Below are 72,089 nucleotides of genomic sequence, written 5' to 3' on the forward strand. Positions count from 1 at the left end.
CAAAAAACTTTTAATGAGCTTTTCCCAATAAAGTTCTTTCACATTTTTTTGCAAAACTGCTTTCATGACTTCCGAAATGCCTTTATCGATAATATCCCCCCCTTCAAAAAACTTAGTCAAAGGGGATTCCGATAATGCTCTTGACTGTCACCCCCCTTTTCCCCGCGAATACATGGTGATGATTTTTCCAATCTGTCTGATCCACATTTCTTGCGAAACGCTTTTATCAAAACATTCCGGGAATTTCTCTTGATCAATATTACCTGCAAATTTCCTATTTAACAAGCATTTCGATTAAAAGGGGCCCCTTTTGTCCTTTCCTTTCAAAAAACCCTGTCAAAAAGCGCTCGATCAAGTTCTGATTACATCTTATTTTTTTTAAAAAACCCCCTCCGTCAACAAAATTCCTGCAAAAACCGGGGGCGGGTCCTATTTCCTCGATTTTTCCTTCTACATTAAAATTTAAAAAAAAAAGATTCCTTTAAAAATATTTCATACTCCCTTTCCCACCATTACAAGCACAAAACCCCATTGTAGTTAAAAAATCCTAAAACAAAAAGACGAAAGGTTTCAAACAAATCGTCAGCAGCGTGAAAGCCCGCGCCGCACGTTCTGCATTTTTTTTCGCGTCTCCTCGAGAGACAGCACTTAAAACCCAAACTTTGGGGTCAATCAGCGAAATAGAATTTTCCAAAAAACCCGCCACCGCCTTTTTTTACTTCGCAGCCTAAAAAAATCTACGGCTCAGAAAAGGGAATTAACACATAAATCTAAAATTCTAAAAAACCCCAAAAAAAAACGGCCCTTCGGAAGAAATTCTTTCAACCTCTACCCCGAAATTTTTGGCAAATCTCAACTGAAAAAAAAATTTAAAAGGATAAAAACTTTTCACTTAATTTTGCGTCAAGAACCTAAAGAAATGGCAGAGTAGATTCTATGGAAACAATCAATATTTGTGCCGGGTAAAAAGAAAATTTCCCTTATTCAATCATTCAGTTTAGTCATACTAAAATATAGAAGAATTTCATTCTCTTATAGAAATAATTATCGATTATTAATTCTCGCAGAAGGCCCTTATATAAAATCGATCATTTGGTGTTCTCGGGGGAAAATCTTCATACTCCTTGAGGAAAATAAGTAAACATTAGAGAAATTTCCCCTTTTTAATTTTCTATTAATTAATTTCCAATGAATGTTTTTTCCGACAAAAGGAACTGAGGATCGAATCTTGCATTTAGATTAAGTACTATCCCCCCCTAATTGCGATTTTTAAAGGCGGTCATCTGCCCGTAGACAATTTCCCAAAATTTTGAAATATTATAGTAACAGAAAAACAAAACGCCCCCCTATTGTCTTCCCACTCCCTAAATCCCCAAACTCAGTCCCCCCTCTCGCCCCCCTCTGGGAAAATCCCCGGGTAAAGAGGTTCCCTCAAAAAAAAATAGAGAGCGCTCTCCTTTCTACCTAGCAAAAGGAGAAGAGGAAAAATACCCGCCCGTGCCCACTTCATACGTTGGGTTATAAGAAAATGGCAACGGCTAGTAATTTATAGGTATGCGCTTATTTGCGTTGGATTGATCGCGTTGCTAGTCCCTAGACTAGTTAACAACTAGAAGATTCCCTATGCTGGTATTACTAACGATAAATGATAAAAACGTCTAATTCTAAGTTAGATCATTCTTAAAATAGTTGATTTATATAGGTTCTCGCAGAAATGACGTTAGCGCGAAAAAATTAAGGTTTCGACCAATGGTAGGACGTCACACTTGCGAAAAACTATGGGTGCGTTCAAAAATACATTTCATTGGGATTGGGAAAAAAAATAAAATTGGCAGTATTAAAAAAAAAATTAGGTTGGCAGTAAATTTCCAGTGCTGCCTCGGGTTAGATATATTAAATTCATTCTAATCATCCTTTAAATCAAAAAGAATACCATTTTTAGTCTTGTTGATCATGCAATTTTATTATCGGATGACTGTTTTCAATCAAAGGAACAGCTCTAAAGTAAAATCGATATTGACAAATAATTGTTTTTCGGTCGGATATATTAATAAATTTGTAAATAGAGATAAATTCTTAAGACCGAAATAATGGCGATCGCAATGGTGAATAACGACAATTCAATTAGTAAAAAATTGACCGTAATAATTACAATTACCGTATGTCAAAGAACTTAGTGAGGATGTTTCGAGATTATTACGATTACTACTGGCATGCAAGCGTTACCTGCATACCGAAAAAATTAAATACATTAATTAGACGCGTCAAAGATCCTTTACTTTAGAAGAAAAAACAGGAGTAGTATATAAAATTTATCGTGCAAATTATCCTTATCATATATTGGTCAAACTAAACGACAATTAGGCACACGTATAAAAGAACATTTTAATAATTTTAAAGTAAACAATAGTAATTACTCAGTCATAAGTAATCATAAATTGGATAATGGTCATGATTCGATTGGTCTGCTCCAGAAATTTATATCATGAGAAATACGTAAGTAAAACGAGAAATCGCGAGATGTTTTTATCAAAAAATTTGACAACAACAATTATTTACAAAAGCCCACGGATAATCTAAATAATGTTTACGAAAACTAATAAAGGTCGCTAGTTTGATCAAAAGAGTGAGTATAAGGAGCTCGAAATCGACACGATAACATAGTTATTTCGTTTATACTATCATCTTATTATATGATGTCATATTCTAAGATCAAATTTTGTTTTCTAAAAAAGTTGTGATTTACTCTTTGATTTAAGAACATAGGTATGGTTGCGTATTAACGTGTGAATTTTCTGATATATTTTATTATTTTTATATTTATTTTTCTAATAATTAATATTATATTATAGCACTTGATAAGGGCCGAAAACCACGGCCGAACGTTGTAAAAATTCAATAAATTACTTATTGCCAGAATTAGTCGATAATTATTATCATTTTTACTAAATAAGTTTTATTTGAGATCTCATTTTAATTTTTAATTATGTGCATGACATCCGCACAGGCTCCGAATTGCCGTCGATATTTTATTTTATTGTCACACAATAATTCAAGCCGAGTACAAAAGTTTTTTATTTATATATTTAGCAATCATTATTTATTTCATTATATTAAATTATAATTTTAATAATTAAAATATAGCAGAGAATTATATAGAGAACGATTCAGAAACATATAGGAACTAACAAGCGAACAATAGAAACCCCAACGTGCGGCTACCGTTGAACTTTCTTTGTCGCCCGGACGCTTCTCGATCTTGATACGATAAGCAACCCCGTGCCTTTCGAGATGCTAACATCTGCATGTCATAAACCTCGGGAACCAACAAATTATAGACTTTTACGACTTATTCTCATTTAGATTTCTCGTCGCCTATTATCCTTATGACCATATATGGGCATGATAGATCCTTACGACCATATTTGGTCAAAAGAAGAGCTCACTCGTTGCTTTCTGAGAACCTCCAAACACCCCCTTCTTTTATAAAAAAATTTATTATACTTCCTGAAAAACCCGTTTTTCCCCCCCCGGTGGAATCCTCCCACCAAAAATTGCACACATCAGGATTTTTCGTTTTCGAAGGGGATATAAACCCCAAAAATCTGGCCCACGACGGTTTTTCATCATAAAAAGTTCCTCTAATTGGTCGCCTAGCCGGGAGCAGCAACAATTTTGTATTTCCAAAAAAGGGTCTTTTTAAAAAAATTAAAAAACCCCCGCGATTCTCGAAATATATAACTTTGTAAACGACACTTTTGTGTAGCCTCGCGTCAATGTGTAAACTTGGTATTTTGGGTTAAAGGGCACGGTTAGCCGTCGACCTCGCTACTTCTTAATTCTTAATCGCGCAAAATTTGTAACCGACGTAAAAGACGAATAAAAAACTTCAGTCATCGTACAACCTGTATTTGATTTCGCCAATAAAGCACCCCACGACCAAGGTTCTTCTTGCAAGGGCGCAGCTGGCCAGGCACATCACAGGTCTACGAAGAGTTCGGTCGTTTTAAAAGGTAGGAATCTGTTAATCACGCAGATCATCCAACATCCAGCATTACATAAAAATTCAAGGGAAGTGATAAGTTTCAAAGGTCGCGCAGATTTCTTTCAATCATTATCCAAAATCATCTTCCAATTGTCCTATCAATAAGAAAATACATCAATATTAAATGATAGATTCTAACATAAAGACAAAACTCATGTTATTACTCTAATAATTCTCTTCATTCTCATTCTTCGAATTTCCATGCCCCGAGCGCTGAATAGCGCACCAAAGGCCATTCTCACCATCACCACCCTTTAAACTCATTGTCTATGTGCGCGCGCGCCTTGCCGCCCTGATGTAGATCGTTTTCTCTACCTCCGAGAACCCCATTGTCTATGTCGCGCGCCTTGCCGCCCTGATGTAGATGTTTCTCTCAACCTCCGAGAACCTCATTGTCTATGTCACGCGTCTTGTCGCCCGATGTAGATCGTTTTCTCTACCTCCGAGAACCCCATTGTCTATAAGAGTTTTAACAAGGCTCTTAATATAAATATAAATTTAAACGTATAAGACGGGCAACAAGAGCCAAATCGACGCAATGACAATGCGTTATCCTAACGAAACTAAATAATTTTGTCGTTAGAATTAAATACCGGTTGCACAAGGCACCCAATTTTTACTTGGACACGGCCAAATTTTAAATATGAATAATCTCATATTTTGAGATTTAATTTCACAATACCCCTCTTTAACCCCCCTACGGAAATAAATAAATGATGCAAGAGAAAAATATAGATCCGAAAATCGCTGAATCGGGATTTTCGGATCTATATTTTTCTCTTGCATCATTTATTTATTTTCCGTAGGGGGGTTAAAGGGGTATTGAATTAAATCTCAAAATATGAGATTATTTCATATTTAAAATCTTGGCCGTGTCCAAGTAAAAATTTGGTGGCCTTGTGCACCGGGATTAATTCTAACGAAAAATTATTTAGTTTCGTTAGGATAACGCATTGTCATCCGCGATTTGGCTCTTGTTGCCCGTCTTATACGTTAAACCCCATTGTCTATGTCGCGCGCCTTGCAGCCTTGATGTAGATGTTTCTTTAACCTCGGAGAAATTCCCCTTGACCCGGGATAGAATTCTTGCCAGACGAACCATCTAATATATTTAGTTCAGAATCCGATTCTTTAAAGCAGTTACTAATCACAGAATTTACACGAGGTTGGTATTGCAAGTGGGAAAAAATACTTCCCCGAAACAATTTTATCCTACAGGATGAAGTCAAATATTAAAAAACCATTCTCCAAACAGTTACTAATTGCAGAATTGTGTGATTTAGTATCACAAATAGAAAAGAATACTCTCGGAACAACTTCAGCGTAAGGACGTAATACAATCATTAAAGGATCAGTGTCCAGACAATTTACTTGAAATTGATCAATATGCTAATTATCTAATATTTAAATATTTAAAGTATTTCTCCTATGTCATCAAAATGTACTATTGAAGAAAAATCGCAAATTAATTAACAAAGAAATTCATACAATAATAAGTATAATTATTGCCTTACTAAACAGACGTTTTAAGGAAACATTGATTTAGACCAATTTCTCGTCTGTTTAGATAACATTCCAGATTCATTGAACACAATAAACGCGAGGCTTCTCGGAAACTCGATAATTCGTGTAATCTAAATAAGTGTTTAATAATAGGACCCAATGAGGGATTCTCAAAACTCTAAATTTGAGAATTATATAATATTTCACTATTAAATTTATTTAATTAATAACTATTTAAATGGGGAAATTACAAGTCGATCAATTAATCAATTCATTGGATAGTTTAGAAAGAATTGCTAGCAGAAATTCTTTTTTCACTAGTAACTAAAATTTCCCATCCCCAACGTTCCAATACTCGGGTCCCTAGTTCCATAGTATAGGTCCATGCTCTCGACGTCCCTGCAGGTATAGCCGGTGTATGCAGGTTGCCTTATAAAAATAGAGAGCGCCCTATTTCTTTTCTAGCCTAGGAATAGAGAGAGTAGAAAGGTCACTAGGACGTGACATTTGTCACGTCCGAGTGACCTCCTTTCTCTTTTATTATTCTAGGTCTAGGAAGAAAGGGTTAGCTCTCTATTATTTAGGGCAATCTGCATGCACTGACTATACCTTGGGTGCGCCGAGAGCTGGAACTGACTTTTTGGATCTGGGGAATTTTAGGAATAAGGAATGTTTCATATGAACGTATGATAGCGTCTAGGAAAATTAATATTAATTCAAAATCGTATTTTCTATTTAGGCTATAAGATAGGAAATTGAAATATATTGTTAATAAAATAAAGTAATATTCTATTATTAGGGATTTGAACACTTAGAATAACCGGTAAATAATTGCGAGTTGAGATTATTAAAGATTTAGATACGTCGGATAGTCGTCGATTTCAAAGTGAGGTTCTACTAGCGGTCCTGAGCTTACTAATTCTGGTAGGGAGACAGCAGAAAATTATATTCCTTGAAAGGTGTAAAATTCTGGTAGGAATTCTTAGATGATTCTATTAATTCGTTAATTATATTATCAATCTCCTCTAGGGTGATTGGTAATAAAGGTTCTATTTTATGTTGAAAATTGTCAATTGATCCGGAACTTTGAGATAGGTCAGAAGAGATTACCCTCTTGAGACTCAGGTAATTGTTTATCTTTGGATAATCTATCTTGAGAATTTAATAAACTAGTCGCGAATTGATCTATATTTCTAACTATTGAAGGGCGTGTACGCTTTTTTCTTACGTACAAGGTTGCGTTTCCGGTTGGCCATCTACAAGGGTATGTTCATCTTATTGTATTAATTAATTAGTTATTAGGAAATTATAAAATTGGATTGAGAGTTAAAAAAAAGATTAATTCTCACTTGATTCAACACGGAGATGAAATCTCTCTGTTTGCTCCTGGTGACTATGCTAGGCTGTAGTTCTCCTGGGGACCTCGGTCTCAGGATGGAGTTGGAAGAACAGACGTGCACTGATTTTATGTTATTTTAGTTTTTATTTCTTTATTTATGAACAATTTCTAAGTCTGTGACTTATAATCGTACAATTAGAGTTTACGAATTTAAAACTATCAGATGAGTTAACTAGAATGATAACTAACATAGGAATCGCAGAAAGATCTAAGTACAAGTTGACACAAAAACTAGATTAACCGTAATCGGCTAAGTGTAGACTTCGGAAAATAGTAATACGAAATGCTCTATTCTAGAAGTTGACACGAAGTGCCCGCAGGATGCAAAATCCACGGTTATATACTCTCGGAGGACCAGGCGTGCTTAGATTTTGACAGGTTTATGGTTCCATAGGAATTCGGTTTGCGTCATCGAAGAGGGGGCGAAGAGGGTGGTCCATCAGCGAAGATGGTTCGTTGGCGCAGTATAATTATAATTCTTAATAGTCAAATGGAAATCTTTACAATAGTTTCTGAATTGCTTATTTATAAAACGTTAATATTTATCATTATAATTTTGTACTAAAGGGTTAAATTGCGTGCCTTAGAAGCTATTACAAAATGTGGAGATTGTAATTCCTTAGGTATTCATTATAATAATAATTGAGAGATTTTATTGTTGAAAAGCGTGCAACGTTATTCTGTAAAGGATTCAAGGGCTAGCTTTTGATAGTTTGAGTTGTAGCTTATAATGATAAGGATAATATTTCGCTTTTTAAATCTTTGGTTCGGTGTAGGGCATTAGTTTCTTTCCTAAAGTTCAGGAATGCGGCAGGGGGGTCATACTGGGTCAATTACAAGCTATTGTGTCGCCAAGTCGATCTCTACGAATACTTATGTTTAGTGGGTACATTTATTGCTCCTTGTTTTGGTCTTTTTACGCATATTGATCAATCAATTATGGCATCCTTCATTTATAATATGATATTTATAATTAATTATGGCATACTTCATTTATGATATTTATCTAGTTAATAAAAGGTCTATAATTATTTATGGATCCATAATTCATTAATGCAATATTGAAAGGTTTACGTATTCAAATGTGTACTTGGGTAATTCTTAGTCGTACTTACAGAATCGTGTTTCGTTTTAGGTATGAATTCTGAAAGAATTAGTGTTTCTCTTTTAGTTATCATATAAAAACTATCACGAAAATCTATATAAATGTTTATCAAAATTAGAATTATGCCAGCAAATTAAAAAGGACTCTGAGAATATTTAAATGTTTAAACCACTAATTTTAATCGATCGTCGACTAAACTTATTATTATCCTACTAGATATAGGAAATATATATACACACATTTGCATAAATATGTTAATTATTCCACTAGAAATATCTATTACAATCCATTTAAGTATAAGAAGTATATATATATTCGCGTATAATATAATATCTCTCATAATATATAATATATATCACTCCACTCTAAGCTTGTGTGCTATTTTTAATTCATTTATAAAATTAAGAGTAATTAATTAAGACTATACCATTATAATTAAATATATATAGGAAAAAAAACAAAACAAAAAAGACAGCAAACATTTCTATCTTATTATTCTATTAGGATAAGGACTAAGGGAACATCGTAAACGCTTACTAACTCTCCTATTCTCTTTAAATTATTGTTTTATGCAATAAGTTATTAAAATTTTTTTTTACAAGATTGAAATATAATTTATAGTTAAGGGATACCTTAACTTAATCTAGCTGATCTAAGAACTAGTAATTTTAATGACAATTTCTCTGCTTGAAAAAAAAAATAAAAAAAACAAATAAAAATATTTAATCTTTATGTACATTATATATATTTTCTTTCACTTATATTATGACAATTTGTACTTAGACAGATACGCAACAATATCGGCATCATAGTTTATTAAGTGACTAAATAAGTTATTAATAATAGAACTGAACTACTTCCTCTAAGCAAATTTATAAAGAGACTAGTAATTTTTTTGGGGGCAATTGCGAAATTAGGATAAGGATCTTTTAAATAAACTAACGTGGCAAACTGACGAACTATATAATAATATATACTAAAATTAACTAGTATGTAATAATGGAAAATAACAAAAAGAGAGGAGAAATTTAATGAAGTTAATTATATTTAAGTTATTAGCGATATTAATAACAACTGAGCAAACATTATTCTTAATTATAAGCACCTTTAATTTGCTATAATTAAGCGTAATAATCTATTTTAATAAGATACCTTAAGATATTATAAATATTTAAAAATAAAAAAAGACAGGAAAAATATATAATTCTTTTTTTTATCTTTTTTATATAATAAATAAAACAATAAGCAATAACAATGAAATATTTCTATTCCTACTGGGATAGGAATTGAGAGGAGTAATAAACAGTGGTTGATTATCTTATAAATTTTTATTTTTCTCCTTCTCTACAACGTTTGTTTCGACTTGCTAGTAAATCTTATAATAGCTTCCATCCTTCGCTTCAAACTTGCTTTTTCTTTCTCTGTAAAACAAATACATACACATCAAAATAATATCAATCTAATTAAACCTAGAGAAAATTTGAGAGTTACCACTCATTGCAGCCTCCTGACGCTCGCGTCGATGGAGAGCGGCTTCAAGTCTTGCCTTATCCATCTCGCGTTTTTCTATATATTGTAACATTTTCCAACGACGTATTGTCTTATCCACCTTCCCACCCTAAAACACAAAATACGTCAACGTTGATAAAATAAAGGAGTCTAACGCTTCTTATCGGAAAATAAAAAGAAATTACTCCTAAATTACCTTTAGGCTCTTTGAAAAATTCATTTAAATTAAGATCACCCTCTCACACGAAAACCGCGTTGATCCTCCTATAATTCCGTTCCCTCTGCAATTCGTCGACATACGAGGGCGGTCCGATAAGTACTTAGCCTACAAAAGAAAAACGAAAATTTTGAAAAAGTGGCGATTTATTTCTCAACATAGTCTCCTTTTAGCTCGATACACTTGACCCAGCGATGCTCCAACTTCTTTAACCCATCTGAAAAATACGTTTTCTCGAGGTCTGCAAAGTAGGTCTCCGTGGCGGCGATGACCTCCTCATTCGACTCAAATTTCTGCCCGGCGAGTGACTTTTTCAAGTTTGGAAACCAAAAAAAGTCGCACGGGGCCAAATCTGGAGAATACGGTGGATGGGGCAGCAGTTCGTAGTGCAATTCGACCAATTTGGCCGTGGCGACGGCGGTTGCGCTTGTTGTCCGGAGTAAGCAAACGCGGCACCCATCGCGCCGACAGCTTTCTCATGCCCAAAATTTTATGCAGGATATGACTCACGCGGTCTTTTGAGATGCCTACTGTTTCAGCTATCTCGCGCAACCTTCAATCGGCGGTCTGCCAATACGAGATCGTGGATTTTTGTCACGTTATCCCTCCGTGGTAGCCATTTTCGGAGCACCTGGGCTCATCAAAAACCGACGTGCGACTACGTTGAAACTCGTTAAAACCCAATTTTGACGGTCGCCATCGAAGGAGAAGAGTCACCGTACACAGCATCCAAGCGCTCTTTGATTTCGCTGCGCGATTTCCCTTCCAAAAACAAGAATCGAATCACCGACCGATATTGCTCTTTTTCCATTTTTCTAAAATCCGCGGACACGCCCGCTTCCACACGCGGTCAAAACAAAACTACGAGTCCGATTCGGCTGAAATTTTGACAGTAGCCGTCTACGAAAATGTACTACACGATAGTAAATCTCTCTTGCGATACTGGCACCATCGGGCCGTGAGGCTAAGTACTTATCGGACCACCCTCGTACTTTTGATACCCCTCCATATGCTTCAAGAATCTCCACCAACCTCCCCAAAAAGCAGGCTGGAAGTTGTACGACTCTCATAGCATCTCAAAAATATGAGTTATACTTTATAACTAATATAAATAATCTCTTAACGATACTTACATCCACACCATAATAGATGATCTCCATTTCTAAATCCCTAGATACATAGACAGCCCCCTCAGATTCACCTTCCGTAATAATCATCTTCATGATTGACTTTATTTTATACCTTCTCACTTACAAACTATAGTCCGCACTATGCACCGACAAAATTGTAACTGTGAAATTTCTCCAACAACTATAACCTGTGGAATTTCACTCCCCCTACTCCTGCCATACTTTCTTTCATGTTTTTACGATCGTTTCTCGATTCTTATTTGAGAACCCCCAACAATAAATGCTACGCGTTTTCTCCCGACTCCTTTTTTTTATAGACATTCCTTATAGTAGCACAAGCCGCATATACTTTATAGCGTTTTCGATTGGGGTGCACTGGCTGCACTGAATGTCAGGCGCGTGTTCGATTGGTAGTGCCAATGCGCACTTGGCTAGTGTTGCGTGTTCGTTTGAACGCACAACACTCGCATAGTGCGCACTAAGTGGCACGAGATATTTTGACGGTGCCAGTTCAGTGCACTGGATGCATACAAGCAGTAGGGCATTCTTTTGAACGAAAATTCGACATAATGAGCAATTTGGATTTGGCTCTCTTTAATATTTTGGAGACATTTTTGGAATCTTCTTCTAGTTCAAGCGAGCAAGAAGAAATAATTACAACTCTTCGAACTAGAAGAATAATCCAAAAACTGTAAATTATGTAGAATGTGTGAAAAAAATGGATAATGACACCGTAAGTGTTATATCTTTTATATAAATATCGAACCTATACCCTTTTTAAAATATAATTAATGTACTTAATGTAATAGCATTTTTATACTGAATAATAATAATTTTTATATTTGTCATACGTGATATTCTTAATCATCTTCTATATTTAATTACATATAATAAAAATCATTACTTAACTGAACACAAGATGTCGAGGTTACTTTTTCGTTCTTCCCGGAATCTAGTCAACTCAAGTGGCACTGAAAATTTCGGCGTGTTCTTTTTCACCTGCACTATTCAGTGGCAACCCATGGAATTTGTCCAGTGTTCGTGTGAACTGAGTGCGCACTGGTGCGCACTAACTTTTTCCCAATCGAAAACGCTATTAGACTCTTAAGAAAAAATCGAAAAAAACTCTTGGAATGCTTAAGTTAAATATAGAATCACATAAGCCTTTGCATGCGCAGTTATCGCGCTATATGTACTCATAATGCTTTTATTTAACATAATTTAATCAAATATATACTAATTTGACAACACTATATGCTAATTCTATTTTAGAAACGTAAATTTTAAGATAGTTAAGAACCTTGAATGATTCTTTCTGGCAAACAGATAATTTTAATATGCACGCACGCACTCTTGCCGCTAAACGCTTAATGTTCTAAAGTCAAAATTTGTAGGCTTGTGGATCTTGACATAAGCATATCCTTTTATGTAAAAAGAGTAAAAGGATATGATGACAAAATAAAAAAAAGGGGAAAGAAAAAGAAAAAAACAAAAATACGCTAAGCTACAATATATATGTGTGTAATTAATTACATATATATGTGGAATAAATACTTGTATGTAATTATTATATATGTGTGTGGAACTTATATGTAATTTGTGTATTATTATTACAGAAATGTTAATATACTTCGCAATTCTTGCTTTTATAAATTTGACCCGCGCTTTAATCGGATTCGATTGTGGCGGACAACACCTAAATATCACCTCTGTATCGCTGCTCAATGTTAGAGAATGCAATCTCAATGTACAGAAACCAAACTCTACAGATGTTTATGTACAACTTTTACAACTCTCGGACTATGACCATGAAGTTATTCAATGCAAGGTGGATATCTCAAGGACAATTTATTACTGTGGAATGGATTTACACGTTTCCGTAGTTCACAATGGAAGAGCAGAATACATTCACGAAACTGGATATACTGTATGTCGAAGGATGTTCTACGAAGGGACTTTCTCCTTGGGAGCAGGCAACGTTATTCAAGGACTAAGAGCTAATCAGACTACCTATCACAGCCTTACATTAGCTGACCGTACCAGTAATGACGGAACTTGCAAGGGAACTCAGTACTCCAATCCTTACGGAACTTGGGACAACGTTATCGTTCAAGCTGCTGTCAAAATTTCCCTGAGGAGCACGCATGTTCCTGTGCAATTAAATTCAGGAAAAATAATGCTAAAATCCGGAACCATTTGCCCATTAAGGGGATGCCGGAGCATTGGCCGAACTCCGACGGGTTAGCGCCCTCATTTGAGAGGAACTAAAATTGTCGATAATTACCGACAATTTTAATTCCGCTATTATCGACAGTAATATATATATATGTCAAAAAGCCATTTTAGTGTGTTCAACATATTGAAATCAGACAACATAATATATTTTTACTGTCAAATCATCTCGCACACGCATCTAAGCGTGTCAATGACAATAAAACATACATATATAAATGTGTCTCTTTATGACATAGTTGAACACAATTTTAATATTGCTCTTTTATATATTTTGATGATATATGCATATTTTCATGTATTTTTCAAAGGAAATATACAATCTACCATATATATATATATATATATATATATATATATATATATATACAAGATGGTTCAAAAGTCCGGCAACGGTCAATTATGTCCAAGAAATAGTGGTCTTATGACCACTATTTCTTGGACAAATATATTTTGTTGTGCGTTTAAATAAATATTTTGTTGTGCGTATTGAACTAAATTATCTGTTAGATTGACTATTTTTTTTTACAGTGTACTATTTGCGAAAAATTATATAACAGTAGTATTAAAATTAGATCCATAACTTTTGTGATGTGCTCCGGTAAATTTTAATACTTTTTAAAAAACTAGGGTGTATATTTATTCCAAAACAAATGAAAACATCATTTAAACATGTACAAATAATACAAATGTTTATACATATAATTATGAACCTATGACATATGATAAAATTATGTAGGAATGTAATTGCTGAAGAAAAAAATTTCAAAAATACACAAAAAAAATTCAAGAAAACAAACAATTTCATGACATAATAAAGTTATATACAGGGTTTTTCCGGAAAGTAATGCGTCGCATTTTTTTGTGACGCGACTATACATCGCAGAGCGATGGGACCGGTTGGGGAGGAAGGGGGGTACCCTTAGCTTTCCAACGGTAGGTCGCTCAATTGTTTCCATGCGCTTGGAGGGTTAGGACGGCTTATTCTGTGAACCTCTGCTTAGTGGTCGCGTCGAACTTGTGATGGAGAGAACGATAGAGCAACGCTATGCGATAAAGTTTTGCGTGAAGCTGGACAAGACGCCGCTGGAAACTTTTGAAATGCTCAAGAAAGTTTGGCCCCGGCGGACTTTTTTTTATTTCCTCGGCTGAAAAGGGAGCTCAAAGGACAACAGCTCGAGTCGGTTGACAACGTACAAGCTACTTCGACGGCCTCCCTGAACAGCATCCCAGTCAAGGAGTTCCAGAAATCTTATGACGCATGGAAATCGCGTTGGCAAAAATGTATTGACGCAGAAGGGTCATACTTCGAACAATTTTAAGTTGTTTTACCTATGCGATCAATAAATTCTTTTTTAAAAAAATGCGACGCATTACTTTCCGGACAAACCCTGTACTGTAAATTTTTAATAGAAGTTTTATATAGAAATAGTATAAAACCTAGTTTAAATATGTTAATTGTTTAAAGGGGATCAATACTGTAACGGCTTAAAAAGTAGCCCTTTTTGCGAATTTTTTGTAACATCCATAAAGCAGATAGATAAATAATGTTTTTGCATTGAATTGTTATTCTTTGAATTATTAAAAAATATTTTTTATTTGATTAAATACATTTTTATTTTAATATAAAATGTGTCTGTAGTAAACTCTGCATTATTTATCGGTTTTATTGCACCTGGGATCCTTAAAAGTCATTTGAAATTAAAAAACCCAAAATTTTTTTTAAGTATTATATATAAATGTAGTTTCAGTTTAGCGTACAGATTTCTTTTTACAATTAAAATTTCCTATTTTTATGATTTGTACGAAAACGGTTTTTTTTTTTGAAAAATTTTGAAATTTTTTTAAAAAATGCGCCATTTTACGAATAATGAAGACATTAAAATTTCTGTACGCTTAACTGAAACTAATACATTTATATATTTCAAAAAAATCTTGACTTTTTAAATTTCAGATGACTTTTAAGGACTCCACGTGCAAGGTCGATAGATAACACAGAGTCTACTACAAATACATTTTATATTAAAATAAAAATGTATTTAACTAAATAAAAAAATATTTTTTAATAGTTCAAAGAACAATAAATTCAATGCAAAAACATTTATTTAACTACCTGCTTTATGGGCATCTCAAAAAATTCGCAAAAAAGAGCTACTTTTTTTTAGCCATCACAGCGTTGATCCCCCTTAAAGACTACTGTGACCGACCGGAAAAATAGATAATTTTTAAGCATGGATTACGAAGAAATATAAAAAAAACTATAAACTTGTAATTTAATACTTTATTTAAGTACACGATAAAAAAATTTGTTGAAATTTTGGTTTGATTTTTAGCATAAAAATTGTTAATTAATTTGTTAATATTTTGCAAACTAACAATGATATTGAAAAAATCCTATGTCAATGTTTAAAGAAAGGTTAATAAAAAAAAAACTTTAAGTCGATCCAATGAGTACATACCGAAAAATCTTCGACACTAGTGAAAAAAATTAGTTTTTTTTAACATTTAATAAATGATATTAAAAATATTATTTACGTTTTATTTTTACATGCTTTTATACTCCTCGCATACTTAAATAAAGTACTTAATTACAAGTTTATAGCCTTTTTTATTTCTTAGTAACTCACGCTTAAAAATTATTTATTTTTTCGACCGGTCAGTACAGTCTAATCACTTAACAAAAGATTTCGAAACATTTGCTATATTTAGAATATACCGCTCTAACATAAGAAACGTACCCACGAAAATAGTGTGATCAATGACGATAGGGAAAAAAATATATTAAAAATATATTTCAAACATTATTAAAAAATTTTTGTAAAAGTGGACATGTATTTTTAATATTATAGATCCTAAAAAATCGAAAAGATACTTTATATATTAAGAGTTATAAGGGCTTGACAAAAATCGCAATAATTTTTAACTTGTAAATTGTTAACATATAAGAGAATATGTTATCATTTTCTTATTAAATAATAACATTGAGTGATTTGTTAAATAATATAGAAATGGGAATTGTTACATATTTTAGCTCCATTTTTTTAATTTAGCAACAAGTTGGCGCGCCTTTGTGTGCAGACCTTTAGTTAGTCGCGCCGACGTCTCGTTACTAAGTTAAGAAAATGGAGCCAAATGCAACAATTCCTATCTCTCTATATTGTTTAACAAATCACTCAATTATTGTCTAATGCCAAAAAAACGCGACAAATATATTGCGACAAGAAATATAACATATAAGATTAATAAAATATATAGAAAATTGAAAATAAAAATCTGCGATTTTTTTCTCTCGAATGATTTCTAATTATTATTAAATAAAAAAGAAATTATCAATTTAATTGATACACGATGTTAGATATTCACTGCAGATATTTGATAAATTAAAATAATATGTAAAAAGTATAGAATTTAACAACGAGTTGGCGCGCCTTTGTGTGCAGACCTTTAGTTAGTCGCGCCGACGTCTCGTTGCTAAGTTACGAAAATCGAGCCAAATGCAACAATTCCCATCTCTCTATATTATTTAACAAATCACTCAATTATTGTATAATGCCAAAAAAACGCGACAAATATATTGCGACAAGAAATATAACATATATGATTAATAAAATATATAGAAAATTGAAAATAAAAATCCGCGATTTTTTTCTCTCGAATGATTTCTAATTATTATTAAATAAAAAAGAAATTATCAATTTAATTGATACACGATGTTAGATATTCACTGCAGATATTTGATAAATTAAAATAATATGTAAAAAGTATAGAATTTAACAACGAGTTGGCGCGCCTTTGTGTGCAGACCTTTAGTTAGTCGCGCCGACGTCTCGTTGCTAAGTTACGAAAATCGAGCCAAATGCAACAATTCCCATCTCTCTATATTATTTAACAAATCACTCAATTATTGTATAATGCCAAAAAAACGCGACAAATATATTACGATAAGAAATATAACATATAATATTAATAAAATATATAGAAAATTGAAAATAAAAAACCGCGAATCTCTTTCTCTCGAATGATTTCTAATCATCATGAAATAAAAAAGAAATTATCAATTTAATTGTTACATGCTGTTAGGTACTCACTGCGGATATTTGATAAATCAAAATAATGATGTAGAAAGTATGGAATTCCTCGAGATAACTTCGCAAATATCGGAGGCACAAAATACACGTCCGTATGGGCTCACGTTATCGTAGAGAAAGAGCGAAAAAACAAAATCGCCGCGCTAGGAGGATCTCGTTAAGTCACTGCACACATCATGCGCGACTTAAGGCGCCAGCGTAGTTAACCAATCAGAAGATCCTAGTCCAAAACTAGCCAATTGGCAATGTATTGGTAGCATATATTGTCCAACCGTGCTTGCGTTGGTTGTGCGCGTAAAAATAGAGCTTTGATATACATAAAATATATTTCATGTACATTCCATGTATTTACGTCAGATGTATATACATACCATATACGCTAATATACATAGATACATTTATGGATATTGCATATATATGGAAATTTAGGCCGGTATTCATAGTCCGATTTTATATTTAAGATCGTCTTAGGCCGGCGTCCCATAGAACGGATTACGCGGAAGCGGAACCAGCGGATCGCCAATCACGGAATTGTTCCGATGGAACTCATCGATAAGTTCTATCGGAACGATTCCGTGATTGGCGATCCACTGGTTCCGTTTCCGCATAATCCGTTCTATGGGACGCCGGCCTAAGACGATCTTAAATATAAAATCGGACTATGAATACCGGCCTAAATTTCCATATATATGCAATATCCATAAATGAATCTATGTATATTAGCGTATATGGTATGTATTGTACAATATATACATCTAACGTAAATACATGGAATGTACATGAAATATATTTTATGTATATACAGGCAGCGGTCTCGTTTAAATGTGCATGTTATGTATATTCATGCGACATCCTCCGAATATCCATAAATGTATCTACATCAGTGTATGTCGTATGTAGATACATCTGATGTAGATACATGGAATGTGCATAAGATATATTTTATGTATATACAAGCAGCGGCCTCGTTTAATATACATGTTATGTATATTCATGCGACATCCTGCGAATATCCATAAATGTATCTACATCAGTGTATTTCGTATATAGATACATCTGATGTAGATACATGGAATGTGCATAAGATATATTTTATGTATATACAAGCAGCGGTCTCGTTTTAATATACATGTTATGTATATTCATGCGATATCCTGCGTATATCTATAAATGTATTTACATCAGTGTATGTCGTGTGTAGATACATCTGATGTAGATACATGGAATGTGCATAAGATATATTTTATGTATATACAAGCAGCGGCCTCGTTTTAATATACATGTTATGTATATTCACGTGACATCGTGCGTATATCCATAAATGTATCTACATCAGCGTATGTCGTATGTATATACATCTGATGTAGATACATGGAATATATATTCATATGATATTCTATGTATATCCATAAATGTATGTAAATTTATGTATATTGTATGTATGTACGTAGTATGTACAGTATGTTTTTTCCATATTATGGATATTATATGTATATACATAGGATATTGAATGTTTACTGGGTATTTAACTAATAATAAAAAAATTTTTACACCTTATTTATTTGCTCGTTCAGTTGGCCTACTATATTTGATTTATTTAATTTGTTAATTTATACGAGCCTTTCATTAATTAATTTTAATAAACGCTGTATGTATAATTATATATAATTTTATACAATTTCTATTAAAATCATCTTATTAAATTCGTATAAAATATATAATTTTATACAAATTTTATACGATTTTAATAGAAGTTGTATTGTACATAGCTTGTACATAAAATTTTATATATTTCTATATTTTATAATTTATATTGTTATATATTATATATAAAAAACTTTCACCGAGATGCTCAATGCAATAGTCCATATGATATCAAAAACTAGAAAAATATTCTTATTGTGAAATGTTATACGATAAATATGTATTCTATTCTAGCAAAATTTGAAATAACAAGTTGTTTAGAATAACACAGCGTTTCACAAAATAGAGCAAACTTTTGTATGTAGCAGAAAATAATTCTTACTAGATCTTTTCCGTTTCTTATTATTGTCTTCATTTTCATATGATGTAGAAGTTTTTTCTGTGACACACGGAGATACATCTGAAATAAATAATTTATATTACAAAATTATGAAGAGCATCTAAGAATATATACAAAAACTGAACAAAGAATATATTATAAAATATGAGATTATTGTATATTTAATTATATCATTTTTGTATATAATAATTAAAACATCAATTTCTCTTACTTTTTGTAGTATTACTGTAGTCGGTATCATTACTGATGTTACAAAAATCGTTAAGATTTTCGACTTCACTATCTGATGAAGTTTCGTCACTCAAATTTTGTTCTCCTTGAACCGCTTCTAAATATTGAGAAATTTTTAAAATATCTCTGCTTGCCTGTGGCTGCCTATAGTGCTGTTTATGTATCTTATCTGCATGGCCCATAAATGTGGCCAACTCCGAAACTTCAACATCATTTAAATTCAATTGAATACAATGTGTCGCTATGTGTTTCCTTAATATGGTGCCGCGCAAAGTTGTAGAAGCACTTGAATTACATTCTTTTGCAAATTGGCGCATTAAAACACAAGCTCTAAGATATCTGTATCTATGGTTGCTAAAACCAGGCAATCCAAAGATATATGGATTTTTGCTTGGTACGTTAGCTTCTTTTCGCCATTTTAAAATTAAAGTAACACAATTGAATAATTCCTTAGATAATAAAACTGGCACAGTACGTCCTAATTTTCCGCGTATGCAAAATCTGATGTATTTTTCGGCAATTTTTTTATTTTCTGTTGATAATGAAATTATAAATATCGCTATTCACATTTTCACTTACTTTTTCGTAAGTATTAAAGTCTTCAATAAGTGCTCTTTCTATTTCTCCTGCTCGTCTTCGGTTAAATACGTGAATAGAGGTCAATGTAACTTGTGCTAAAGAGAGCCTTTAGAATAAGAAAAAGATTTTTGTAATTCCATGTAAGCTTCCATTCTCGTTTTTTTCAAATATTTATATAAAGCATTAATATCTTCTCGTGATGGGAGGATGATTTTTTTATGTCATTTGTGAGCTGTTTGAGTTTCTGTTACAGTTTTGTTCACACTTATTCCGATGTCAACAGTAAACAATTTCAAAAAATCTTTCGCAAATTTCTTCTTCTCTGCATTTTCTTTTTTAATACATTCTCCAATAAAGATGTTTCCTATTTGTTTAAGTAGTGTTGATAACGTAGATGCAGTAGCTGGTGCTTTATACATTTTTTCTTCATTGTTATAACCAGCGACTATATTGATTGCAGAGATGCAATAATCGTAAATTTTAGGATGATAAATCGATTGAAAGTCTTCGACATCTTTGTTAATTTTCTTCAGTGCCAATAAAAAACGTCCGAGAAGACGCAATCTGGCTCGAATCATATCATGTTGATGCTGGGCCTTGTATTTTGTGCACAATTTATTTGCATATACTATCTATAATTCGTCGTATCTTATAATACGTGTGACTTCGTCATCTCTCATTACAGGAAACACTATTTTTAATGTTTTATTTGCTAAGTGATGTAGTCTGCTCGTTACTCTTCTGCCCATAATCATAATAGTCTTATTTTTATTGAAATTTTTTTTCTGACAATAATGTGCATGGTAACGTATTGTATTTTTTGCAAAAAATCCTTTGCATTTTGAGCAAGCAATAAAATCCATGGCAGTCTTAGTGGAAATTACATTGGGCCGTCTAGATACAATTAATTTTCCGGTATTTACATTCTCGTTTGTATTAAATATGAAATTACCTTGTTTTCGAAGGATATCTATTATTTTCTTCCTTTCTTCATGTTTTTTGGGCAAAACAGCGAACTTTTTTACTTCATCTTTATCACGGTGCACTGTTATTAAGTGCCGCGCGAGTTGAGTTTGCAATTTAAAACAGAAAACACAACAGTTCTGTTTGGATTTAACGTTACTTTTATCAACAGACATTGCTTCATCATTGCATGCTGTATCAATTATACTTATTTTTGAAGTATCTAAACTGGATTGTGAGGATACAGATCTTTTTGTAGCTGATTCTTTTTGTAAGCTTACATTATTGTCATCTGATGATGTGCATTCATTTTCTGAAGGAGCGTACTCTGATCCATCATCACTATTTCCATGATCGTTATCTATATTTAACAACAGAGAAGAGAAAATGTGAATATATAAATAGATAAATTTAGATTATTTTTTCAAATGTAAATATATAACAGTTATTTTTGTAATTACGTTTATATTAAATAAAAATGCTTATAATACGATATACATTTTTATGTTAATAATTAAATCTCTAATAAGTTTAAACTTAATTGTACTGCGGATGTTGATGAACATGTACTTATTTTTTACTATGCAATTGTTTGTTGAATTTACTCATTGTTCAAAAGTAACATTTGGCAATTTATATTTACTATTTTTTTATAATTTTTATGCAACAAACTGACATATTTAATGTGTATACCATAAAATAAACAAAGTATTATATAAATAAATAATAGAAATAAAAATTACGTAAAATTTTTAAATATTATAAATACATATTTATAAATAGATATTTCAAACACTATATAAAGCCATTAAAATCTGTGCAACTACATCTATATAATATATATCAGGTTATTAAATGTTTCTGTTAGTTATAAAAAAAACAATCACTAAAAATTAATAAAGTTCACTCACAAAAAAAGTTTACACAAATATTTGCAATAAACAATTTTCAAAGAGGTATTGGATGCTTACTGATATTTTTTGACTGCTCATATCTTATTGACAAGTAATGGATATGCATATATCAATCGATAGATCTCTAAAACCAGTTATATGTACATGAATACCTCAGTATCTTCTTACATTGATAGATTTATTATAAAACGTAATTCTACATCGGTGCAATAGAAAATCTAGAGTTTTAAAATACACATTTAAATCATAACATTTGAGGAACAATTAAAAACTAATTATAAGAGACATTTACTCTTAATGACAAAATGAAATATTATATAACGAAAACTATCCTAAAGTACTTTATATATTTAAGTGTTTTAATAATTACTAGACAACACAAGCGCGCGCTTCGCGCGCGCCATTTATTCTGTTATAAATTATATATTTTTAATGACATATATACTTACTTTATGAACATAATTAACTTCTTGATACAGCTGTCAAAATTGAAATAACAATCAAAGTAAGTGTGGCGAGGGAAGAAATAACATTTTGCAAAAAAGGCAGTAATAGTTTGATGGATTCAAGTATCCAATATATATAGAAAAATATACAATAATTATATATTATATAAATAAACATATACATTATAATAAATGTTCAAAAAAGTCAAGATGATCTTGTCCTGACTATGCCAACGTCATCCAATGTCAAAATAATAAGATCTGTAATTAGATCTTCATAAACTCTGCAACTTTTATCCAAATTACTTTTCTGTATAACTTATTATTTTCTACATTTTCCAGGGATTCTTTGTTCTCAGCATGTACACACACACACACGCACACGCACACACACACACACGCACACACATGTATGTATGTATGTATGTATGTATATATGTATATATAATATATGTATGCATGCTTATGTAAGTATATATTGTAAGAAATCGAGATTATTAAAAGAAGAATTAAGTAAAGTATTTAATTACGGATGACCGTTAAAAGTTTTAACTGTTCTTAGAAAGCGCGGAAAGTACGAAGGTTCGAGAAAGGTGTTTGAAAGTCACTCAACAAAAATATTCACGTAAAGACAAAGACTGCTATTTATTTCGTAAGACTCCCGTATACAAAAATCAACTATCTTTTAGGTATACTGCTCGAAGGAGAGTCCCGGGTTTCTCAGCTCGCTAGTTTAAATACCTTTTGACTCTCCCGCGCGCGCCGCTTTAGTTTGCGCCCTTTACGCTTATCGCCGAGGGCAGCAGTTATCGGGGACAGTTAGCTGTCGTATCGGCGCGTGCGCAATCAGCCGATCGGTGGCGATTGCTTTCAATATGAATATATATATACACATATATATATATATATATATATGTACCACACATATACAGGATGTTCAAAAAGTATAGAAGCACCTGAATTATTCCAAAAATATGCAAGATAAAAAAATGTTTTAAACAAAAGTTGCAGGACTTCAAATAAAGCATTATGTAACAATATCAGTATGACCTTGAACAGCGTCGTCAAGGTCACGTAAAGATCACTTTACATTTTTTAATGGAAATCTCCACTTTTTATTACATATTCTTATAGTTCAGTTTTAGAATTTTTCAAAACACAATAATAAAGTATTTTTTTTAGTTATTAGATCTGAAGTTTATAGAATTTTAACATAAAATACAAAATATCTGGTAAAACATTCAGTTTTCGGTAATTTTACTTTAATATTTTTATGTACAGAACAATAAGACCAATTAATTGATATAAGAAAAACACAGAGTTGATTTTAAAAAAGTAAGTAATTTGCAATATAATATTTTTTTTTTATATGAATGAAAAAATATTTTGTTATAGTGTTTTGAAAAGTTCTCGAGCGAAGCTACAAGAATATGGAAATGCAGAGAAAGTTACATTAAATATACCGGGTTTTTCAGGAAGAATAATTAACATTCTAGAACATAATAAATACAGATTATTTTAAGTTTATATAAGCATGTATTTTGTTCTGGACGCGGTTATAAAAATACAACGTGATTAGTTTTAAGAACGAATGAATTTATTTAAAAGTAGCAAATTTTATGTTTACAATTATATTATACATATAAAACAATTAAATTTTATAATTTTGATTAATTAATAGTAACATTTTGAAATTCTTCTCTCTTTATTCTTGTTTGCTTTTTTTCTTGATCTGACACTAAAAGATATTCTAATAAATAAATAAATAAACATATATGCACATATATGCATATATAAAATGTAATTATTGTATAATATATATGCAATTTTATATATAGTATTATGTATATAGTTATATTATATTATATACAAAGTGTTTCAAGAAGAATGATTAGCAGTCTAAAGTATAGAAATATGAGATTGTATACCTTATTTTAAGCAATAAAGTTTATATAAACATGTGTTTCATTTGTGAACGTGGTTATAAAACTACAACGTGTTCAGTCTTAAGAACAAATACATTTTTTTTTACTTAATAGAAGCAAATTTTATGAAACAATTACATTAAATTTTAAGCTTACAATTTTAAATAATTAATTTAAATTAATATTAATTAGTAAACAATAATTTAAATTAATTAACAATAAATTTGGCATAAATGTAAACATAAAACATTTTAATTACACCAGAAACAAAAAATTTCAAATTAACGCAAAACTTATTAAATGTGACCTAATGTTTACATTTGTATTCGGATAGTAACAGAAAACGACAAAAATTAATTAATTAATTAATTAATTATTGTTTCATAGTATTTATTTCTCCAAAATTAATAAATGTGTTTGATCTTTAAAATTGAACACATTTTATCTTTAAAACCGTCCAAAATAAGATGTTTGTATAAATTTGTTTGCTTAAAATAATTCATACAATCATGTTCTAGAATATAACCATAGAATATTGATCATTCCTTGAAACATCTTGTATATGTATATAGGATATACCACCAAAAATAGCTATTCTCTTTTATTTTTTAAACTAAAAGAGATAGACTATAATATACATATCAAATTAAATGGTCCAATCTGAATTCTATTGTAAGCATACCCAAGTAAGAAACAAATATATAAAAAATGTTTAAAACTCATTTCAAAGATATTTTTAAAATGTTAAAATAATTGGTTAAGTCCCTTTTTATATAAGTCACATTTTAAAAAAACGTTTACCTTAATGTTAATTCAATATAAATATTTATTTAACATTTATTAAATATTTAATTAAGACATTTCTATCAGGCTCTCAATATTAAATATAATGATAGAAAGGCTGTAAGAACCGAACGCGGATGTTGCTGCGTGTATTCCGACGAAAATTAATTTTTCATCGGAAATAAATAATTATATGCACAAGGCACGAATTTTACTTGGTCACTGCCAAGACTTAAATATATGGAATAATCTCATCTTTGAGATTTAATTCCATTGAACCCCCTCTGACCCCCCTTAAAGAAATAAATGCGAGAAAAATATAGATCCGAAAGTGGCTGAATCGGGAATCGAACCCGAGAACCTTATATTTAAGAGAACCAAAATATTTAATATTTTATTATTAAAATATTAATAAAATAAATGTTTATTTAACGTTTATTACATATTTATTTTATTAATATTTTTAAAAAATATAAAAATTTATTAATATTTTTTAAAAATATATAAAATATTTAATAAACGTTAAATTAATATTTATAATACATTAACATATAAAAGTAAACTTTTTTTAATGAATAAAAAGGGACTTAACCAATTATTTTAACATTTTTTAAATAGCTTTTAAAATGAGTTTTAAACATTTTTTATACATTTATTTGCTACTTCGTAGTGGTTGCTTACTGAAGCTGTTTATGTAAACAAATGGAAAAGTTTGCACTCTCTGTTTCTCTCTACGCAGATATAAGGTGAATCAAAAATATTGTTTTCAAAATTTGTGAGCTTGTTCCTTTTTATGCAAGAATACACAAATTTTTTAAACATACTTTTGACTCACCTTGTACACACACACCGATTACACTTATTACTTTTAATGATGATATAATTTTTACCTGTTGTGATGAATTTTCTTCAAATTTCTTTTTCTTTAACGTGCGATTAACATTTATTATTCTAGTCAAAGACATTCGCTCTTCTAATTTCTTAATGTCTTTTAGACTTTGTACTGAAAAGTACGATGGATCAACTGTAAATAATTATTACACAGTTATTATATATAAAAATAAAATATATATGTATAATTTCGAAAAAGAATAAAGGTATTAACATATAATCATAAAAAAATTGCTGTGAAATGTGTGTGTATACGAAGGAAAGGGAACAAGGAAATCATTTTAAACAATTACTTAAATATTTAATAATGTTATTGAATTTAAAATTTGTTAATTTAATGTTGTTTGAAAATTTGTAAGTTCAAAAAATAAATGAATTTATCGATAATTCTTTAATTTAGTTGATAATCGAAGATATAAATTTATTGACATTTTTTGATTTACAAAAACATTTTTAAGAAGCCCTTAAATTTATTATTATATTTTTTTTAAACACCATGATTACGAAATCAAAATATCAAAGCAGGAAAGTTTAAAATTAATGAAATTGAAATTAATAATAATAATAATAAATAGTTAAACATTTCCTACTTGCATATTGCATCTCGCCAATTACTTTAATTTTATCTCCTTTCATAAGTTCATAATCGTTTTCATCAAAATTTATAATATGTACTTCTAATTTAAAGTACCCATCAGTGATAGATCCACATCCAATTTTCTTATTTAAATTAGTTTTATAAATTGGCCCAAAATTGGACTTTATATAGCCCTCTAATGCTATAAAAGAAAAAATATATAAACATATATAAATATATAAACATATACATATACAGAGTGAGTCTAATAGAAAATTCATTACGTTCTTCTCAGAAAGAAAAGGTTAAAGATATATATATATATATATATATATATATATATATAAAGGAAGATGTAAAGAATAATATATATTATCAAAATTATAGGTTTAAAAATATCTATTTACAAATCTTATCACTTTGACCTTAAATGGTGTTGCCAAGGTCAAAACAAAAACTTGAATTTTTTAAATAAAATCACCATACTTTTTTTATACAAATTGATTTCTATAATATTCTGTATAAAAAGTTATAAGAGTAAAAAAGTCAAAAAGTGAAAAGTTTACGAGATATTTCATATTTTAATTTGACATAATCTTACATAAATTATGAAATAATCTTGTAAAATATTCATTTTTCGATAATCTTATCCTAATACTTTTATGTACAAAATGGCTTTTAGTTGAAAATTACATATTTTTTCTTAAAAACAATTATGTATTTTCTCTAGACTAATCGATTTTTCTCATTATTTTATTCATAAAAATATGAAGATAAGATTATCAAAAAATGAATATTTTAAGAGAAATTTCACAGTTCATGTAAGATTATGTAAAATTAAAATATAAAATATTTTATAATCTATATATTCACTTTTTAATCATCCTACTCTTTTATAACTTCTTATACAGAATATTACAAGGAATCAATTTATAAAATAATAAAAATATATAATGATCTTATTTAAAAAATTCAAGATGTTTTTACTTTGACCTTGGCAACGTCATCCAAGATCAAAGTGATAAGATTTGTAAATCGATATTTTAAACCCTAATTTTGAAAATAGATATTTTCTATATCTTTCCCTATCTCTAATCGTTTTTGAAAAAAACGTGGTGGACTTTTTATCAGACTCATCCTGTATATGTATATATTCAAGATGTTTGATTTAATCGGTCTACACCAATATTTCGAAAAATATAGAAAATACGAAAAAAATGTTTTATAAAAAAGTTTTATGACTTTGAGGGGGACAGATAGGATATCATTGGTTTGATCTTGCATAATCGTTTGAATCTTACGTGAAGGTCACTTTCAGTTTCTTAAATGGAAACCCTTATTTTTTAATGCATATTCTTGTAGTTGCTTATTTCGAGAGCTTTCCAAAACACTATAATAAAATACTTTCCTCTTAAGTACTTTTTGAGATATAAAGCTTAAAGTTTACAATTTTTTAACATAAAACATACAATATCTTGTAAAATATTCAGTTTTCCATAATCTTACTTTAATACTTTTATGCACGGAATAATGAGACCAATTAATTGATATAAAGAAAACAAAAGTATTTAAAAAAAATGTAAGTAATTTGCCACTGCAGCTGCACACTTTTTTTTAATGCAAATATGTATTTTTTTACACTAATTGATTGATTTCATTATTCTATGCATAAAAGTATTAAAGTAAAATTGCTGAAAACTGAATGTTTCACAAGATATTTTGTATTTTATGTAACTCAAGAAATATTTAAGAGAAAAATATTTTATTATATTATTTTGGAAAGCTTTCGAGATAAGCTACAAGAATAAGTATTCAAAAATAGGAGCTTCCATTTAAAAAATAGAAGTTGATCTTCATGTGACCTTCAAACAATTATCCAAAATCAAACTAATGATACCATTTTTCGTTTCCCTTGTAGTTATAAAACTTTGGTATAAAACATTTTTTTTGTATTTTCAATACTTTTCGAAATATTAAATAGTATTATGAGAAATGAATAAAAATAAAAAGAATAATAATAAACAATTCATGAGTATGAGAAGGCATAAGATTGAATTGTAATTTACCGACTCTTGATGATGTATTCATTACATCACAAAACTCCACAAGCTCCGGTTCGATTAAATTGGTTCGTTCCATATTATATTTCCCCAAATTGGAGATTGTTGTATTACTCTGGATCTGTAGCTCGTAGGGCACATTGCCGTTATTATATCGTGAAATTTTAGGAGTACGAGCCTGCACTCCGTCTAAATGAATAATCTATAATATAAATTTTATATTAATTAAAAATATACAAATAATTAACTTATTGAATTAAAATTAAATTTGAAGAATTTCTTAAATAAATAACATACGTATATATATATATGTATTTATTTATTTTTTATGTTCCTTTTGTATGTTTCTTTCGTAAAAAATTCGAAAATTTATATTATTTAAAAAATTCAAAATTTCATGAAAAATGATCACCGATCTTCATTAAATTTAATAGCAACCATTTTTATTCTTTAATGATACTCTATTCAAGTTCTTTATTCTTTAATGATACTCTATTCAAGTAAAAGAATTTACCTCGATATGTCAAAATTTATAGAAGTTAGAACAATCACAAACATTTATCGAAAAATTAAAATTGCATTAAAATTTAAAATACTATATAAATTTTTATAAAAATGGTAATAAATAAAAGTATTGTACTATTTTACTTGTATGCCAAAGTGGAGTGCCGTAGCTCAAACAATTCTTGAAACGTTTAAATTTTCGGAAAAATGAGTCGGCAGACATACTATATATACATTATACATACATACATACATACACATAGATATTTTTTAATGTAATTTTTTGATGGTTTGGAAAATTCTGAACACATTGATCTGAAAGATTTTTTCACGAAAACTAAGTTTCCTCTATGAGAAAGCAAAAAGAGAAAACAAATACTCACGTGGTTTAATTTTACATGTGGTTCTACGGGTGTAATATCGTCATTCCACACGACAACTTGTACTTGCCTCCCTTCGCCATTATTAATATAAAATTTAAAAACTTTATATTGTTTCTTGTCGCCAACATAACGTGAGGCTTCAATACCGTCTACAAAGCCTACTACCTCACTACAAAAATAAAGAAATTAAAAAGTATAAAGAAAGTAAAGAGAAATTAAAGTAGTAAAAAATTTAAAAAATTAAAAAATAAAAATAAAAAATTTTACATATTATATAATATGTAAATAATTATTTAATACTCTTCCAGTATTTTTATATATTTTTTAATAGAAAAATATATTAAAAAAATAAATTATATTTATATATTATATATGTGTGTAACGTATACTTTTTAGAAAGTATGAAAAATGGAGAATTTCCTTAGATTCAACTCAAAAAAATGCCAAACTGTCTTTTAATAAAACCATAGAAATTATGTTTCAATTAAATTTTTAATTAAATTAAATTATAAAATATTCTTTTAAATTTAAATTTAAAGATATAAGACAGGCAGTAAGAGCCAACTCGCGGATGACAGTGCGTTATCCTAACGAAACTAAATTTTTCGTTAGGATTAAGTATCTGTGCACAAGGCACCAAATTTTACTTGGTCACGGCCAAGATTTAAAATATGAAATAATCTCATATTTGAGATTTAATTTCAATATCCCTTTCACCCCCCTACGGAAATAAGTAAATGCAAGAGAAAAATATAGATCCGAAAGTCGCTGAATCGGGAATCGAACCCGAGACCTTTCGCTTGCCGGGCGACTGCTCTTCCAACTGAGCCTTGGCTAAATCTTGGCCGTGACCAAGTAAAATTTGGTGCCTTGTGCACAGATACTTAATCCTAACGAAAAATTTAGTTTCGTTAGGATAACGCACTGTCATCCGCGAGTTGGCTCTTACTGCCTGTCTTATATCTTTAAATTTATATTTATATTACAGAGCCTTGTTAAAACTCTTAACTTTTAAATTTAATTATTAGAAATTAAACTATTTGATTTTATATATAAACGACCACATCAAAACACATTTTAACTCATGGACAATAAAAAAAGAAAGAAATTCGAATGGAAAAAAACACTACATTAGAAATTGAAGAAAAAAGCGACTGAAAAATCAGACACAAGTTAGTGTCGAAACGTCTCGCGTATTTTATTTTATATTTATATTTGTTTGAAACGCATAATAGAAAACTACTTGTGTAATAAAATATTATATTTTTAAATGGAATATTCTAGAATATTCGCTTCCGATCGCAAGTCAACAGGCATATCGTTTTTTATGTTTTTTTCTGGAAAACATATCGCGACACAAATTATCCTGTCGTATAAAAACACGCTCGAAATATAAACAATTAACGGTGTCGCAACCGTTCCGCCGAATAATTATATTTTCTTGAGCATGCGCGGCTTCTCACGGGCGCCTCGTTTCGCCAATAATCATCGTGATTGCCAGCTCGCGCATGCTTTCTAACAGCCGTTGTCCTGTCAAATTTTACGCGTAATACGCTCAGGTCACCTCGCGCAACTTTAAAAAGACGCAAATTATTGGCGCGTCACACGAAGGTGGGCTCCGCTCCGGAAATTATAAATGAGGAGCTCTCACCCCGCTTGCCAGCTTTATCGCTTTTCCGTCGTGAAAACATATCGCAAACCGCTTATCAGATAAACCGCAAAATTCGTTGACGACCGCCGCTATTCCGCACTTTGATTTTTGATTCCGATTTCACTGTAAAGATAATTAAGGTTTTGTAATAAGTTGTTATAGTATTTTGTCAATACGTGTGTGATATTATTAAAGTCTTTGTTTTACAAAAAGTGACTCAGCCTTGTGCAGCGCGATCCTTTGTTCACGCAGCGCGTTCGCGAACATATTTCTGGTCCTTCGAGCCGGATACTTCTCGCCGGCACCCGCAAGTTTGTGAACGTGACTTCGTGTAGTTCGTGGGCGCTCTTAGTTCACCATGGATGTGAACACGTTGATCGACTGTCAACTCAACGTGAGATCCAGGTCCGCATTTCACGTTCCGTGGAATATTTGAAGAAGCTGGGCACCACCAACATCACCGCCAGTGCCGTATCCACACGCACCAGAATCTTAGATCAGCTGTGGACGAAATTCGAGACACAGCATGATCTCATTCGAGCGGCTCTGAAAGAAAAATTTTGCGAGAGGCGATTACTACAAGTCGGAGTTACATGGCGATACGGAAAATCTGTACGTTGCACAACGCAGTACTTTAGATAGTTATACCGAACATTTTTCGGAAGCCGAACGTGTCTCCATCCGTCGACGTCGCATCAAAGTCTTCGCTGCCGCGCATCAAGTTGCCGCCGTTCTCTGGCGCCTACGCTGACTGGCCATCCTTTCGCGATCTCTTCCTGTCAGTCGTGAGCAGCAATTCAATCTCGAACATTGAGCGCCTTCATCACCTCCCGCTCGTGTCTGACAGGTCCGGCTGAAAAGTTGATAAAGTCACTACCTGTCACGAGTGACAACTACGATCGCGCTTGGGCAATCTGGGACAAGCACTACAAAACAAAGAGGATAAGATAAACGTTTCGACTGTAACGACATTCTTTTTAAATCATGCTAATATGTAAAAAAATTAATTTGGTCATATCGCCCTTATTATAAATACAACTTTATGAGATTCATATGGGGAACGCAGTACAAAATTCATGTTTGTTGGCTTGAGTTAGAGCGTCAGATTTCTGTATGTCATGCTGTTATATTACGTGACGACAACTGTGAACCAATGAGATATAGCCGCTCAAATATTACATTTTAGATTTTTAATAAATAGTATTAACTGACTTGTTTGTCACGAACATAACACTTTTTTAAAAAATTATTTCTTTTTGAATAACATAATCACAATGGTACTATGTGTAATATGTTTACTATCGCTACTGTCGATGATATCTTGGTTTGCTTGCCGGAAATCAAGTCACATATTTAGTAGAAAAATTTAATGATTGTCACGATAGATGAAAATTCACAATAGAAAAAGAGATATAACGTAGCAATAAGTTTTTAGTGATAGCTCACTCACAATTATAAAATAACATAATTATATAGATTGGTTCAGAAAAAAACATTTTCCGGGTAGAAACACTCTCATATCATTCAAATCATCCTATATGCCACAAAAAAAGTGTAATATAAGTAGTATAGTGGGCACTATGGCCCGTCGTAACAAACCCCCACCACCGACCCGTCTGGCGCCGAGTCTTATCTTATCTTTCCCCCACCACCGGCGTCTGGTTTTTCCGAGTGTGGGTGTAGGGGGAGAGGGGTGTTGGAGAAAAAAAAATGGCGACTGGCCCCGAAAGGTGGGGATGAGAATTTTTTTTTTTTTTTTTTTCTGATTTCCTCTGGATTTGAACCTGGGGCCTTCGTGTTTCCGAGCAGGGTCCTAGTATGTTGAGCTAAACGAGATCTTACTAGTCTAAGGATTAGATGAGGTATTTAAGCTAAAGTTGCGTAGGGTACGGTATGGGGGTACGGGTATACGTATGGCAAGGATAGCTCGTCGAATCAAATGGTCGATATTGGACGGGGTGGGGTAAAAACAGTTAGGGTATACGTATGGCAAGGATAGCTCGTCGAATCAAATGGTCGATATTAGACGGGGTGGGGTAAAAACATTTTGACCAAGAAAAGCGTCATGCGGTCGACCGGGGATAGGTGGCAGGTAGTAACTGACAATGCCGTAGGGTAATAAAAAAAGAACACGCAAATATTTGTACTGGCGAGCATTCCGACTCGTGTCACGATAAAAAAATAATGCATCATCGTAGATTAGAAAGAATGCTTATTGTTGAAAAGATGTCGGATTAAATTTTATTTTAAAATAACAATTTCTGGAAAGAGGAAGTGAAAGAAAATTGAACAATGGTTTTAAAAGTACAAATATGATTTATATTTAAAATATTTTTTACAGAACAAAATTTATTTATTAATACTAAAATTCATATTATATATTGTTATGATTCGCTTGTTTTTTGTGAGTAAAAATTTTACGAAATAAGTGTATGATTAAACGATCGTTATATTCACAATCTTCGGAAAAAAGAGCGAGAAACTGATTAAGATTATAGCCGCTACACATATAATATAAAAATACACAGCAGTATTGTCCGCAAGTCTTAGAAAAAATTCCTTGTAATTGTTGAATATTCCAACGATGGATGATGGAGTTTCGTCGAAGTCGGATGAGAAATCCTGGATACAAGGGGGGTAATCCGTAGCTGTCGAAGTAAGTGGCTGTGCCGTGTTCATCGAGGTAGAAGGCGATCCAATGTTCTCCAGGTCGATCGTGATTGTCGGTGTTAGCGACGATAGCCGTCGACCTCGTCCACACCCTCGGAACTCTGTCGGCTGCATAGACTCCAACATGTCTGGCATCTAGATGACGCAATGCTTGTAGAATTTCGCGAGAGTTCATTTTTTTTTGTCCCGAATACGAACGAGTGTACGGTATTATTTGAACAATACCAGTTTTTACCTCTTTCGACAATGCGTCTTTTTCTATCTTGAGTTGTTTTGAGAGGTTTTCAATGTCAGTTTGCGTCGAGATGGAAATTGTTTCGTTCTTGTTTCTATCCGTCAACGTCGATGACGGTTCAGAAATCACAAATCTCTCTTCTTCTTTTTCAATCTGCTGTTCGTTGTTTTGCTGATTTTTCTCCTCTATTTGTATTTTAGTTATATTCTCATTTACATCGCGAGAAACGGCGGCGTCGTATTTATCGTCGCTATCGTCGAAGGTAATTTCCCAACTTTCGTCAGAACTACAAGTAGCTTCGGTAGAGGTCGAAACGTTCTCGCAATTATTTTGCGCACTTAGCCAACATTTTAATTTATAAGCATTGTATAACGCGCAATGAAAGGTTCCAAATTTTCGAATCCCATGATGACCGCAATATTGTACGATATTCTCCTCATCAGGTAGATTTTTAAATGCTGGTGAGGTACCCTCCAAATTATTTATATCTCTGGAAAGTAAATTCCTCAAGTAGTTTGCTTTTTCGTTACCTCTGACGTAAACGCAGCGCGCGTGTCTTGCGATTTCGCGGAGATGCGAGGTAAAATATTTAGGATTAACTGAGCCGTCGAACCACTCGATACCGTGATAATTTCGTGAGAGCCAATTGTTTTCTCGTCTTGCTTTTGCGGGTAATTTTCCAAACGCGTATGGTGGCATCATAATCCAATGCTCGACAATCGGAGCATCGATTGCGACAACGGCGACTTCCTTCGCGATAAATTTATTGGCTTCATCGCGGAAACCTTGTATGTCGACGACTATGTCCATATTGTGAGATTTTCGTTGGTGAGGTACAAGCTCTTAGCGAAACGTGCGCGTTTGTTCGTGTCTCGTACAAAACTGAATTCATTCTAGCGCGTTACATAGTTTCCACTTCGTGAATAGCGTCATCGAAATTTTCAAAGCAAGAGGAGGGGGAAAATTTTCTAATCGCGTATTACATTACTGTGTATGAATACATGTTGGTGAACGAGCGTTAAAAGCTAACCGGAAAAATCGACGATAACTTGACGAGATGCGTCGATTTCTACGACATTATCGAATTCGGCGTAAACGATACAATTAATTGTTTCGGTGAGTGCCTTCTCGAATCTCACTTCTAACCGAAGACTTCCGTGTCTCACGAGATTCCAATGACCGGCGCAATTAGCGGATAGATCGGGTGTAAGATCAAAAGCGAATAACGTATATCCCTGAGAATAATCATCTCTACTTATAGAATTTCCCTTGTTCAAAAAATGGATACCCGTCCCTGAGAAGAGCGTATGATAAGCTTCGATGTAAAGCGGTTCGCGAGACGAGAAAACCGGTTGTAACGGTCTACTGGGTATTTGTGTACCGTCGACGTATAGCGAGAAGAAATTTATTCCGTAATTTTGGAAATTAAACGGATTCAATTTTCTGTCACCGTTAAACGCTTTATTATCGACGAAACCTACTATTATTCGTTTCGGTAATTGTCCCAGTATTACATTATCTAACGATTCACCCACAACCCCACTGTGAATCGTGAATGTTTTAATTTCAACTCTCGTAAGCGGATACTTGGCGGTAACTTTGCTCAGCATTCTAGCATGCGCTAGTAATACTCCGGAACTTATTTTCGCTTTTCTCACCATTAGGCTTGCATCGAGTATACGAATTTTTGACGTGCAATTAGTTTCTATGAAACAAAACGTATCTTTCGAGCGCACGAGTCTCAACCGCACCTCGACGCCATTAATTAAGAATTTGTCCTGATTGAAAACGTCGCAATGGAGGTGACCTATAAGATCTAGCGCGCGCCCTCCGCGTATGTAACGAGCTCGTCTCGCTATAGCGGTATTGCCTTCCGCTCCTACTGTATCGTCCATGTGACCGGGTGTATCCGCATCCCATAAGCACGAGGTTAGATGGGAAGTTTTTGCGGGTGATGAATAATTTAACAACGCTTCGATGTACGCGCGGTACGCATAAGCGTTGTTTGGAGGCGACACGAGCTTTTGATTGAAATACACGTCGATTTGATTGAAGATGGAATGAAGAAAATGATTTACGGGGCCCACGTTGACGGCGGATCCGGTGGCGAGACCGGGTAGCGGCTCGGTTTCTACACGTACCCGAAGACTTAGTAACGTGTGTGTGAGATCTAAATATTCTTCTCCGTGACCCGGGATGACGAATTCTAGCGGGGAGTCGTCCGAAAGCGAGGTCACGGGTTTGTAATAAATCCATTGCGAACTTTCGATGCTAGTTTGCGTGGGCGGTAAAGAGAAGAGATCGAGCTCGCTCTTTAAACACTCGCTCGAGTGTGTGTGAAGAAATGACATTTTTTTCTTTCACCGCCTGCTCTACCAACGTTATTGTCACGAACAAGCGTATTTAGAATAATGGCGATTATGAAAGTATATCGTATACTGTACGCTTTTTACCGCTATTAGCTTTACGCCGTTTCGCGGACAACTTGAGTTTTTTTACAGTCGAGCGATTTTTTCTCGTATTATTTTTAGTTTTTTTTGTATTTGTTCTTTTTTTCCCACGCGACTTGATTTTCGATAAACTTTTTTTCTTATTTGTCTTACGACGTTTACGCGATGCGGTTACCGAGGATTTAGCGACGTGAGTCTTAAGCCTGCCGAAAGGAAACTGCGCTACATGAATTTTTTCATCCGATTTATATCCCCTACCTTTCATTAGACTACTTATTTTTTCCCTAGCTTTTCTCTTAAGATTGTCACGCGATTGTTCAAAACGATGCTTGACAGCTACCTTTAACGGCATTTTATTTTCAACATCCTCGATTATATTAACCCCGGCGCGCAAAGCTTCTTTACCCACTGCCCCTAGTCCTCTAGTTAAATAAGGCAATACGCGTCTGAACATTCCTCCGAGAAAACTACCTATTCCATGACCTCGTTGATAGGGTGAACCGACAAAAACTCGTGGAATTCCACCGCCGCGAGTTCCACCGTTTTGTAATCCGTTATAATACTCCGAATAATAATCCATATTAATGAACAAAATCCTTCTTTCTTATCAAAAAAATCTTTACAGAGTATTTTTAAAAATCTAATCGATACGTTTAAAATGTAAAGTCACCGTTAACGTGCCGGATTCAAATGGTATATTTTTTCCAGTATCGTCTTTTATATCGATTTCAATCCGTCGGAAATTTGTTAGGCGCACCGGGATATAATGCGGAGGTGAGAAATATTTCACTTGATTCGTTCCATATTCGTAATCGCGCCCCACCCCTGTGACAGGCACTATTCGGAGAAGAGGAGTTTGCACATCGCCTGTTATGTAAGGTTCGCAAATATCGCAATAAACGAACAGTTTATCGGGAATACCCCGCGCCAAACTACACGCTTCGTAACTATAGAATCCTTCGCGACGTACTCCATTTTCGTCAAGAGAACCGAGTTGAAGAAAAATTGAAGTAGATTTTTCTTTGGAATTAAGCTTAGATGTCGTGAGCATAGAACAATAGTGACTTCTCCCCTTAGGAGCGTTATAAATAAAATCAGCTAAACCGATCATTTGCAAAAGTCTATCGGAAAAATGCATATAATGAATCAGATTGCAACCAGCGGGACACGCGAGGAAGAAAAAAATACTACCGCCTGTAAATTTTTCTTGCTCCAAACGAATATGGGAACCGGCTTCTTTGCACGACGAATTAATCGTGGAGACGAGCTCTTCCATATTATTATAAACGCCATTTGATATTACGGCTTCCTTCGAAGTTAACACCTCATCTTCTTTATTTTTCTCTTTAACTTGAGGGTCGATATCGACGAAACTGAGTATATTTTCTCCGCGCCTTACATGAAAAAAGGTATTAGGGAATTGGATTTCGCTCAACGCGACTTCCCAGTCACCGTGTAAGTGCAGCGATTGAGGTAATTCCGTAATGAACGATGAGGTTTTATTGTCGGGGGAATAGCGTATACTGCTATTGCTTGGAAGAACCAGAAGAAATTGATCCACCCTCATTTCGAAGAATAGTTAAATTCGAAGCGGGTATCCAGGAGTTAAATTTAGAAGGATACCCTTGCCAGCTAACTAATAATTGTTTATTGTTACCGCGTCCTCTGCTTTTTATCACACGATCGACGATAAATTCCTCGTCGCGTAAGTCTTTAATAACCGGTGCTAATTCTTGTTCGTAAAAAATTCCGTCTATAATTTCACCCGATAAATCACTTAATTCATATACGCGGGGTTTTCTCCATTCGAGAACTCGATGAATTCGAAATATCTCCTCGCTCCACTTCGCCTCGTATCCTTTCTCGAAGGTTACTTTTGCTCTACTGACGCGTACGAGATCGTTCACGCGGTATTTAGCCTTTTGTTTACGCCCACGCTTCTTTTTCTTTTCTTTATCGTTATCCCATCGTCGTTTCATATTTTCACACGCGGTACGAGCATTTTCTCGCGTAACGACAGCGGGTTGCATTTTGATGGTGAAATAACGAGTATGATTGTAAGCGTGAACAATATCTTGTAAAACATCAAAGTAACGACGTGTATTTTTATGCGTAAAATAACGCCACATCCGCTCCTTGAGTGTTCTATTAAATCGTTCCACTATAGACGCTTTAATATCGGGATTGCGCGTTACGCGAAAACGGATGTCTTTTTCTTTTAAGAAATTTTGTACAGGGCGGGCGATAAATTCTTTGCCTTTGTCGGTCTGTAAGTATACAGGTAGTCGACCCTCGTTTCTCGAAAATATTTGTTGAAAGGCCTTTATTACGCAGGTAGCTGTTTTGTCACGTAAAGGTTCTACCCAAACAAATTTACTAAGCACATCGATAACCGTTAATAGATAAGAATAACCGTCATTATAGCTCTTGAGATTACGAAGATCGATTAAATCGGCTTCCCATAAATCATCGATATTTGTTACGTTATAATGTAAACGAGGAAATTTTCGTCGTACCGGTCGATGCAGCGTGTATGCATCCTGTGATTTAAGCCACTCGACGACTTTGTTACGCGTAAAATTCGGTTTAACGGCTCGCGATAAATTGTCCACCGCAGAGTAGCCTGCATAATGCGAGAGGGTCGTAATACAATTTTTCGAATTCCATCAATTGAGATTTATCCAATCGAGTAAACCTCTTCTTCTCTTTGACGGAGAAACTACGTTATGTGGTAATGTTCTATCGTCGTCACCGTCGTCGTCGTCACCTTCCTCGTCGGCGGATATAAATTGCGTATCTCCTTCGGTTTCACTCGCTTCGTCTAACCTGTGACTGTACGACTTTGAACGTGTGATCGGAGTGGAGGATCCGCGAGGTAACGCGGTAGTAATATAGCGAGATCGCGCGCCTACTTTTAATAACTTTTGATTTCCTATGAGACGCGGTGACGTACCTATGTCACGTAGTAATCGAGCAAACTGATTTCTTCCGGTTGCTTCTACCGTTTTTCTCTCGCGTACCGCATCGTTTATAAGTTCCGCGATATTCGAACCCTCCACAATGTCGCCGTCTATAGTTACGAGCCCTTGTCTATTCCAGTTAATCTTAGATGACGGAGCAAAGAGCAGTTGCTTCATTATCAAGCGTGCTTTACTACGATAACTTTTCGGAACACTATTAAGTATTTTTTGTATCATTTCCGCTGATTGAGCGCGTTTTTTCTCGAAACTACTACTACTAGCGGCGCTAATGTTACCGTCGCTGGTAATTAAAGTTTGCGTTTCCATAAGTTCATCGTCATCATCAAAGTTATCATCCTCTTGCTCTTTCGTGTCTTCGTCCTGTTCTCCATCGCGTTCATCGCTGGCTTGCACGTTTTTGCGTAAACGTTTCCTCGCAGCACGAATAAATTGAAGATAACGCTGAAGTACCTCCTTATACATTTTCCATCTTTCGTCCTCGCTGACCTGAGGTGTGAGATTCAGAATACGCCACATCTCTGCATCGAGCCGTGACAAAGGAGTTCCCGGGGTCCGTACGGAATTATTAGTATCATTTTCCACATTCGATATCTCGGTAATTTTATTCGATGAATTATCGGCCGACGCGTTAGAGGAAATTTCCGGTTGTCGCTGCAGTCTTTCGAGATTTTCCGACGAAATTAAAACCATTTTTTTTGCTCTTTCCATTATTGAATTGTAAATATTTTATCTTTTTCACATTTGACGCAACAAATATACACAGAATAGCGTCCCTTTTTTAATCTCCAATGATCCGGGATAATATAGCTCCGAGTATAGGAGCAATAAGATAGGGTAAGAATCCGCCGCGTTGCACCAATAGTTTTCTCTTAACTTTCAAATTATCTTTTTTCGCAGCAATACGACGTAGGATCGATTTATGTCTAGCAAGGCGTTTCTTTTCACTACTCGCAAGCGGTACGTTACCTTTAAGAGTATTGAAAACGCACTCTTGAATACACTTAATGAGATTATTATCGACGGAACGTAAAAACGCTGTTCTTTGATTTTTTTTCAGATAACATAAGTTTTCAAAAGATTCGTGTTTCTTTCGCCGATAGATCATCTAGCGATTTTTACCGCGCCGTCGGATGAATTCTTCGACGACGACGATGATGCCGGTTGCGATTTTTTTTCTTTTTTTACCATCGCAGTGTAATTGCACGAGTGACAAGTCGTGTGTGAATACGAGTCTTTTATACGCCTCCGCCTTCTTTTGATCGATCTACGTGGAATGTACGCGTAATGCAGCTTATCGTTGGAAAGATACACGTCCGAAATCGATATTCATCTGGAGTCGATTGTTTTAAATCGAGCAATAAATACCCGTGAGGCTTCGAGGTAGCGTCGTAGTACGCTTCTTCCATAAACTTAGGATCGTCCGGATATACTTGACGCGCTAAATGCCGAATTTGCGCGCGATCGCGTGGATTTTTGAAAACTACTATGTAATTCGCATTGAGAGATATGTCGCGTTGTCCGCGTCCCTGATGGAAGAGATTTTGCGAAATGAGAATAACACTGAGATTCTTATGATGGCTTCCTTCAGTAAACAGATCTACGATAACATCGCACGATGACGACTCTCTCATAAGATCGTCGATTATCACTAATTTCGGGGTGAGTGGATCGTAAGAATAATCTTCCGGGCGCGGTAAACCCTCGTGAAATTCGATTATATTTTTCTTCGAGTTTATCGGAACGCTATTTGCATATACGTTCTTTTTTCTTACGCTACTCTTCTCTTCTCTTTCATTTTCATCGCATTGCAGGCGTTGATAGGCATCTTGCCACTCGGCGTAATAAAATAAAATTCTCTCGAATCGAGTATCGGACACGTCGGACAAATAACGAAGAAATGTTTTCACGAAAATCGTTTTTCCACATTCCCGTAGGTCCGCAGACGATCGACGTCCAAGGATGTTTCCAGCGTACATCCATTTCCCCAAAATGAACGCGATATTCACCGTTTACGTACAATCTCGTAAATGAAAGAAAGTCTAATCCGGCGCGTTCTTAAAAACAAAAAATTAGCGTAAAGAGCGTCCGTGTATTTAAATGTTAATATTACTCATAGTATGAAATGAGTTACGGCGGAAAAAGCTTATTCGCGCACCGGGGGCCAACCCGCGGCGGTCGCATGCTCGTGCTAGCGAATAGCGCCGATCAGCTGACGAGCGCCGATCAGCTGATGAGCGCCTGGTTAGCTCGCAACTACCGATCAGCTGATGAGCGCCTGGTTAGCGCACCGCTACCGATCAGCTGACGAGCGCTACGTTGCGCTGCCCACAATCAGCTTTTAATCAAATGTTCTCGTTGGTGTGTATGTCTTGCGATAGCGGACGTATGTGAGTTCGGCATGAATATATTTGAATATATAAAAATTGTACGTAACAAGAATTTTTTAAAAATTAAATATTTTTATGTTAAAGTTTTTCAGACAAAAAAAAATTATATTAAAAATTTTGTTAAAAATTTAATATTTCACTAAATAAAAATGATTTCGCTTAAAAGGTTAATTATTATTATTAAAACTAGGATGGGGAAACAATATTTTTTATTAAAATATATAAATTTTATTACTGAACAATATTTTTTATTAAAAATATAAATTTTTGTATTTATATTTACAAAGTATTTTTTTCTTATTACTAATATCTACATCTTCTAACTTTAGTTAAACTATTCCTTATCCTTTCTAATATAAAAATAAAATTAAAACTACGGGTATTTTAAAACTCCGATTTATAAAATATAGTATAAAGTATAATATTTTATAATATTTGATGAATTACATTTTACTTTTACAATATTTACACTTTTATATAATATTTGCATTTCTATGCAAGTGGCGGAAAACGCACGCGTATCTCCGCAAAGATAGAAGAGTGTGAAGAGGAGAGCAATGTCATTGTTTCGGTAAATAACCGTAAGGAAGAGAATATCGATTTTTGATAAATCTTCGTTTTAATAACACAGGCTTGCATATTTTTGTTTCGTCACGCGTTATTATATCGTGAAATGCGGTTCGCCGAATGGCTTTAAAACGAAGATTTATCGATGTCCCAGGAATCGCCTCTTCAACCTGTTCTCCGAGCGCTTCTCTTCCCGTTCCTCTTCTTCTTCTTCTTCTTCTCTTTCTTTACGCAACAATAAATCTTTAATACTATTAAAATTAACTAAACGCGAGTTTTCAAAATTCAAGGTTATACCCTTTACTTTGCAAACTTCGCGTGTGAGTCCTTCGGGTGTACGGACCACATATGCGTAAAATTTCGGACCACCGGATACGAACGACTCGATGTAACTACCTTGTCCGTAGCTAGCGAGTTCATCCGTCATGTCGCCTAAAAAATTACCCGTATGCGGTTCGTATTCCTGCGGATCTCCGCGACTTACATAAATACAGGAATCCGTGTCGTAATATAAAACGCGCTTGTCTAATTTTTCTAAATAATCATACAATTTTAATCGCGCTTGAGCCGTCGTGTAAGCCGCTATTATAACATTAGTAAGAGGCGAAGGTACGATCGCCTCTTCTCGTAGTCGAAACGAAACATATATCACCTCATCGTTTACAGGCAATATATCGGTTATTTCATGTTGAGGGCTAGTGAGCAAACTCATTAATCGTTCTTGTGTTTTGACAATCACGGTATTCGGCAAGTTTGCACGTTGACCAAATTTACCCCAAAAAGAATTCAAGCATAATTTAGCCACCGAGCGTAAACCGGAATTGTGTGCAATGTTATCTTTTTCAAGAACGATTCCTTCTACTTCCTCATACTCACGGATGTAACGCTCTTTAGCAACGTTATCGACACAGTTGCTCGGCCATCCGCTAGCTTCTTGCTTTAATTGTAGAAATGTATTGATGTATTCCGTAAATAGACCCCCTTGTCGCGTACCGGTTTCGTAACGAGTGATGTTATATTGCCAAATCTCACTAACCCCTGTCACAAAATATCCTTTCTCGATTGCTTTTCGTAATTCGCACGATATCCATGTACCTTCGAATTCGCGTTCGTGAGCTTCGTGAGTACACGCAATCTGAGAAAATGTTTCGCAGCAACTACGACATAACGCAAATAATAATTTACCCTGCACGCGATAGGGTAATACAGGATGAAAGAGATCGCGGGGAGGAAGTACTTTACATCGCACGACCCCCTCGACTGAATCGAAATTATATCCCGGTGATAATCCGATTAATTCCTCGCATTCCTCACCTACGTATATTGTCGGGTGACCAATCGAAAAATCACCGGTCTTCAACACAAACGGATACAGAGAACATACATCCACGTAACGTATCTTTTCCGTACTCGTGATCTCGTATCGCGTTACGATATTTCCTGTGCGTCCGCCGTAAAATGAGTCTCGGGGATCGAGCGGTTTGACGTCTATCATTTGATGTCGATGTAGATATTCGCGCATCTCGACATTTTCATTCATCTCGCGATCAAAGTCGCATTCCCATTTCTCAATCACCCTATATCCGCGCTTACGAAGACGAAATGTCGTTGCAACGGTGTGTTCGTAGCGTGAATCACATGTATCTGTACGATCTGTCGAAAGCAGTCTATCGCGATTTACCCGAAAACATCTTGGACAACCATGCCAAAAACAACCGTGAAACTGTAATACGTAATATTGCGTTACGTTATTTTCTACCGACTCGTAGTATCCATCGACTAGCGTACCATCGCGTAATCGATATTCTCGAGCGCGACCGCCATGGATAATATGATGAGCGAGCTCCCGCTCTTTCCATATCAACCATTGCAGGGCTTTACGCGAGTGAATATTCGCATGTCTGTATCCCCCCATTGGAATGATATCGATCTCTCTTTTGCGTAAAAAGTTTTTTCTAAATACTCGCATACACGTTGAGGCGATGGTTGTGCATTCCTCGAATGGACACACGTTTCCACGCTCTAAGAATATTTTTCTAAAAGCCATACACGCTCGTCTAAGGATATCTACATCGTTACGACAATAAAGCAATATTTCACGTTGAAAATCAAACACATAGTTCGCGCGCGTCATCTCGGAGTGCCACGCGAGAAATTTTTCGCGTTCTTTCATCTGCATAGAATCGGGTGAATAATATTGAACACCGGGTAACGCTCCGACATAAGACTGATTATCGATAGTATTGAATAAATGTGGAAAAATGCCTTTATTCGTACCTTCTGTCAGTCCAAAAGCTTTAGGTAATTCGGATAAACGCATCGGCATGTAATTGATACTATCGATAAATTTCGTATGACCTAGCGTTAATACAACTATTTTCGTACCGTTTAAAATGACTCGAGGCTCTAAGACATGGTTTTCCACGATATATTTCAAAATAAATTGCGCGTCGAATGATTTCGCGTTATGCGCGATGCAAATTATTTGTTTAAAATATTTTGTCGGCCGCGTTACGAAATCTACAAATTCCTGCACAGGGTTGCGACAAAATATAAATTCGCGAATACCACACCAGCGACATCGCACCGACATTTCATCTATTTCTGCACACTCCTCGCAAATTTGTTGAGCGACGCAGAGCGTAGGTACGTGAATTTTTACATTTGTGCTACCTTGGAGCGTTTCGTCTTGCCTCGTCTCAAAGTCATAAAACACGAATGCGACCCGGCTTTCTACGCGTTCGCGAGTCTGATTAATCGAACCTTCGGCGTCATCGTCGTCGTCGTCGTTTCTCCGCTGTTGTTGTTCGCTATTTCCATACGCGTGTTCGGAAGTGCTCGGATCGGGACGATTATCGCCATGCCGACGAAGGGGAAGCATGTAACAAAGATGATTCAAAGGTTGAAGAGAACGACACGTAGCGCAATAAGCCGTGTCGCATTCGTGTTGATTATTTCTTTGAATCAAACGTCCGCAATCTTCGCAAAATCGTATAGTTTCACAAACACTCCGACGTGATTTACCATCGTATGATTTTACCGCGCGATGACGCTCCAAGCAGGCATGATTGAAAAATTCACGTCTACAATTATCGCACCTAGTACGATCCGCGAATGATTGCTCGCACGGCGGCTCTCCGTTACATCGCGGACATTTATTAGAGCATCGATGCTCTCTCACATCGGAGCGGTAACTTAAATTACACGGGATACAATATCCCCGCCCGCCTGCTGCTGCATTTAAATTTAAAATTACATCGAAATGTTTATTATTTAAACTGTATAATAGATTTAGACGAGTTTTTATTTCCCGCTGCAAAGTGGTTAGAAATGCGTTTCCATCGAATAGCGGATTACCCCCTCGACCAAAAGTATCGTCGTTATATATTATTATCGCGACATTTTCGCTCGCGAGATATTGCTGAAAACGCTCGATTTCATCAATTCCACACCCTTCCTCCGGAATCGTGACACCGGCATTCCTCGTAAGTTGCAACGCAAACTCGCGCTGTAACACCGAGTTTTGTCTTCTCACCGCATTCCATTTCGCGTGTAACTCTCCCGTGCGTAAATTTCCACGCTCGTTAAAAATTAGAGCCGATACAAGCTGCGCGAGGAAGACATAAATTATCGGTATTGGAAATTGTTAAAATCGAGCGTTTAGCAATAACATCGTGCGTAATCCTGTTACGGCCGCGACCAATGGGAGGGGTGACTTTAAAAATCCGAATGTTAAATTCTTGCGCTATATCGTGTCCTCCGCAAGCTTTGCGCTAACGAGCTTACGAGTTCCCAAATATTTTCGTAAGTCAAATCTCTCAAAGGTCGGAACGATATACCTGCGGGGCCGCGGGTTAAACTTGCGGAATCGAAAGATATACCGACGTAATCCCTCGGTTCGCACGAATGCAACGCGTACTCGTGAAGTTCGCGAAACGCATTTTCTAACCACTCATACACGTTTGCTCCTTCGGGTATCGGACGAATACGGAAACTAATTTCCCGTCCTTCTACACCAAAAGTTCTAAAGCGACGCACGTTTTCCGCCAACATTATTAAATATCTAAAATTACCATCAGGCTCTTGATTCGCTATTTCTTCCTCCGCTTCTTCTTCTTCTTCCTCTTGTCCACCTAGCAGCCTCTAAATGTCGCTCTTCGTCGGAAGTTTCCTCAGCGGAGCGGGTTTGGGAATCTTCTTGTTGTATTCTGACGTTCCTTCCCCCACCACTCTGCTACTGTGAGAAATAAAAATTATATTAACAAAATAAAATATTTAATAAAATATTACTCTCTTACGTTTGAATTTTTATTAATAATGTGAAAATGTTGTTATTAATAATAATTATGTTAAGTTCACTTACGTTTTAATATTCTTTTACCGGGGTATATGTATCACGCTGCGAGGGTTAATACTCCGGTGAATATGAAATTTCGGGCGCGATGTTAGGAGAGAAAGAAATTCCTAATAAAATTTTATTTTAATTAAAATAAACAAAAAATTTAAACGTAGGAGAAGATTAAGTATAAAATATGAAATTATTACCTTCCTCACCCATCGCCCCGCTATTTTCTTCTTCTTCTTCTTCTTCTACAGAAAACGTGGCGTTATTATTTTCATCTTCCACTTCTTCTTCATCTCCCGTTTGTTCTTCTCGATCTTCCGGCTCTTCTTCTTCATCTTCCGTTTGCTCTATTTCTTCTTCTTCCAACTCTTCATCTTCCTCCTCCTCCTCCTCCTCCTCCTCCTCCTCCACTTCCTCCTCCAGCTCCTCTTCATCTTCCGAAATCGTGTTTATTTCCTCGTCGATTTCCTCCCCCAGTTCTCGCTCCTCTACGACCACGTTTTCATTCGCCGCGTCATCTAATATTCATCAGTCATATATTATTAGTATTTCACATAATTAAAAAATCTTTTGTGTTGATATATAGCACTGTAGTATTTTTCTTACTTACTTTCAAGCGGAGTAAATATGGCCGCCTCATCGAACGGACTTACTTCGCGAACCCGCACCTCTTCCACGTCGTTATCACTTTCGGCTAAATCAATAACCGGATGTTCCAGCTCCGGCGTTAACACGATGCGTGCACGGCCTGGAATGTATATTATTTTTATTAAAAAATTTTCTGTTTAATATAATGTTTTCTAGCAGCGCAATATAATTTATGATGTTAAAAACTTACGCGAAGGTCCGGGCTCCGGCGAAGAATCCGCTCGTCGTCTTCTATTTAACCTTAATCTAAGTGATACGGGGCGATTCTCTAGTACGCGCAACCGGTTTCCTGTAACGCGTGCGACAGGGCGTACGAAAGCTAAAGTTTTAGCGATTTAAATAAATAATTGGGGTAGTTTTAATTAATTTTTATTTATAATTAAGTGTAAAAAAAAAATAAAAACTTACCATTATTATCTTCTCCCCGGAGAACTCGATGAAAATGTAGGAGGAGATATTCTATGTGACCTGCTGCGTCGTTTTCTTTCTCACCACCAAAATAGTATCGCGACTCGATCACCTCACCCGCGATAATCACTAATTCGCGAAAAACACTAAAATGTCCTAGTCGGAATAATATCGCTAGCACAGCGTTGGGACATTCCCCCGCGAATTTTCCAAAAATATTGAAGCATTTGTCTTCACTCGCGCATGTTAATTCATATATATGCTTGGAAAAATTTTTTCCGCATAAACTCTGCGCTAGTGATAGACAAATTTCAATTACTTTTTTCAAACTCATTATTTGAAATTTAATAGTACACTTGCGTCGAATACGTGAGTACGTGAGAGACGAAATTCAAAAATGTAGCTAGCTAACTTAACTCCGAGAGCCGTATTTATACGTTTATGGAAATCAAAATGGGGGATTTTCAGGTAACTTTTTCGATTTATTTTATCTTTTTTATCTTTTTTCTCATAGACGTGTATTCTTACCCATGTTTTATATATATATATATATGGTAATCTTTACTTAGATACAGAAAATATTTAATCTAGGGCGATATTTACTTAATTACGAAAAGTTTATAGAAATCAAGATGAGGAATTTTCAGGTATCTTTTCTCGATTTTATTTTATCTTTTTTTATCTTTTTTTTTATCTTTTTTTCTCATAGCCGTGTATTTTTACCCATGTTTTATATATATATGGTAATATTTACTTAGATACAGAAAATATTTAATCTAGGACGTTATTTACTTAGTTACAAAAAGTTTATAGAAATCAAGATGAGGAATTTTCAAGTATCTTTTCTCGATAGCGATAGGAATTTTATATTTTCTCTGAAGTCAGATTTAAAATTATATCATTTATATTGTTTAAAAAATTTCCCTTCCACATTAATAATTATATCGTTTATATTGTTTAAAAAATTCCCCTCCCACATAATTTTTATTATACTACGCATGCATTTTCTCCCTATCGCTTTATTGTTTAAAAAATTCCCCTTCCACATTAAAAATTATATTATTTATATTGTTTAAAAAATCCCTTCCTCATAATTTTTATTTATCTACGCATACATTTTCTCCCTACCACTTTTCTATTTTATCTTCCTTCTTATAAATTTTCTTGAAAATCTTCGCTCACTCGTCTTTCATCGTCCGGACTTTCAAGTTCGTTAGTAAAAAAGTTTGTTAGTAAAAAGTTCTCGATTTTTCGATTTTTCCGTGTCTTTGATTATTATATCTTTGATTTTCTACGCGGTAGCAACTACCATGAACAATCTTAAGAAAATCGAGCAACAACCACGTATGTTGCTGTCAACAACATACGGATTGAATTCATCCTACACGAAGAAAATTCAAGTGGGTCTTATGACGGAAGACAACGTCGAACTGGATTTTCTGCCTGCTTGTTAAATTAACATCTCACGGAGCTGTAGGGATTTGCTTCGACATGGAATCGTGGCAAAAATTTCAAGAAAACATGAAACGATGTCGAGCTACTTAAACGGTGATAAAATTAATTTGAGCTCGATCATCTTTAACAAGATAATTGTAAATTTCACTACCGCATATGGTGCTAGAGCCATACTAATAACATATCGTGAAAACGAGCAAGAAGATCTTTCTTCCGAGACTGTGGAGGATACGAACGAAAACGGACCGAAGGCGAAGAAACGTAAAACTTACAACATTGCGATAGTCATGCAGAGAACGACTTTTCAAGGTGTAGAAAATATAGTTGATTGTGTGAACGCTAATTTAAATCGTCTAAATTTTATTTCAACTAATGTCAACGAATGTGCTCGATATTTAATTAACTGAAATACAGTTAAATCTTCCTGTCAACGGTAGCATTAATAACAGTATCGTGAAACTCACGATCAGAGGTAACAGTAAGGAAATAGAACGTAATGTACGTACCCAACTGAAAGATTTAACATTTCTCGATGTATACTTTGAGATAACATTTTTAGAAATAATTTCACTTTATTTCGAACAAATTGTACATACAATTATATCAAAACGTAAATTTTAATAATTATTCGACGAATATTTTCTTGAAATGTTTGTGAATAATTTTATTCTGTAAAAATATTTTAAATATAAATCATATTTGTACTTTTAAAACCATTGTTCAATTTTCTTTCACTTCCTCTTTCCAGAAATTTCCTCAACATCCATGTTTCTGTTTACCTTCATTAAGCAAGCGAGTTATTTTAAAATAAAATTTTATCCGACATCTTTTCAACAATAAGCATTCTTTCTAATCTACGATGATGCATTATTTTTTTATCGTGACACGAGTCGGAATGCTCGCCAGTACAAATATTTGCGTGTTCTTTTTTTATTACCCTACGGCATTGTCAGTTACTACCTGCCACCGATCCCCGGTCGACCGCATGACGCTTTTCTTGGTCAAAATGTTTTTACCCCACCCCGTCTAATATCGACCATTTGATTCGACGAGCTATCCTTGCCATACGTATACCCTAACTGTTTTTACCCCACCCCGTCCAATATCGACCATTTGATTCGACGAGCTATCCTTGCCATACGTATACCCGTACCCCCATACCGTACCCTACGCAACTTTAGCTTAAATACCTCATCTAATCCTTAGACTAGTAAGATCTCGTTTAGCTCAACATACTAGGACCCTGCTCGGAAACACGAAGGCCCCAGGTTCAAATCCAGAGGAAATCAGAAAAAATAAAAAAAAAATAAAAAAAATTCTCATCCCCATCTTTCGGGGCCAGTCGCCATTTTTTTTCCCCCAACACCCTCTCCCCCTACACCCACACTCGGAAAAACCAGACGCCGGTGGTGGGGGAAAGATAAGATAAGACTCGGCGCCAGACGGGTCGGTGGTGGGGGTTTGTTTTGACGGGCCATAGTGCCCACTATACTACTAATATATAATTTAGTAGGCCGGTCAATATTATTATCACATCCCCGTTTTCATAGTAAAAATTTAACATTAATCATAGAGATTTTATTGAACAATAGTTATCCTCTTGATCTCATTTTCTCAGAAATCAATAATAGACTGAAGTTCCTTATTGTTAATAGATTAAACAAAGAAAGTACTCAAGATATAAATAACGAAATCATAAATAACAACAGAAATAAAAAATTCATAGCGATACCATATATTGAAAGAATCTCGGAACTAGTAGCATCAGAATTAAAGAAATCAAATATAACAGTAGGATACAGATGTCTAAAGAAATTAAACAGAGTCATAAAAACGCAAAAAGACAGAGATAAGCTCCAAAATAATTCGGGGGTCATATATAAGATATCGTGTAATAATTGTGATGCTACATATGTAGGACAAACGAAAAGACAATTAGGTACAAGAGTAAATGAACATAAAAATAATATTAGATTAGATTCTGCAAGGCACTTGGTGGTTTCTGATCATATTGTAAAATTTACACACAATTTCAATTGGAACGACACAAAAATCCTAGATTATGAAAAGAATTATTATAAAAGGTTGATATCAGAAATGATACATATTAAAGAAGAAAACAACAGTATCAACCTAAAAAAGGACACCGAGCGTCTTGACGGTTCTTATTTTGATATTTTAAAAAAATTGTCTACGTCATCTTAAAAATTGGGTATATATACAGCGCGCCGACATTGCGAGATACAGATATCGAATTGTTTTTAAAAAGTACACATTGTGATTATGTTATTCAAAAAGAAATAATTTTTTAAAAAAGTGTTATGTTCGTGACAAAAAAGTAAGTTAATACTATTTATTAAAAATCTAAAATGTAATATTTGAGCGGATATATTAATTGGTTCACAGTGTCGTCACGTAATATAACAGCATGACATACAGAAATCTGACGCTCTAACTCAAGCCAACAAACATGAATTTTGTACTGCGTTCATCATATGATAATCTCATAAATGTTGTATTTATAATAAGGTCGATATGACTAAATTAATTTTTTGACATATTAGCATGATATTGAAAAAAACTGTCGTACAGTCGAAACGTTTATCTTATCTTTTGTATATTACGACGTAAGTTAATAATAAAAATTTTTGAATTAATATCTTATAAGCTCGTTAAGTTGGCCTTTTATTATATCACATATTTTAATTGTATACGAGCCGAAGTTTAATTTATAAAATATATATATAAAATAACCTATTAAATATTAAACTAGTGTATTTATTACATAAAATTGTATTTATAATCAAAACATTATGAATTATTTACATTATACAGAATATAAAAGAATTTTTATAACTAATAGATCAGCTGAAAGCAAAGTCATGGAAAGTGAAACAGCAATTATACAAAGAGATGCAGCAGGAAATATTTTAATTGATGAAAATGGATTAATTACTTGCATTTCTGAAGGTAAGTCAAATTATCTATCATATAAAATATGAAAGTAATTAAGAAATCAACAAAAATTAAAATTTATATATAATTTTTTTAGGAGGGCTGAAATTTCAAATTGGTTATTCAGAGATCAATTTTAACTGTGACTCCATAAATTTAACATTAAACAACAAGTCAATATTTATTCCGTTAAATGATAATAATAATAATAATGAAATCAATAAAGAAAATCAACAAGACAACTACATGGAAAATAGAATACCAGTAAACTCAGATAATATAGAAGAAACATTTTCATGGTCAGATGCAAGCACAAAATTATTTTTATGTTTGTATAAAGAAAAAATACATTTACTTACGACAAGAAAAATTAGAAACAAAACAGCATTATGGAAAAAATCGCAGAAGAAATGAATATTCAAGGCTATAATGTATCAAATATACAAACTGAAAATAAATTTAAATCATTAGAAAAAGCTTATAAAAATATGATCACAAATAATAAAAAAACTGGCAGAGGTCGAGCAACATGTGCACATGAAACGTAAGTTATTATATTTTAATTGAAGAATTAATATAATGTATCTACATAATAATATAATACATTTATATATACTCATGCACTAAGATTTCTTGCTTTAAATTTTTTCAAATATCTATCTTAAAAAACTTGTAGTAGGAAAATGTTTTTTATAATATAAAATGCATTATTATAGAGAATTGACAGATTTAATTGGGAGTAAACATAATATTGAACCTCTAATTGTATCTGGAAATAAAGGCACAATACTGAGAACAGAACTATACCTACGTAAGTTTTATTAAGTTGTTTTAATAATTTGTGTATTATTTCTTATATTAGATAATATTAGGTATATAATCTTTCACATAATAATTACTAAAGTTTAGTTAATGGTTAAAGAACACATATATGGAAGATATTTGTTTATACATAAATAATATCGTTTACACAAATTGTTTAATGTATTTAATACTAATTATATAATGTCATTATAGGTTCACTACTGGTGTATTTGAAACAGAAAATATACCGACAGAAAGTAACGCATCAACCAGTCAAGATTTTTCAGTATTTGAATCGGGAACAACCAACCAAGAATCAACAGCAACAACACCAACTATGTATAATCAGTCTAATCTGCAAAACACACTTTCTATTGAAGAAATGCAGAAACAAGAGGCAAATGGGCACAACAGCAAAAATTTTGAAAACGTGTCAAGAAAGTATGAAAGAATTGATAAATCGTATTCAAGAAGAAAAGCACGCTAAAATTGAAAAAGAAGCAGAGATATTAGCGGAATATAGACAAATGAGACAATCATATGAAAAGTATTTAGATAAAGTAGAGGAGCAATTAATAATTGCAAACAAAATGAGAGAAGAAAGAAATAATTTATTAAAAGCTTTTCTTGATAAAGAAACTAAATAACTAACTAAAAGTTAAAGACTTAAAATTTTATAGCTTATTTTTGTTTTGTTTTTGGCATTATTGCACAATTTAATGCAATACTATTTCTTTTGTTTTAAATATTAGCTTAATAAATAACTTTTTTATGTTGTAATAAAATAAAAAAAATTTATAATAAAATAAAAAATTATAATGATATATTATAATAACATATATTTATAATATATATAATACATATTCTTATTAATACATAATATATAATACATCTTTATTTTACAAAATAAAAAATTTATAATACAAAATATTTGACATTTTTTTTTTATCGAGATAGTAAATTACAGATTTCGTCACGAACACGCGTTCCTCTCACATCATCCTTATATTCCCTTGCATTATCGATCATTACAATGGGTCTATTTTGTAATTCAATATCTGGATATTCGTCATTTAACTGTGGTTCAAAATAGTGTAAGTCTTGCACATTCGCAATGTTATGTAATACACAACATGCATGTATAACTCGTACCATTCGTGGTATATCTCGCAATTTAAAATGGTATAACTGACGAAATCTTTGCTTGAGGCAGCCAAATGCATTTTCGATAACAACTCTGCATGAGCTTAGTTTCTGGTTGAATGATCTTTGTGCACGTGTCAAGTGTCCGTTATCCTTATATGGAACAATCAATTGTTTCAAACAGGGATAAGCACTATCTCCCAACAGGTAATAATTATCTGAAAATTATTATTATATATGTATATATATATATATATATATATATAAATATATATAGTATTGTGTATGTAATATATATATGTATATGACTATGTTTCCACCGAGAGTTCGAATTGGGTCAGAGTCACAGTCGGGTTATAGTTGAGCATTTTTACGGTGAAAACACCAATAACTCTACCCTATAAAATTATTATTGGTGTTTCCACTGTAAGAGTGCTCACTATAATCCGACCCGATTCAAACTGTTATATATATATATATATATATATATATATATATATATATATATATATATAATGTATGATATATTTATATATATTGATATATTTAATTTATATTATAAAACCAATTTTTTTCCAATTTACCTCCACAAATATTATGTAGATCATTATATAGTGTTAAATTTTTTAAAACTCTTGCATCGTGAACGGAACCTGGATACCCAATAAATACGTCAATAAATTTCATGTCATGATTAACTGTCCCTTGCACTTGAATAGAAAAATATTGTTTCCGATTTATATAGGAATCAGGATCTTCAAGAGGTTTGTCTATTCTTATTTGAGAACCATCGATAGCACTTAAAAAAAATTTCAATAATGAGAAGATTTCAATAAGCAAAATATTTTTATTAAAAATGTGAGAATATACTCTTATATATTTACCAATTATATTAGGAAATCGTTTTTGTTGTAGATAAAAGTTTGAAGTTTGTTCTTTTTCGAGATCAGTTGGGTATTTAATAATATTAGGCGCTAAAGCTAAAATAAAATCGGTTACTCTTGATATTACTGTATGTAATGCACTTATTGTTATTCCGAATCTATCTGCTATATCTCGATAAGATCCTGTTTGATGACCCACAAACCATAAATAACATAAAATATGTTTTTCAGCGCTAATTTTATTATTTTATACACGTTCTAAAAAAATACACAAAATAATAAAATATTTTTATTTTCATTTTTTAAGTATTATTTTTACTATTTTGTTGCTGTGTACCATATATCTAAAGTTAAATAGATTTCGTTAAATACACATCTTGTATAGAAGTAAATATTTCCGACACTGTAAATTGGTCTATTAATTGATATGCTGCTCTTCTTGACAAACGAAAATGCATGATAAAATCAACGTTATTATAATTATGAACAATATGTTCGATATAATTGTTTATTTTCACATGTTCAATTCTTTGCACTAATCCGAAAATTGGATGTAACATGTGTAACTCATAAAAATCTACAAATAAAAAATTATACTTACTAGGTTAGTTTACATTAAATTAAATTAATTTAAAAAAAAAATTAATTTTTTTATAATATAATAATATATTGCATATAAAATACATACCATCGTCATCGTTACGCATAATAGGTTGAAATGGAAACAACATATTATTTTTTTCATCATCAGAAGAATCAAATAAATCATTTAAGATCATCGCCATGTTGATTATTACACTGACGCGTTCTTTATACTTGCTCACAAATAACATGTCCTGCTTGCACTAGTTCCGTTCAGTGCAGTGCAGTATGAACTCAGTGTAGCAATAAAGAACAAACCTTTAATATTGCTTCCGGGAAGATTTGCAGTCCCTGTAGGAAGATTTAATCTTCCTTCTTCTAAAGCCATATGAATTTCAGAAGTAAAAATCCCTCCATCACTATTACCACCGTATGATCCAATATCAACTAGCGTAAACATATATTTGTAGTCACATGCTGCCATTAGCACTACACTAAAGGTTTTCTTATAATTGAAAAATATAATTGAAAGTCCTCGAATTGGGCGGAGCTTGTATCTGCACGTGCTTTCCATCAAATGACCCAACACAATTGGGAAAATTCCAATTATCCATATAACCTGCACAAATATTTTTCCACTCTTCTTCCGTTGGTAAACGAAGATAAATGGGTTGTAATACCATTGATATGACAGAGCAGGTTTCATGGAAAACTTTTCTGACAGTGGATTCTCCACATCTAAAAGCCAATGCAACGGACAAAATCTGATTTCCAGTAGCTAAATATCTGCAAAAAATAGGTTTGATAAATGAATGAAATGCTAATAAAAATAATATTGCTTTACAAAGTTTATTTCACTTTTTCATTTTAGCAGTATTATTTCAATATACTATCAGTATAAAAATTTATATATGTTATATATGTAATGTTACCTATAGATTTTCAGTATGAAATAGGTTTTAAGTCTAATACAGACTACACGCAGCAAACAGCAAGTAACGGAAGCAGCCAATACTGCTCGATGCTTGCTGCTCCAAATTCAACACTGTTGGATTTTAGGCGAGCAGTATTAGCTGTTGTTTCGATGCTTACTGCTTGCTGCGTGCAGTCTGACTTGGAGTTAAGACGTCTTTCGACATACACTTAGTACTAAAATCTATCGTTAACATATATATAACATATATATAACGTGTATAAATTTTCATACTGATAGTACATTAAAATAATACGTGGTCTGAATTAAATAATACAAAATAAGAGGAATAAATACCTTAAAGTTATAGCTTAATCTTTGTTCGGGACTGAATGCGCGTTTGCTCATTTTTGTTAGAAATGGTTTTGTCATCTCTAACAGTAACATGAAAGTTTCCTTTCTCATCCTCACATATCGGAAAAAAATATCTGGATCATTTTATTTGCTGGAAGAGATGTTCAAAGTCCCCATATATTGGACGTGCTACGTTTATGGGTCTCACCCACCATCTTCGATTCAACCATCTCTTGCTTTGTTCCTTTTTTTGTAACAAAGCCAGAAAACACAATTGCAGAATGCATGAGATGAGAAAATCCTCATCATCCATATTGACGAAAACTGATGTAACATTCAAATATCTAAAAACACAAAACTATAAGTTTAAAAATAACTTCACATATTTGTCATATTGTACTTTTTACAATATACGAACAAGCATTAATTTTAAAAATTGCACGTTATTTGCATAAATATATACAAAATAATTTTAAAAATAAAATTTTATGTTACTTATAGTTTTCAAAAATTACGACGCGAGAAATAAATATTCAAGCAAGCCAGCTAAAAAAATTATGCATATATTGAAGTAAAACGAAAGAAACTGGTTAGTGTCCAGATTCAATGGAATAATGTCTGTAGAGTCGCTTGGTAAGTTGTAACTTAAGGCCATTAAAAGCACTAAAAAGATAGAAAAAATTATCTGAAAACCTATGGTCAATAAAATATTAATGCTAAAAAGTAATGAGAAATTCACATTTGAACATAATGCGGAGAGAATTGTAAATGTATGTAAAAAAATATAATGTGTGCAATATATTTGTAAAACAAAACTCGATTCAAAGAAACCTATTTAAAAAATATACATACAATCAGTAAAGTAGTTATATTCTTTCTTGTATATATGTAAACTTCTTACTAAGTAATGCCAGTATTGATTATGTGCATAGAACGCTTCCAGCATTTGCCTAATGGCATCGCAAATAAAATTCATTAGTATGCCTCCCGCTACACATCTTCTTTCTTCACAATTCTAAATTAAATAGTAAAATAGCAAATGTAAAACTGTAGCAATAAAATAATGATCAACAATACGTTTAAGAAAACATACTTTAAAAAGACTTGTTCCAAAGTAATTAACGACACACTTATTCCAATGACTCCTAATTTTTGCTTTTGACTATCTATTTTATCCAATGATTGTGGCAGAGAATCAGTATATGGCACATTGAATATATCTTTTCGGTATCAACACAAAGCTGTTGCGTCCTCAAATCAAATTTACTTTGAACTTTTTCGGGAACGCACCAAGACTTTATTAATAAAAACTTCTATATAACCGTGACCTAATAAAAATTATTTATCAAGTAACAATCTAAATTATTACACATTTAAAAGTGTCACATTTAAAAATTAATAAAAACAATATCCTACAATAATATTTTAAATAAAATTATTCAAGCAAGAAACAGCTAAAAAGGTTATGTGCATGTCGAACTGTTGAAGTGAAACGAGAAAAAGGTTGTGTCCATTTGCATAAGCCATGGCATATGGCATAAGAAATTCATTCATCTTTACGAATTTTTTGACCCCTTATGTTTCATGCGCTGTGCGCTATGCCAAGAATAAGGAGAAAGGTTAAAAATAGAGAATTCTGATTGGTTTATTCCCTTATGCTTTATGCAAAAGTCTGTGCTTCTAGCTTAATACAATTAATGGATGAAGTATTTCCCCGCAAGAAGAAATGTTTATTAAATATACTCGATAAAGCATGTTAGTGACTACAAAGCTAAAAATTGGACATATCTTTCAATGCACTTAGAGTTTTATTTAATCAAGTTACTGAAGTGACAATTAGAAACGTTTTCTATCTGCTAGAAGCGCATATACAAATGTTTTCATTGCCAATAAGTAATAAAAATGCAAAATAAACCTTAACAAAAACCTAAAAGATTATCCTCCTCTAAGAAGATGTAAAATCTTGTTTTCTAACTTCGCTAGAAAAGATTTTGAATAAAATTCACAAGAAAGAGTATTTTTTATACAACTTCAAAACTCTACATATTTAATACAAAATGTATATAGTTTCCTTACCAATACAGAAATTCCCCTACGTCTTGTAACACTGGCAGGAGGACCTCTTTATATTCCCGCGCGAGAGTATTTTGACTGCTGGTAACGCTCCCGCGCTGCGGCTACTAGCGGCGACGCTCGGTAGTACTTGTCCGAGCAGTGCCCTCACGACTGTGCGCTCTCGTGGCTTACTTTTGTCGCCACAGGTACTATCAGAGAGAAAGATCTTTCTCTCTGGTACTATAAACTGGAAGTATACATCAATTTTGATGAACAAAATAACGATTGTAAGAAAATTAAAATAATTAGCGCAATGCAAAATGCAAGTATGAAATGTTTATATATTTTATTATTATTTAATTTTTCATTACATAAAATATATACTAGATAACACAAGCGCGCGCTTTGCGTGCGCTAGACAAATTTTTCTCCGCGAGTGTACATAATTTTAATTCGCCTAATTTCTATTACGAACATAATTTTTATTTGCCGTATTTCTTTTATGTAAATAATTTTAATTTTTTATTTTTTACTATGTACATAATTTTAATTTTTGAATTTCTATTTGCATATAATTTTAATTTGCCGTATTTCTATTATGTAAATAACTGAAATTGTACCTAATAGAAATTTGGCCAATTGAATTTATGTACATAATAGAAATTCGGCGAATTGAAATTATAACATAATAGAAATTCAAGAATACTTATGTATTGTACATAATAAAAACTTGACTAATCAAAATTTAAAACATAATAAAAATTCAAAAATTAATATTATGTATACAATGAAAATTCAAAAATAAAATTATGTACATAATAGAAATTCAGCGAATGAAAATTATGTATATAATACACAGAGAGAATTTTCTTTTAAAATTTACCCTGAAAATCGTGGTAAACGTGGGACAATATAGTATTGAAAGAATTTTATAAGAATTTTTTTGATTAATATTTACCACAATAAAAATATTAATATCTACCATAATAAGATATAAAATATACTCGATTAATTTTACTATGTAAATATTAATATTTTTTATTGTGGTAAATATTAATCTAAAAGAAACTTATAAAATTCTTCCAACACCATATTATTCCACAATTACATAATTTTCAAGGTAAATTCTAACAATAGGAGAAAATCAAATTGAATACTTAGAACGTCGCTAGTGATATTTAAAATGGGAAACGATATATTAAATTCGACCCAAACTAGCCAAGAAAATTTTTATTTTATTTCCACAACGTTTCGACCATCTGTTTTTGGTCCTTTTCAAGTAAAAACTAGAATGATACAATTAATTAAAATTAATAAAGATAAACATTTTGATGTTAAACGCAAGAATTAAAATTTACATACTTTTTTAATAAAAGCGCAGTTAGTTGACACTGTTGTCATTATTAAACATGATAATTATCGGAATTTTTTAAAAACATTTGAAAAAACTTTTGGAAGAACTTTTGAAAGAAAGTAACCGCATCTTATCGTTATGATAGATCATCAAAAACTGAGTATATAGAATTTATACGATCTTTATAATTTTGTCATAGATGTTTAAATTCTGTGGTCTTTATGTAGGTTAACTGTATTATTAACTTTTTTGATAAAAAACATCTCTGCGATTTCTCTCTTTCTAACATGTTTTTTATTATGGAGAAAATAATAGGAGAAAATTAATTAATGAAAGGCTCGTATAAATTAACGAAATTAAAAAAAATAAATATTGTAGGCCAACTAAACGAGCAAAATTACATAAGATCTAAAGATTTATTAATAATTAAATTCTCATTCCATTAAAGAAACAATATACAACGTAAACGTTTCGACTGCACTACAGTCTTCTTCAATACATAAAACTCAAATATTAAAATACAAAGTTAACGATTCTTCGCTGATGAACAATGGATGAGTAAGACGATTGGTCTGAGATTCCAAGTTTTGCGACATTTAATCATGCTGTGGATATTTTACGCGAATATAAATTGTTTATCAGCGAAGAATCGTTAACTTTGTATTTTAATATTTAAGTTTTATGTATTGAAGAAGACTGTAGTGCAGTCGAAACGTTTACGTTGTACATATATTGTTTCTCTAATGGAATGAGAATTTAATTATTAATAATCTTTAGATCTTATGTAATTTGCTTGTTTAGTTGGCCTACAATATTTATTTCTTTGAATAGGAGAAAATTTTCTCCGTCTAGAAATTTTGCCAAATTTATATCTATATGCATAATTTTAATTCGGTCGAATTTTATTTTGTATATAAAATTAATTCTTTACTTTCATTATGTATATAATTTGTCCCGGAGACAATTTCAAGAAAGTATTCCGACGCGAAATAATTAATTTAATATATCGGAGACAACTTAAAAAGTATTGTTGTGCCTCGCGTGAGACACAGAAGGGATGTTGCCGGATTAGGAAGTGGACTTCTGAATCGTCGGGGTTTCTCCGTAGATTTTAGTCTTGTTTAATGTAGAATTACTTCTTTATTCAATATATTATATATATATATGTATATGGTATATATAATCTTAACAAGACTCGGCGTATGGTTATTTAAAAAAACCTCTGGTAACTTCGTTTCTCTTTTTCGTTCGTTTGACGCGACTCTAGATTTATTCTGACTTTAGCTAAATAACGACTCGTCTGATTCGAGTCGGGAGTTATCCTTGATGTGTCTCGGTAGGTTGGTCTAATTCAACTCGCTCTCTGTTCACTCCCGAGTTCTTACGTGAACTCGGTTTTTCGTTATTTCATTTGGAAGGGGTGCCTGGCGACAGGCACCCGATTGGTGCATAGCTTTGCATACGCGGCTAGATTTTGAGCTAAGAGCTGTTCGAAAGATGAAGCTCTTAGCTTGCGTCTTCGCGGTTTCCGGCCCGCTGCTGCATCAGCGATCTCCACTGCGGATTTTATATCCGTTAACTTGTAATTATAGCCTTTCGGGCTATAACAGTATTCCTACGCGATAAAAATTGAGCAATTAAAATTATTTAAATAATAGAAATTTGGTGAATTAAATTATTTACATAAAGAAATATGGCAAATTTAAATTATGTACATAATTGAAATTTGACAAATTAGAATTATTTATATAATAGAAATTCGGTAATTTGAAATTATGTACATAATAGAAATTAAAAATTCAATGAATTAAAATTATGTACAGTATAGAAATTTAGGGAATCCAAATTATATACATGATAGACAATTCGGGAATTAAAATTATGTACATAATAAAAATTGGGATTTAAAATTATAACATAATAAAAATTTACGAATAAAAATTGTGTACATAATAGAAATGCGGGAATTAAAATTATGTAAATAATAAAAGTTCAACGAATTAAAATTATGTACATAATATAAATTCGTCAAATTAAAATTATTTACATGATAGAAATTCGACGAATTAAAATTATGTAGGTACATTATGGAAATTCGGCGAATTAAAATTATGTACATAGTAAAAATATAGAATTAAAATTATGAACATAATAAAATTTCGGCGAATTAAAATTATGTATATAATAAAAATTCGAGAATTAAAATTACATATAGTACATATACTAGAAATTCAGGGAATAATAATTATACATATAAGGAAAATAGAAATTCGGCAAATCGAAATTAAGTACATACACTTACTTCAAAAAAAGTGGTACACTTAAAATTTGGAAAAAAATTACCAAATTTCAAATGACGATAACTTCGTAAATAATAAAGATAAAAAGATTTCTATAAAATGAAAATAAAAGCTATGAATCTTTATTTTAATAATCTATTCATTTCAATGCAGCGAGATAATTTATTAAAAATGGCGAATGACAAAACGAGAGGCATACAAAATTGAAAAATAATGGTTCGAGTTTGCTAATGTACATACATGGCGTAAGGTCAAATGTCGCAACTCACTTGCATCAAAATGCATATATGTATGGTAGTACAGAGTTTCCTCGTTAAATGCTTTTTTATTCATCTTGATACGATAATGTTTTGCAGAGTTATTCACATTTACAACTTTTGTTTGAAACATTTTTCTAATAAATCAAGATTTTTCAAGATTTGTACACCGTTTCCTACTCTTTTGCCAGCACCGAGATACAATTAGATATAATATATTTGTTAAGTATGTTTGTACAATCTCTATATGATATATATTGTGACGTGACTCTTTTTTTTTGGTCCGTCACAAGGGCCGAGAGGCCCGACCGGGAAGGGCGGGAAAATTCGGGAATCTTTGCTCTATCGCCAACCCTTGAGAGAGAGAGCGAGAGGAGCACCCAAAATAATTTTTGCGTTTTCTTCCGCGTAGAGAATGCACCCCGCGCATCCGTCCCGCGTATTACTTTTATTTGTATTTTTTTTTTGTTGTGTAGTGACGATTTTTTGCGTTTTGGCGAGTGATTTTAGTAGGAATACTAGGGGGGTTCTACCCGGGGTCCTCTGAGGGGGGTGCGGGGCGGGGGGGTATGACGTCACGCGGGCGGGGGGGGTCTTATCAGCAGATAAGCTTATCTATGTTTATAAACAAAAGATAAACAATATCTATTACAAAGGGCTGCTGACAATCGGGGGGGGGGGGGGGGGGAAAGGGGGAGGTTGCGTTTCTTCTCTTCAATAAGCTTATCTATGTTTTAAACAAACAGATAAACAATATCTGTTGAAGATTCGTTCTTCGGATCGAATCCTCGAGGACGATCGAATTTTCTAGAATGTTTTTTGTTAAATTCCTTAGGTGTTTACGCCAAGGAAACACGTGAAACCAACGTGTACACTCGCCGCTAATTGGCGTGTGTACATCGCCTGATTTCCGATGGTCCAATCGAGGACCCCGATCGGCTGCCGCCCTACGCGAGCTCCGAAATTCGCGCGGCCCTCGAGTCAGTCCTCGAGAGAGCGAGCGCCGAGAAACATAAGTCTAGGTACGCGACGAACTTGTAGAAAGTGAATAAACTAAATTAAACGTTTCAAAACGCGTACAATTATTTGATCACGTTAACCCGGCATCCTACAACGTTAAATCTTATACATATAAAAATGGTCCTTCGAGCCGGATATTAAAAACCGATCGAGTGATAGTGAAATCGCGAAAAGAACGGGCTCCTTCGTTTCGTACCTTATTCGAACAATTTACAATTTCTGCCTCGTGTGCCTATATCGGGGCAGTAAATTTAAAAACGCAGTGATCCGCGGCAAGAGAAATATGCTAATTACGCGTTCTCGTTTAGAGTAGAAAAACTCCGTGTGCGGGAGTGAGACCGCGCTACAAGACAACAAGCCGTCGCGCGCGCTCCGAAACAGTCTATCTCTCTCTCTCTCCCGCGCTCTCTCCAAGACGTGAAGAGCGAGAGAGACGTATCACGCCGCGCGCTCCGAGGCTCTCTCGCTCGCTCTCTCTCTCTCTAGCTGCGGCTCTCTCGGCCGCGCGCCTGCCGTCGCTCCGGCCTAAGCCGCGGCGCTCCGGCCACGTGACGGTCACGCGCCCTCACGTACCCGGTGTACATCGAATTCTGCATTTGAGTAGACAGAATTTCGACTTTTGACTCTCGCAGACCACAGTGCAAACGACAGCGCACGCCGCTATCACGCGTCCGCGTCGTGCATCTCTCTGTGACTCTCTCGATCATCTTGTTGATTTTCGACGTTTCTAAACATTTAAAAGGTGCGCGACTTGCTATTTCGACGCCGCTATCACGCGTCCGCGTCGTGCATCTCTCTGTGACTCTCTCGATTATCTTGTTGATTTTTGACGTTTTAAAACATTTTAAAAGGTGCGCGACTTGCTATCTCGACGCCGCTATCACGCGTCCGCGTCGTGCATCTCTCTTTGACTCTCTCGATCATTTCGGTGATTTTCGACGTTTCTAAAGATTTAAAAACCACGCGATTTGCAATTTCGACGCCGCTATCACGCGCCACGCAATCGCTTCGTGTGAGAAAGACAGCCGATAACGGCTTAACGTGACGGTGCGCTAACTCGCGCTCGGACTCTCTCACTCTCTCTCTCGCGCGTCAATCAGCGGGCGCTTCAAGTCTGCGCGCGCGCTTGAATATTTCGCTTCAGTAGCGAATAATCGATAAACGATTCAACAATCCGGCATCGATAATCATGTCGAATGCCGTGAGTGACCTGCTCATCGAGCAGGGAGCTTGTATTGACGAGATCAAACGAGATCTCGTCATCTTCAAGAAGCTGGCCAAATCAAACGTGACACTCGCCAAGACGCGAAGTAGGCTTGCCAAGTTGGAGGAGCACTGGGCCGCCTGCCGCGGCCTTCATGTCAAACTGCTTCAAAAGACGACCACGGAGCAGCAAACGACCTTGCCGTACTTCACTCTGGAAGAGTTCCTGAGAGCTGAGGATGTCTACATCGACACGGCCGATCTGCTGCAAGATACGATAAGTCGATTATCTCCTAATACAATTCCGTTTACCGATCGTAGTTCCAATTCCTCCGTTCGCGAAACAAATAATCATTGCTTCCAATTGCCACGCATCGCGCTGCCAAAGTTTTCTGGGAAATTAACCGATTGGGAAAACTTCCGAAACATTTTTGAATCTCTCGTAGTAACTAACGACGCTCTTTCAAATTCTCAAAAATTTCATTACTTAAAAACGAGCGTAACGAGAGACGCTTCCTTGCTGATCAATAATTTAAAAATTTCCGATGCGAATTACGAATCTGCCTGGCAATTGTTAACCAATGAATACGACGATAAGCAAGCGTTAATCTATGCTCATTTACACGCGTTTATTAGCCTTCCGGTAATGAAAAGCGAGATTGTAAACGATTTGCGAAAATTGCGCGACACAGTGTCTGCATCGTTAGCCGTATTAAAAAATCTCGATCGTCCCGTAGAATAATGGGACGACATTCTTGTTTATACAATAACGCAAAAGTTTAGCGCGAGAACACGTACCGAATGGAATTTAACGCGAATCAAACGAAATGAGCCTTCTTCTTATCAGGAGCTTAATGAGTTTTTAACTCTCCGTATACGCGGATTGTCGGACTTTGCCGATTCAAGCAAGGACTCCGGTTCTTCGAAAAATGATAAACCGCGTTTAACGGTAAACAACGTGACTGCCTTTAAATGTATTTGTTGCTCCGGTGAGCATCACGTTTCGAAATGCGAAGACTACGCGAAGAAATCAGCTTCACAGCGCTTTGCTCTCGCGCGCCAGCATAAACTTTGCTTTAACTGCTTAAAGTCCGGACATTTCCCGTCGAAATGCCCGAGCAAATATCGGTGCAGACAATGTCGTCGCTCGCATCACACATTGCTGCATTCAGCGGCAAATCAAAATGCCTTCGATAACTTGGCCAGTTCCGAGGCTACTACCTCCGAATCTGCGTCACAAGCCGCATCTAAGGCGACTACAAATCAGACGGTCAATACGATCGCGGCCGTCCAGATAGTACCGCCCTCGCTTCAGGAACATCCAAATGTCCTCTTGGCAACGGCATGGGTCGACCTCCACACTGGAGAGGGTCGCTGCTTAAAGGTTCGCGCGTTGTTGGATCAAGGATCCACCTTTAGCTTTATATCAGAATCGCTCTCACAGGCGTTGCGCACTAAACGGCAACGAGCCGATTTACAAATTAAATGCTTCGGCGAAAAATACACGGGTACTGCGAAATCGCGCGTAACACTACAGTTAACCCCGTGTGCTCAAGCCAACCCGAGCTTTCCTCTGACGGCTTACATTTTTCAACGCATTACTTCATACGCTGCCTCGCGGATTCAGCCCTTCGATGCGTGGCCTCATTTACAGGGTCTATCTTTTGCTGATCCTGATCCTTCAAGTCAACATCAAATTTATTTGTTGATCGGTGCTGACCTTTACGGCTCGCTTCTGAAGCGCGATGTCCGTCAAGGTCCTATTGGAACTCCGACAGCGCAATAGACCGCTCTCGGTTGGATCCTTTCCGGCCCCACAAATAGTAGGCCGACTACTACTGCTCAAGCATCTGTATTAAACTGCGTGTTGGAACAAAGCACGCACTCTCTTCCCCAGAAGTTCTGGGAAGATGAGGAGCTCTCGCGGCCTGTCCCCCTCACGGAGAAGGAGGAGAGGTGCGAGGCTCAATTCATCGCCAACCACTATCGTACCCCTCAGGGACGCTATGCGGTTCGATTGCCCTTCAGGCATGATTTCCCGATAAAAATTGGTGATTCTTTGCAAATTGCAACCTCGCTTTATAATAAAATGGAAGGAAAGCTACGGCTTCGTCCTGAACTTCACGCGCAGTACAACGAGTTCTTACGAGAGTATAATTCGCTCGGTCATATAAGGAAGGTGGAATTATCTGACCGCTCCGAGTTCGAGCCGGTATATATTCCTCATCATCCCGTTTTGCGCGACTCGAGTTGCACTACGAAATTGCGCGTTGTCTTCAAAGCTTCGTGCAAAACGAGCAATAAGACTTCGCTTAACGATCACTTACTGATCGGTCAGAGACTGCAGCAAGACCTCTCCGCTATATTATTGCGCTGGCGTCAATGGCAATTTGTTTACACGGCGGACATTGCTCAAATATTCCGCTAAATTCTCGTGCATCCGTCTGACGCGGATTTTCAAAGAATCTTATGGCGATCGTCGGCCGATGGGCCGATTGAACACTATCGCCTTCTCACTGTAACGTACGGGCTCGCCCCCGCTCCGTACCTCGCAATAAGGGTACTGAAACAGCTTTCTCTAGATAAAGGTGACAACTATCCCGCGGCTGTTTCAATTCTCAGCGAGTCCCTCTACGTGGACGATGCGCTCTTTGGCGCGGACGATACGACTTCATTGATAGAAGCTCGTGTCCAACTAGTTGAAATCCTGCAAAAGGGAGGTTTTCAACTACGAAAGTGGGTTTCTAATGCCTCCTCTCTTCTTCAAGGACTTTCGGCTCATCAGCCGGAAGTCACCGATCACTTACTCGTAAAAGAAGATTCTCGGGCTTTCATGGCTTGCTAAAGAGGACGCGTTCAAATTCGTGATAACTCCGTTGAGATCGGTTACGCACACGAAACGTTCCGTTCTCTCGTTCACGGCAAAATTATACGACCCAATAGGATGGACTGCTCCGGTTGTTGTAACCGCGAAAATCTTGCTACAAGAGTTATGGCTTCTCAAATGTGATTGGGACTCCCCTCTTCCAGAGGAGTTGCGCGATCGTTGGGAGAGCTACACCAACGATTTAGAATCATTAAACCGCGTCCGAATACCGCGTTGGACCGGTCGACATTCCAATAACCTCGCGTTCAAAATCCACGGGTTTGCCGACGCTTTAAACCGCGCTTACGCGGCGGTCGTTTATATTCGAGTGCTTCCTTCGCCAACGAAGTTTCAAATCACTCTGCTCGCTGCTAAAACAAAGGTCGCGTCGAACAAAACCGTAAGCATCCCGCGCTTGGAACTGAACGCTATCGTCCTCCTCAGCCGGCTAATCAAGTGGACCTTGACATCGTTGAAATTACCTCCGATTCCAATATACGGATGGACGGATTCGACCATCGCTCTCGCGTGGCTCCGTCAACATCCATCAAAATGGAGCACCTACGTGGCTAACCGCGTATCCGAAGTGCATACCTGTCTGGATTCTGTTTGTTGGAATCACGTTCCGTCTCGAGATAATCCGGCGGACTGTGCCTCGCGCGGCTTGACCGCCTCCGAGCTCGTGACTCACCCGCTATGGTGGAACGGTCCACGATGGCTTCAGAAGCCATCGACTGCGTGGCCGATTCTGAATGTCTCAGCTCCGCTCGACACTGCCACCGATCAGCAAGTGTCGGTGGAAAGAAGACGGCCTGTGACGTTCCATGTTCAAGAGGCCGAGGAATGGGAACTCCCATATAGGTTCTCCACTTGGACCAAGCTTGTCCGCGTGACTGCCTATATGAATCGCTTTATTCTTCGTGTAAAAGAAAAGAGCGCGTCTCGCTCCCAACTCTTCCCCCTTCTGAACGCCGATGAGTTTAGGAGGGCGGAAATCTTCTGGTTGCGCTATCTGCAACAGAGATTCTTCGAGCGGGAAACGCGCTCACTAAAGAATAACGGCACCATGCCGCATTCGAGCTCGTTGAGCAAATTGAGTCCTTTTCTAGGAGAGGACTCTTTACTCCGTCTTGGCGGGCGGTTGACGAATTCCGCGCTCAGCTATGACGAGCAACATCCTATAATAATTCCGAAACATCACTTATCCGATCTCTTAATTGATCGCGCTCATAAATCCACGCTCCACGGGGGGACACAGCTAGTACTCCGTGTGCTGCGTCAGCGATACTGGATCATTGGAGGCCGCAGCTCAGTAAAGGCGCACATTCGAAAATGTGTAGTCTACACTCGTCACGCGGCTAAATTGTCTTCTCAGTTCATGGGCGACCTTCCAGCCGCTCGTGTCACCCCTTCGGCGCCTTTTACTCATTGTGGGGTTGATTACGCCGGCCCACTCCACGTAATTTCATTCGTCGGCAGAGGGCAAAAGGCCAGAAAGGTATATATCGCTCTGTTTGTTTGTCTTGCTACAAGGGCGATTCACCTCGAATTAATGGAAGATTACTCCACGCCCGGCTTTCTTGCAGCCTATCAGAAGTTCGCTAGCCGAAGAGGTCTGCCGCGTCACATGTATAGCGACAACGGCACAAATTTTCATGGAGCCAACCACGAACTTCATCGACACTTTCAATCCTTATGAAAGGATGCTGAATTGCGAAACGCACTCGCAGGCGACGGAGTGAACTGGCATTTCATTCCCTCCGCCGCTCCACATTTCGGCGGCCTTTGGGAGGCCGGAGTCAAGAGCCTTAAAACGCATCTGAGGCGCGCTGTTGGTTCCCACACACTTTCGAGGGCTGAACTCGCGACGCTTCTATGTAAAATAGAAGCGTGCCTTAACTCGCGACCAATCGCTCCGCTTAGGGACGACCCGGGTGACTTGTCGGCGCTTACCCCGGGTCACTTTCTGATTGGACGGCCCCTCGTAGCCGTTCCGGAGGAATCGGTACTCGCGATCGACCCGCGTAGGCTCTCGCGATGGCAACTAATCCGTGCCATGCAGGAAACCGTGTGGCGTGCCTGGTCACAGGATTATTTACATTCGCTTCAACAGCGAAACAGGTGGTGCAAGCAGTCTCCTAACTTCGCAATAAGCGAATTAGTATTAGTTAAAAGTCCCGTGTTCCCTCCGAGCAAATGAGAGCTTGCCCGAGTACAGCAAATCCATCCCGGATCTGATGGACTCGTTCGAGTTGTGACCATACGCACCGCACGGTCCACATTGAAACGACCTATTGCGCAATTATGCCGACTGCCAATACGTGATAACTCTAACGCGTCCGCAACGGATGAAGCCGCTAACTTGTAAGAGTTATGTAATCTTCGAGACGACTTTCTCAGTGCGAGTCGTCTTCACCTGTATGTTTTTTGTAATCATCTTCCTCGACGATTCGCTCCCGCTTCGTTTAAGTTTATTTCGCATTCGTTCGCATACGAGGCGGGCGGTATGTTGAAGATTCGTTCTTCGGATCGAATCCTCGAGGACGATCGAATTTTCTAGAATGTTTTTTTGTTAAATTCCTTAGTGTTTACGCCAAGGAAACACGTGAAACCAACGTGTACACTCGCCGCTAATTGGCGTGTGTACATCGCCTGATTTTCTGATGGTCCAATCGAGGACCCCGATCGGCTGCCGCCCTACGCGAGCTCCGAAATTCGCGCAGCCCTCGAGTCAGTCCTCGAGAGAGCGAGCGCCGAGAAACATAAGTCTCGGTACGCGACGAACTTGTAGAAAGTGAATAAACTAATTTAAACCGTTTCAAAACGCGTACAATCATTTGATCACGTTAACCCGGCATCCTACAACGTTAAATCTTATACACACATCATAATGTCCTACGATTACCATAATTTTCTAGGTAAATTCTAAGAAAAAATTCTCTTAGATTGTGATTATGATTGTCGTGTCTTTGCCGTGTAAACTATTGCCGTCCGCATCGAGCAACGTGTGCTGTGCGCGCCGCGCGTTTTTACAAGTAATTTTTAATAATTAATCAAAACACTGAGAGAATTTTCTCTTAGAATTTACCCTAAAAGTTATGGTAATTGTAAGAGAATATGGTATGAAAAGAATTTTATTAGAATTTCTCTGATTAATAATTATCACATTCAAAATAATAATATTTATCACTGTTTAAAACTTGGAACAAAGCTGTCGAGAAAAAAAAAATATATATATATATATTGTTCTGGTTCCGAGTCGAAGCCAGGGACTCAAGGCTCGACCAACGATCGACTTTGTTTGGCACCTCGAGCGGACATCGACAGGTCAACCGGCCAGCGAATCACGATTAGCCGCGCGCGTGTCACGCGCCGAGTTCATGCAAAGCTCGTGATTCCGAATCGGTTGTCTTCCCCGAGGTTAAAAAGGGAGTTCAGTTAGCCCAAAGACACAGTCGAGAGCACCCAACGATAAAGCGGTATGCTTGTAACGGATCCGCGATATCCTGTCTTTCTTTGTTCTTGAAGAACGACAATCGAACCTCAATCACGTATTCAATAGTCTATTAAAAGAATCCGAAGCGTCGGAACCAGATACAGTGTACAAATCTGATATGATACAATTAAATTACTGTTATTAAAATTAAATAAAAGGAAAAACATTGGTCCTTTGAGCCGGATTTTTCGTTGACCCGATCATACGGATAATCAAACTACGCGAGATTCGCGTTGTGAGACGGAACGGGTGAACATTGTCAGTGAGACGTCGGACTGTGACTTCTCGTTTTACAATCAAATGAGTGCAGAAGAAGAACAAAGACAGTGTCGCGTTCACTATCCAACGGGTTTTCTCTCTGGGCTCACTCACTCTGCTTGAGCGACAAGTGGAGTTATTTTCCCGTCGTGGAGTTAACTTTAACGAACATTCCCGCGGGAATCTAAATGTTGAGCTTCGCGCCTTATTCGCGAGTTCATTTACAAGGTTCAAACGCGGGGGTCTGGTGGTGGAAACAATTCGTGAACTCAAAGTCAAAATTACATCGTGTTTCGCGGAACGAAGTGAAGTATTCCGCG

At 34.8% G+C, this 72,089-nt stretch overlaps 3 protein-coding genes and 2 pseudogenes across 4 annotated transcripts; all 5 read right to left on the reverse strand.

Annotated features, from left to right (window-relative positions):
• Positions 1–19,207: 19,207 nt before the first annotated feature.
• Positions 19,208–21,397, reverse strand: LOC114931187 (uncharacterized; annotated as a pseudogene). Its single transcript, XR_014925097.1, has 3 exons — positions 21,327–21,397; positions 19,484–20,188; positions 19,208–19,332 (listed from the first exon to the last, which is right to left on the reverse strand). The product of XR_014925097.1 is annotated as an uncharacterized LOC114931187 (transcript).
• A 13,712-nt stretch (positions 21,398–35,109) lies between these two features.
• LOC146725099 (uncharacterized protein F54H12.2-like) lies at positions 35,110–36,435 on the reverse strand. The gene has a single exon (XM_085484542.1). The coding sequence runs from the start codon at positions 36,433–36,435 to the stop codon at positions 35,110–35,112; it is 1,326 nt and encodes a 441-aa protein (XP_085340668.1).
• Positions 36,436–36,649: 214 nt separating this feature from the next.
• On the reverse strand, positions 36,650–38,923 carry LOC146725100 (uncharacterized). The gene has a single exon (XM_085484431.1). It carries the CDS (start codon positions 38,099–38,101, stop codon positions 37,175–37,177), a length of 927 nt encoding a protein of 308 aa, XP_085340557.1. The 5' UTR covers positions 38,102–38,923; the 3' UTR covers positions 36,650–37,174.
• A 3,685-nt stretch (positions 38,924–42,608) lies between these two features.
• Positions 42,609–48,402, reverse strand: LOC146725101 (uncharacterized). Its single transcript, XM_085484546.1, is given in 8 exon segments — positions 42,609–46,076; positions 46,078–46,233; positions 46,235–46,602; positions 47,015–47,332; positions 47,425–47,562; positions 47,653–47,781; positions 47,871–48,044; positions 48,399–48,402. Coding segments are annotated over 8 exon segments (4,755 nt in total).
• A 7,017-nt stretch (positions 48,403–55,419) lies between these two features.
• Positions 55,420–58,977, reverse strand: LOC114930331 (uncharacterized; annotated as a pseudogene).
• Positions 58,978–72,089: the final 13,112 nt, after the last annotated feature.

The sequence above is a fragment of the Nylanderia fulva genome, unplaced genomic scaffold, assembly GCF_048542155.1.
Source record: "Nylanderia fulva isolate GAGA-0341 unplaced genomic scaffold, ASM4854215v1 Scaffold104, whole genome shotgun sequence".
In the NCBI taxonomy this organism is placed as follows: Eukaryota; Metazoa; Arthropoda; class Insecta; order Hymenoptera; family Formicidae; genus Nylanderia; species Nylanderia fulva.

Bases quoted from the DNA above. Each gene is read 5' to 3' on its own strand.
- LOC146725099 (XM_085484542.1), bottom strand. From the start codon at position 36,435: ATGTCATTTCTTCACACACACTCGAGCGAGTGTTTAAAGAGCGAGCTC.
- LOC146725100 (XM_085484431.1), bottom strand. From the start codon at position 38,101: ATGAGGGTGGATCAATTTCTTCTGGTTCTTCCAAGCAATAGCAGTATA.